Source organism: Mya arenaria, chromosome 4, assembly GCF_026914265.1.
Source record: "Mya arenaria isolate MELC-2E11 chromosome 4, ASM2691426v1".
Taxonomy (NCBI): Eukaryota; Metazoa; Mollusca; class Bivalvia; order Myida; family Myidae; genus Mya; species Mya arenaria.
The window spans coordinates 28,177,145-28,239,113 of record NC_069125.1 but is presented as its reverse complement, the minus strand read 5'-3'; the positions used below and the strand labels follow the sequence as shown (position 1 = coordinate 28,239,113).

The 61,969-nt window shown below is 35.2% G+C and overlaps 3 protein-coding genes across 3 annotated transcripts; all 3 read left to right on the top strand.

Annotated features, from left to right (window-relative positions):
* The first annotated feature begins 3,027 nt into the window (after positions 1-3,027).
* LOC128232870 (probable RNA-binding protein 19) lies at positions 3,028-30,749 on the top strand. The gene is made up of 25 exons (XM_052946650.1): positions 3,028-3,312; positions 4,763-4,945; positions 5,804-5,920; positions 6,428-6,502; positions 7,373-7,610; positions 8,000-8,064; positions 8,391-8,465; positions 9,071-9,130; positions 9,668-9,746; positions 10,220-10,377; positions 10,690-10,725; positions 11,532-11,607; positions 12,524-12,654; positions 12,971-13,031; positions 13,897-13,951; positions 14,720-14,816; positions 15,688-15,798; positions 16,066-16,266; positions 16,806-16,964; positions 25,408-25,575; positions 26,036-26,241; positions 26,935-27,054; positions 27,725-27,830; positions 28,238-28,364; positions 30,252-30,749. Exons 1-25 carry the CDS (start codon positions 3,277-3,279, stop codon positions 30,317-30,319), a joined length of 2,808 nt encoding a protein of 935 aa, XP_052802610.1. The 5' UTR covers positions 3,028-3,276; the 3' UTR covers positions 30,320-30,749.
* Positions 30,750-50,120: 19,371 nt separating this feature from the next.
* LOC128230220 (uncharacterized) lies at positions 50,121-54,187 on the top strand. Its single transcript, XM_052942308.1, has 2 exons — positions 50,121-50,596; positions 51,704-54,187. The coding sequence occupies exons 1-2, from the start codon at positions 50,283-50,285 to the stop codon at positions 53,082-53,084; spliced, it is 1,695 nt and encodes a 564-aa protein (XP_052798268.1). The 5' UTR covers positions 50,121-50,282; the 3' UTR covers positions 53,085-54,187.
* Positions 54,188-56,381: 2,194 nt separating this feature from the next.
* Positions 56,382-60,759, top strand: LOC128232253 (uncharacterized). Its single transcript, XM_052945703.1, has 2 exons — positions 56,382-57,082; positions 58,142-60,759. Exons 1-2 carry the CDS (start codon positions 56,769-56,771, stop codon positions 59,484-59,486), a joined length of 1,659 nt encoding a protein of 552 aa, XP_052801663.1. The 5' UTR covers positions 56,382-56,768; the 3' UTR covers positions 59,487-60,759.
* The last annotated feature ends 1,210 nt before the right edge of the window (positions 60,760-61,969 follow it).

The window sequence follows — 61,969 nt, the reverse complement described above, 5'->3', positions numbered from 1 at the left end:
GTGCGTCCAAAAAGTAAAAATATGATAAGTTCTTTATCATAGTACGTTAATATAAATATACATAGAGAATACATCAAGCAGATACCAAGATGGAGGAGGTTTATTGGGCGATATCGGAAGCGTGACCTTGCGAGCTTCATGGAACCAAAGAACCGGATAGCAGAGCTTCCCCCATCTCGGTACATGCCTTTTTCGGTTGACCCTGCTATTCTTCATATTTGTATAATTTTATTTTTTGTCGTTTAAAACTAATTAAGAAACAAAAGTCATCGTGAAACGTCAGACGCATTATATCTTTATGAAGTCTAACATCAGTGTAACACAGTTTCGAAGTAAGCACCTAAATGAGATATCTATAAAATTAAAGCATTGTCAACATACCTCAAGACTAAACCCAGGGGGTTCAACGTGTTTTGTGTTTTCCGAATTTTAAGTGAGGGAAATGTGAGATGCGGAATAAAATGGCGGTGTTCGAACAGATTTTGGTGTTTTGGGAGGATATTTTCACCTGGTAAGTAAGTTTTATCCCTTTTCTCGCAATATAAAGACGCCTACCCGGAGGCCAGTCGTGTAAGCTTCTCTCAGATTTTTAACCTATGTTTCTAGAGGCATTAACAAAAAAGTAAATGAATGTATAAGCTGAACGATTGCTTGTTTACAAAGTGAAAATAGAAAATTGCGTGACTTGAAACTGTGTTTTGTAGTCAAAGTGCACCCTTCTTGCACATATTAGTCAAAGTGCACCCTTCTTGCACATATTAGTCAAAGTGCACCCTTCTTGCACATATTAGTCAAAGTGCACCCTTCTTGCACATATTAGTCAAAGTGCACCCTTCTTGCACATATTAGTCAAAGTGCACCCTTCTTGCACATATATATTAGCTAAAAATAAATTGTTGAATTTTGGCATATTTTTTTTTATTTTCGATGGTTAGTGCACTTTCATGGGCACTATACGGCCGATTTTTCTATGTTTAAACACATTTTATGTTGGGCGAGGAAGTTTTATGCAGTTTTTGCGTGATGTTGAATCAGAATAAGCGTGCGTTAATATAAGTGTAATTAAGACACGGGCTTTAAGACATGTTATTATTTATAACAAAATGCAATGTGTTACCCAATAAGAACGTATCGCGTATTTGTTATGCGAAATTACCTACCAGATACTCTTGTTTCGACCTGGAATTCAATATTGTGCCGTCTTGCTAAATAATGTAAGGTAAAAAAACCCACTTCTCTTGTTTGCATCGACAGAACCTTAAAAACGAATTACCGAGACTTCGTACCACTTCATTATCGTACCAGGAGACTTCGTACCATTCGGCTGGAGAGATCGTACCGGATATATATATATTGTATAGTTATATAAGTTTTTGATAATTTTTGTGTTTAGAAATGTATAGACAATTAAGAGAATACATGTATAAAAATACGAAATATAGTATGCTACAATTTCACAGTGAGACGCTCCAAGGGTACCTTCACATACTGGGTGTGTGGTGTCCGAAAGTGTCCGGCGTGGGTCAAGCAGTACGAGACGGCCTTCGTTGAAGGGGGTCAAGGTCATCTGCACGCTGCAGATCCGGGAGTGGGAACGAAGGTGAAGGTGAACGCTAAAGCAAAGCAGGTCGCCAGAGAGCGTCTCCACCTACCCGCCTTCAAGATCGTCGAGGACGCCATGGTCGAGTTCATGCAAACGGATGGACCAAACCCTCCCAATCCTGAGAACGTCGCCCGGGCAGCCAACCTCCATCGCCAAAAACTACGACCGACAGAACCGAAAGATGACGAGCTCTCATTTGCGTTAAATGAGGAATTCATCAACGCCGATGAATTCCTAGTAGATAATATCCGTGTAGGAGAGCAGCGTCATCTACTCTTCGCCACACAGACACAGCTCCAGCATCTCCGTGTGGCGCGTCGCTGGTTTATGGATGACACATTTAAAGTTGTGCGTCGTCCATTTTACCACTTGATGTCGATCCACTCCTTTGTTCGAAGCGGGGAGAACGTCAAGCAGGTCCCCCTCCTGTTTGTCCTCATGACACGGAGGACAAAACAGGACTACGTAGCTGTCTTACGTGCGGTGAGGGAACGGCTTGGTGATCCAATTGTTGAGTGGTTCATGCTAGATTTTGAAGCTGCGGCATGGCAAGCAGTCCGGGAAGTATTTCCCAACACCGTTGTGAAGGGCTGCAGCTTCCACTGGTCTCAGCAGGTATACCGGAAGGTGACACGTCTGGGACTGGCACCAGAAGGGAGGAGTATATCACTTTGTCAGGAAGCTGCTAGCTCTTCCCTACTTACCCACCGAGCATGTGAGGCCTGCCTTCCTTACACTAAGGGAGCAGGCTGTGGTGTCGGAGAGTGAGCGTATATTGGACCTGGTAGACTACATCGGAAGAACATGGGTAGAAGGCACGCTATGGCGCCCAGAAAATTGGTCTGTCTACATGGAGACAGTTAGAACAAACAATGATGTGGAAGGATGGCACCGCCGCCTTAACACTAGAGCCGGAGGAGCGCAGCTCCCCTTCTTCCTGTATGGAGAGGCCCAGTACGTGGACATCCAGGCACGGTTGGTCTCAGCCAACATCTTACAACGCCTGCACAGGAAGAAATACAGGTCAACTCACGAGAAACTACATCAAGCCTGGGAGAAGTATGAAGAGGACAACATGACGACGAACCAACTCCCGAGGACTGTCAGCCACATCATCGGACTAGGACCCATAGCAATATCAGCGGAGAATTACAGCGAGGACGAATAACATGTGAATGAAACCATAAGTGACTGTGCTACTGATTATCGTGTTTTAATGTGTAAATCAAAGTAGTGATATTCATTGTTTAATGATTTAAAATCCATTAGTTTATGTTCTTATTTCTATTCGTTATTGTTTTTTTTCAATTTTTGTAATGTGATGTCTGTTTGTATTGATGATCATTTGCCGTTTTAACTTCTTGTGTGCTTATGTAAATAAGATAATTAAATCTTCCATGTATCTATGTATCTAAGTTTTGTATTTGCATTTCATTATTGTATATGTTATGTGCTGTTTTAATGTTTGGTTAGTATGATTATTTGTGCTATAATTTGAAAAATTTCCATGAACTTGAATAAATCTACATAATCGTATAACACTTGTTATACGATGTCTCCAAGAGTGGTACGATATTGAAGTGGTACGAAGTCTCCGACATCCTTAAAAACTGTTGATTGCTGCCACACATGTTGACAAAATTATCTTTGACGTATATTGACATTTTATTAAGATGTCTCGCTTAATTGTGAAAAATCTTCCGAACGGGGTATGTATTCACATTTAAAACAGTGTTTCTTAAATACCACGAGTATAAGCAACCCATCCAATGTGTGCTTTGACAAAAATTATCAAATGAAATGCGATTTTTCGGACATTAATAATTTTGGACAAATGCGGTTATTTTGTCGTATATTGATAATACTGCATATATAGTTGGTCATATAACATTTATTCAATATATAATAAAGTAAAAAAAAGAACAATTGAAATGTGTTAAATTATAATTTAATATCTTTTGCGTGAGGCCTTTTTCGACCCTAGGACCTAGGAGGCTAGGTAAAAGAAAATGGATTTTCAGATTTTTTATTGTTGAGTATGTGTTGGTTTCATTTAAACATGAAAACATATTTTAAGGTTATTTATTACATAAAATACCAAAATGTCATGGTAAGACACAAGACCACTCTCTCGCGCAACATCATGCTTACAAGAGAGACTTAGTATAATGCACTAGTCAGTTGTAACCACGGCCCTCCCAGGTCCGGGGATAAGCTGCGACTTTAACTGTCCTGCGCGTATGAACCGCTGGTAAAATCCCCGTCGAATGCCCCCGCACCCCAGGGACCCTAGGTATGGCCCATTCCCCGCTATATTTGGCGCGAAGACAAAACCACCGCATTCACCCGGCACTGCAGGGCCACCTGAAAGGTAAAAACACGGCTCATTTCCCCGGCTATCCCCGGTATACCCCCGGACCTGGGGGGGGGGGGGGGGGGGCCGTGGTTACAATTGACTGGTGCATAAGTTATCACAATTTTCTCCACAATCGTTGTAAAAAATATATACTATTGAAACTTCAATTTAAACTAAGAATTTGCGACATTTGCCTGGTTTAAAAAGAACACACAGAGAATTTTTATGTAAACAATTTGGATGCCTAACAGTTATCTCAAGAAGAGTTGGTGTATTCTGAAAGAAACAAGCTGTATCACATTCTTTTATCATTTTCGGACTATCATTTTTGTAAAAAAGCTTCTTGTTTATTTCTTAGCATAATTTTAGCCAACAGTGTTTTGTTTTTTCCTGACCCATTATTTTTTACGTACTTTTTTCTGCCCATCTTTTAAACACATTCTTGTTCATATCTAGGCATAATTGGAATCCCAGTTTAAGTAAAGAGACAACCAGAAAGGAAAGGTAACGGCCCCATTCCAAAAATTTGAAAAAAAAACTTCAAAATTTTCATTTTTTCCAAATCAGAATGACTTAAACCCCATTCTCAAAATAGTAGTGACTTAAATAAGGCCAATAAAACAAGTTAAATAATTGTTCTGTTATGTTCCTTCAATGATTTTAAAAGCTTGTTTGTTGATGCGTTGAAATAGCCTTTGTATCATCTTGAGTCGACAGCTTTTATTAGGTAGAGGCGGGTTAACCAAAACAAACAATTTTTTGTATAGACCTTATTATACATATCAGAGAATGACTCATTTCAGATAAAAGAAGAGCGGCTCAGAAAACACTTTGGAGTGGTTGGTCCGGTTACAGATTGCAGCCTAAAGTACACAAAGGATGGAATGTTTAGAAAGTTTGCCTTCATTGGATTCAAGACTGAGGTGGAGGCTAAGGCCGCTGTAAAGCAGTTCAATAAAACCTTCATTGATACAGCCAAGATTCAGGTACAGTCTGATAAATCAAGGGATACATTTAAATTATTTTCTGTTTTTTGAAAAGCCATCAGCTGGGAGTATGATACCAGGTAGCAGACAACATTTTGTTGGGGTTGTTATTTACAATATTTTATAGGAGCCTTCATGGGTTTCAAAACGACCAGGTAGCAAGGTAAAAAAGTTTTTTTTCCTGCAATTGTCCTACATTAAAACAAAATTGAAACCCATGAACCTTGTAATGACACCCAAAATCACTGTTTAATTTGATTGAATCATGATTACTTATTATGGGTGCCTGGAAGGCTCAAGTAAGGCCATCTTTTTTACACTACCAACTTGCAGGCAGCCCACGTTATGTATGTATTTTTATTGCTTTTTGAAGCTTCAGTTAAAGTGATGCTCATCTTTAAAATCAGTACATACACACGTACAACAAACATTTGAGTGATTAACCTTTAACTACTTACTAAATAATGCATTTTTGGAAACTTCTAACAAGATTGTAACCGTGTACATGTGTATTTAATAGCCGAGAACGCACAAATATTTAATGATTGGTGGGTCCTAAAAGATTTACAGTAATCAACTATCGTCTCGATAGGTTGAAATACCATATTTTTTTTTTTATTTTTTTTAAATAAAACACAGTAGCCTTCATAAGAACCATTGTTATCGATTTTTATTCAACCTTTTTGGTAAATGTAAACAAATGTATTTATTGTGGTACTGCTTATTTGGGAGTAAGAGTGCTTCACCCAGAAAAGCATGACTTTTTATTTTCATATAGGATACTTTGGTTTGCAATTTTAAGTTAAGAAGAATGATTTTTTAACAAACTCCCTTATATTTATGCCTTTTTTAAACCAGATTGAGGTTGCTCGGGACTTTGGAGATGCTAACAAGCCTCGGGCTTGGAGTAAATACGCCAAGGACAGCTCTGCTGGTCAGAGAAATATGCCAGTCAGGCCAGACAGCGAGAAAGAGGTTGGTTTATTTGTTTATCAAAAGTCTTAATGAGAGAATGTAAAAATAAAATATGGTAATTGTCAAAATGTCTTATTTTAATGGAGAAAATTGCGTGTATTAAAATGAAAATTACCAAGGTTAATTTGAAATTGAGGGGTAACTGCATGTTTTCAATATTTAAAAAAAAAATTGAGGGGATTTGCAAATAAATGACCAATCCCTGTTGTATGGAGTAAAAAATGCTAAAAACAATGGAATTTATAAACCACCAATAAAGTTCCCTGTAATAAACAATCAATAAATGCTCCCTGATGTTATGGAGTAAAAGAAATGATTAAAAACACTGGATTTTATAAACCACCAGCCCCCTGTTGTATATAGTTAATAAATGTACTCCTAAACACATGATTTATAAATATATCCAATGTTGAATGTTATTTCTTGCTTCATGTATTACTAGTATGAGTTGAGCAGTATTTTAAATGACTGTATAACCTGAAGCTCATGTGTCTTTTTTACATTCAGGAAGATGAGAAGAAAAGTAAGAAAAAGAAGAAGAAAAAGAAGGATAACCCAGTGGTGGATGAACTGTTGAAAGACGTATGTTGCTAGTTTGTCTTTTACATTGCTTCATTAAAATGAAGAAGTCTTTCATTACAGTATATGTTAGAGGCTGTGAGTGGTCCTGTATTATAGGTGTCAACCTCTTACCAAAGAAGTTGTTGGTTTGATCCCCACCCTTGGTACATTTTTATGACCTCTCAAAATGGACTCCAGTATTGGTTTCTGCCCAGGAAACAGACTTGAGCAAGATTCTATAAGCTATCAGCTTTTGTTACAAAAAAGCTTAAAGAAAATATGTACAAGTACGGTAATCACAGTATGGCTATTAATTTGCTTTATTCTTAGAATATTTCGACGAAAATGAAGACTGAAAATATTAAGTCAATAAGAATTTATTAAGTAATTTCTTTGTGAATAAAAAACCCTTAGGTTACTTATTCGCGAAATAATTACTTAATAAGCTCTAGCCTATACTTGTAATGATTTAATGCTATTTCGATTTTGATATCATATTGAAAATTGATCTAAATGGTTTGTACGATTACAATCGAAACCTGTTGGCTCGATATCGCTTTGCTCGACTTCCTTGTTGTAAAGGACTGATTTATTTTTAGTCTATGTAAGCATTCCCCCTTGGCTCCATATTCATGAGGCTAAAAGTTATTTGGCTGGTCCCTGGGATATCGAGCCAATGGGTTGTGACTGTATTTCCAATGATTGATTATGATATCAGACCAATTTTCTTTCTTTAATCAGTGGTTGTCACCTTTGTATATCACCTACTACCCAGTAGTTTATGTTTAAAATCCAGAGACTTTCACTGCCTTAGTTATTTACACATAGCTTAAATAGTAAAATATAGAACCAACCATCAAGAACTGGTTATAAATCTTTCATTTCTAACAGGTAAAAGATGACCCAAAGTTCAGTGAGTTTCTTGAAGTCCATCAGAGCCGTAGTACCAAACCTGTTTGGACCAATGAGAGCGGCCAACAGGAAAAGGGGGAGGGGTCAGGGGGTGAACAGGAAGGAGAAGGGGATGAAGAGGTGGAGGAGGGGGAGCTAGGGGGCGTGCCAGGTGGGCGAGGCTCATTGGACGAGGATGAGGATGGGAGTGATGTGGAGATGGCTGAGAAAGAGGATGGTAAATCTTCTAGAATTTTATACCTATTTTACAGTCTTTCTCACTATTTAAAAAAGATAAACAACTGTAAGAATTGTTATGCAATGTTAAAACTTCGGTTTTGTAAATTAAAATCAAGGAAAGGGGTTCCATATAAGCCTTTGGCTTTCCCCTCAATCCTTTACTTATAAATTTATGTTGTATATTTATATATTACATATTTAAAAATAAATACTGTTTAACCCAAATAAACATTGCATCTGTATGAGCTTAATGTACAACAAAAAAAACATTCAATTTTTTTCTTTGGTAAATCTAGCTACATTTTAATAAAGTGATAATTTGCCTGAAAGTGGAAAATATAAATTGATCAACATTATTTAGAAAACATACATGTACATAAATTACAGAAGAAGTAGAGCTGAAAGAAGAAAAGCACAAGGCGGCAATAAAGAAAGGTCTTTCAGATCTTGATGTAAGTCATCTTACTGTGATTTAGGGTCTTTCAGAGAAATCTTGATGAATGTCAGCTTAAGTGATAAAAGGACTTCAAGATCTTGTCTTTGTCAGCTTACTGTAATTAAGGGACTTTCAAATCTTGATGTAAGCCAGCTAACTGTGATTAAAGCGACTTTTAGATCAAGGCATAAACCAGCTTAATGAATCTTGAGTATAAAGTACATCCTACGTGAAAAAAATTATCTTGTAAGAAATATTTATTTTAAGTGATATATATGAATCACAAGCCTCTTACTGTACAGTTTTCACATGACTTGTATGTTTATAAATAATTATTTTCAGTATCTGAAATCCAAGATATCAAAGGAGCCTGAAGACGCAGAAAAAAATACCTCAAAATTGCAACCTAATGCAAAGGTATAACACAATATATGCTCTATACATTTATCCGACAATATTTGAAAATACTTTAACTTCGTATAAAGTAAGACTAATATAGTATATGGAGCACGATATTTGTTGATGCAAAAAATATTTTTTTTAATTTTAATGCATTATCATGTTTAACTTATTTGACTTTAATAATCAAAACAGTAGTTTTTGGCCAAGTAGCTATTTATTTAAAAAAAAAAAACTTTAAAAAAGGCTGTATACAAATCATGCTTTTTGGTCATTAAGGTCAAATGAGTACAGTAACTTACAATATAACAGATCCCAATTGTTAAAAAACCTGCCAAAAATTTCGTTTTTATACAAGTGTTTTATTTATGGTTTTAGAAATAAAACATTAATTTTAGAACATAAATATGATAGAACTGCAAATATGAAAAACTGCCATTTTATCTTTCGTCAGCAGTCTTATATCACTAGTTTCCAGACATTTACGCTAAAAATTGCACAAGTTGTCAAGGCGGTCAGTATATAAGGCATCACAAGGCATAACACTTTGACGGCCAAGATTCGGATGATATGAAGAGCTTCATTGTACAGCAGATATCTTAAAACATGTTTTTCTTTTTCAGGGTGAAGTATCAACTGCTTTTATGATGAGGTTAAAAGGTCTTCCTCTAAAATCCGGGGAGGTATTGTTCTAATTTTCTTGTTATTATTGTTTAGTTTAAACTTGTTTATTTTACAATGATGTCCATTATATCAATCATTCTGATTGGCACAAGTGTGGTCTTGTATTATGGAGAAATCTGGCATACCAAGAGTAAATCCACTTGTCTTGCTTGTTGACCACAAACCAACCTCTCGCATTAACCCTGGGAAAGAATCAAACCCAGAATGCCTTGGTAAGATGCGAGTGCGCAAACTGGACAACCATAATTTTATCCACTTAAATTTCACCCTTCCTTAAGTGTTAATTTATTTTCAACTTGATTTACTACACAACTGTTACTGAAGTCAGATTACAATACTTGTAATTAAAAACTAGTATGCAAGGGATTTCAGCCTTTATCCCTCAAAATTGATGTGAGTACTTCAAACAAACTTACTCAGAGAAATGGGACTGATAACATATTAGACCATAGCTCTCTACCATCATAAATCGTCAAGCTTAATTGAATAAGCTAATTCTAGTTTTTTTCATGCATATATGTTTTCTTATCTCTCAGAAAGCTGTTCGAGAGTTCTTCAATCCACTGAAAATTGTGAGGATGAGAATTCCGAAGAGTGCATCAAATAAACCGATGGGTAAGATGATTTTGACGTGTGTTGGGATGAATCACAGTATTTTGTAGAGGAGATCTCGAGTATTCCATGATAACATAAACTCATGAAATGTTAGAAACATATCCTATGTTTTTTGCCAGGCTTTTATAAAGGACAGCGTAACAGGTTAATGTAGAAGAGGAGCAGGGTATTAAAGGGAGAAAGGGCACATTATATCAGGCTGTGAAAAACTAAAATATAAAATGGACATAAAGTGATAGGAAGTGTTAGGAGACCCTGGTGTGCTTATTTGATTTCGAGATAGTTTTAGGTCATGTCAAGTTGTGTATATTGAATTATATTAAGTTTAAATGAAAATATAAGAAATATTTGACAATGGGTCTTAATCATTTAGTTCTATGAAGAAGGAATGGTCCTCATTCTAGTCTCCATCAGGGATGAAGGGTGCAATGAATCATTTTAAATTCTTTCTAAATCTATTTTTCATTTTCCAGGCATAGCATATGTAGGATTTAAAACTGAGAAGGACCTGGATGAAGCATTACGAAAAAACAAGAACTTCATTGGTGGTAAAAGAGTGTTTCTGAAGAAAGCTGAATCAGAAGAAATGCCGAAATCTGAGCCAGAGAAACTGCGGCCTTGGGAGTTAAAGGTGCGGTAAAGTTCCAATAAGGGTGAACTTACGATTTACTTTGATTTAACTTCGAGAGCACATTAACATGCATTGTATCTTCTACATTATTTTTATGATCAAAAGGAGTTAAAGGGTATGTTAAAATGCTTTACAGTTCAAAACTGTTACCATTAGTTGTGCAATTAAATAAACAATCTTTTGAGCAATCAGAATTTGGCTTAAAAATTATCTTATCTTTTCCCTTATGTACTCGACTGGCGAATGCATTGATTTGCTGAATATTATAAAAAAACAAAACTTTTTTGGTTCATTTCCTTTTCCCTTTTTCAGAACCAAGATGGAGATAATACAGAAGGCATTGCAGAGGTAAAAATTATGCAAATCTTATTTCTAAACGTGTGGTGTACAAAAAAAATAAACATCAACATACATGCCATGTCCCCCGGTGGGGGGAAAAATCTGACCCATCCCCTGGTTCTTTTTTTAAAACTTGCTTACATTTGACAGTGGAGTGCATCCATAACATTATGAGTGTGAAATTCCATGAAGGACCATGATGACTTAGTCCAAAAAAAATTGTAATTAAATTGTATTTCTGTATTTATTCTTATATCATAAATGCAGATATTGCGCAAAATTTTGCCACGTGAAAATCCCCTGGATTAATATCAAAATACCCTGGGAAGCCTCTCAGAAATATGGCATGTATGCATCAAACTATAGCCATAGCTTTATCACGCATCACACAAACATTTTAAATTATATTGGCCATCAAAAAAGAAAACAGCTTTAGTTTCTTACCAAGACAATTACTCTTTATATTTTTGGAGTAACATGAGTCTTGCTTAAAGATATTTGTATAAACAAAAAGTGAATTGATACTTAAAACAAAGATGAAAAGTGAATTGGTTGAAGCTGTGAAGATATGTCAAGTATTTAGATTAGATCCCTACCTGGTGTACTTTCATATGACCTCTCAAAATGGACACTGGCACTGGTTTTGGACTAGGAAAGGTACTCGAGCATAACTTTATAAGCTATTAGCTTTTGTCACTATCAAGCTTAAAGGAATAAGTATTAAATAAGTCATTCATAAGTGTGTCACTTGTATGTTAGACTCAGTGTTATGATGAATGATTTCACATCAAATATGTCCTTCATGAATTTTACAGACAGGGCGGTTGTTTGTCAGAAACCTCTCCTATTCCTGCACAGAAGATGACTTGGAGGCAGAATTCAAGAAATTTGGTGAGATAGTCTGTAATTGATTAATGAATTTGTATCAAATTAACAGCAGATTCGTTTTTGGCTGCCTCTTTAAAGGTGCACATTACTTATTACTTATTACTTACTTATGCATATATGGATTACCATATAACCTGGTACAGGTCCATACCTCAATGGTCAAGGTCACATCTGACATTAAAATGTCAGAGTACACATGCTCATGTCCGTGCTATAACTTATTTATGCATTGATGGATTACCATATAACTTGGTACAAATGTTGTCCTTATTGAGTGACCCACTATTTGGAAACTTTTGTTAACTATTTGGAAATACTCCAGGCTTGCTATTTCATCGACATTATAAATCAAGTACTCATTTTCCTTATTATTTTTAGCCAAAATAACCTTGACATTGATCTAACCTAAACTACACACAATATGAATAACTTTAACAAATATCCTTTTATAATATGTTCATATATCCAAGAATATTTAGGTTACCAATCAGACAATTTTCTATATTCCCACTCTTGACCAGTGGTTGTGTACAGTTTTGGTCAGATTCAACGTACCAGTCATGTTGCAAGAAAAACAAAATATACTACAAAAACCTTATGTAATTATTACATCAGTAACTAAAATGATAAATAAGAAGTTCTATAAATTGTTAACGTTAAGTGCCTCCAAGTATGATGATTTGTAAAATCAACAAAGTTAGAATAACATGTAAACATACCGTTACAAAATCTCTCTTAATTTGCCAATGGATTTCTTTGACCACCTCAGACAAACAATTCTCAAGAAGGGACCATCAGGCAGAGGAAGGCTCCCATGTCGATTTCCTTGATATTGGCATTTGACATGTATCAAAAAATATGAAATGCTTGTAATGTCCTTATAAAAATTTATCCCCAAATGTACACAATTTTCACGCAGGTCCTTTGACAGAGGTTAATCTTCCTGTGGACTCTTTAACGAAGAAAGTGAAGGGGTTCGCGTTCATCACATACATGATGCCAGAACATGCTGTCAAGGCTTTTACAAAATTAGATGGGAAAGTATTCCAGGTAAAAATTATAATATGAATAGTTGACTGTTTCATTATCTATGATGGTGGTTTGTAATGTTAAAAGTTTCTTTCGGGAACTTTAATCCTGCTGAAGTGTAAAGGTCAAACATCTTTTACATAGAAAAAAACAACATATGAAATATATTTCTTACTCAGAATCTTTCCTGTGTCATTTTAATATGTTCATTGGTATGAATAGTTTGCAGTGAGAACTTCATTTTAAAAGTCTTTTTTAAGTGGGCTTATGGTAAATTTTGAACGTCAAACGCCTCATCTCCTAGGGAAGTTTGCTGACATGTTCTTGCTTTTTCCAGGGAAGAATGCTTCATATTTTACCTGGTAAAGAAAAGAAAGAAGATGAGGAAGAAACTGGAGGTAAAGAATGATTAGAAAAGGCAATACAAACTATCTGCATTAAAAAAATATAATTATGCATTACTTGGTTATTGCAAAATTTAAGTATACAGAATGTATGTGCCAGTTATTATAAGCAGGATTCATGAGCCTGGTAGGTTAACATACTCCTAAATGTTTTTAGGGAAATTTCAGAAACAATAGCTAACAAAGGTATACAAAAAACTTACAATGCTATACAAAAATAACAAAAATCTATGTTGAGAGCATGTCTCAGTATAAATTTTGGACTTAATGTCAGGTACATTAGGATACCCGTGTATACATTTTATGCTGCAGATTAGACCCAAATTTGAAAAAAATACTTTTTTTCCTCATTTTAAAGCACAGCTTAGTAACCATATCCTCTAAAACAAAAAGAAGTACAATTTAGAAGCTTTTTGATCATATGTCAGATCATGTGAGCTCAGTCACGTAGATGGGGATCATCATCGATGAAAAAGAGAAAACGACCCTTTCATTCATTTTAACATGTAGCAGGCGACATGACTGATGTTAAACACCTGAAAAGCACCATTATATGGTATTGCTGTATTGTTTGGGTACCTGGTACAAAACTGAACCCGGGTATCAGTAAAAACATATATGTCCATGCCAGGGCTTCTAAAAACCAACCATTTGCCAATCTGGACCGATTGTGACTTTGCTGGACCAATTTCAGTATCAGAAGACGGCTAAAAAATTGGTCCGAAAATAATTGTTTTTTAAAAAAATAAAATAAAATTATGTCCACACTTTAAGTAACTTATAAAATCAGCCTGACAATTACATATTTCCAAACAATTACATATTTTTCTCTTATGTCGGGTTCTTTTCCATATTGCAGATGGCTTATCATTTAAAAAGCAGAAACAAGCAAAACAGAAAGCTGCAGCATCCAGGTAAGGATTTGTATTATATAGGCATCATAAATGTGCAAGCAATGCATATTGCAAAATATATTTACCCATATTCGACCTAGTGCAGTATGGCTTACCACTCTGTGGATGTCATGTCATAAAAAGTATTATTGCGTGATATTAAAATGATATCAGAAAACAAAACTTTGTCATTAAAATATAATTTATTATGTTATAACAGTCTTTTAGTCTTCTAAGTGAAAGCAGTTTCAGATTTCAAATCAAAATCTGAAAAAAATCCATGAGAATTGAATTTGACCGTCATTGATAAAACACAGTACTAATGACCCTTTTATAATATATGTTTAGTAAAATTTAAGATAAAGGTTACAGACTAAAAAAAATAATGTTTAAAGTGTTAGATAACAACTTAGCAATTGAAATCTTCAAAGTAGGGTTTTACATGTAATGTGATACAGACATGATGTACCATCGTAGTTGCCGTGTTTTTCAGTTCTCACAACTCATAAAAACATAGTATTGGGCAAACATAGTAAATTATTACAAATATTTGACTGTATGCAATATCATATAGAAACATACTGAGACTGCTCGGAAGCTTTGTTTTTAGCTTACGTGATGCCGTCATAGAGCGATGTATGCCGTCATTAAGCAGTGTATGATGTTGACTTCACTTCCTTTCTATAATTGTTTTTTATGTACTGATGAATGCGTAAAGCTGGTTCATTTAGATATAAAAGTTTTGAAAAAAATGATGTGTTCGTTAATATCTTTTTATTTTATTTTTAGTTCTCACAACTGGAACTCATTGTTTCTGGGAGCCAACGCAGTGGCTGATGTCCTTGCAGAGAAATACCAGACAAGCAAAAGTGATATACTGGATCATGTGAGCCTTTTTGTCAACAGTTAACACATTTAGCCGATTGTTCAGGACTTTGTTGAAGTTGTCAACTTGATTAAAGACATCTTGGTTAACTTTTAAAGATGAAATATTTTTCCATGTGCTCATATATTTATATAAAACAAGTACATATAAAACAGTTGCCTCAAGTATTGTTAGGAATCCTGCATATCAATGGTGTATCCATGGAACTTCCAGAGCAATACAGAATTGAAAATACAATGACACTTACAACATTGTTATCTTTAACAAAGTTCTGAACAATTGATCCGCTGTATATTTGTAAACAATGAACAAGCAATTGACCAAGCTGTGCTTTTGAAGGATCACACTTCCAGAATGATTGTGCTTACATGTGTATGCATGTTTATGAAATAAACTTACACTCAAGGCCTGTAATTAACTTTAGTTGCCATTTCTCAGTTTAATTACATTGCTTGTCTTTTTTCATGTCTTTTTCTGAAACCCTTGGATTTGCTGGGGCAGTATCATGCAAAAACCTTATATGTTTGCAGAGCTAAAAAATCAAAAGATTCCAGCATGTATATTAATACACACATTAACAGTGATAGTGCAAATCTGTGTATCAATCTTATAACTTTTTTAACATTCTTATAGATTTATGCCCCTTGGATGAATTAAAACCAAACAAAAGAGTGTTGGAATCCATTTCCTGAGCTCATATTCTCTAACATTATGAGTCCGAGTTTAGACTCTATTTCAGAAAACTGAAAAGCAAAATCTCAAACGTTATTGAATCCCTTAAAAGGGACTAGATACCAGATAATACTATTGCCCCTGCACTCATTTGCATTGGTGTAATCTTTTACATGTTCATTCCTGTTTATGTTGCTAGGAGATGAAGGGCAGTTTAGGGGTAAGGATGGCCCTTGGAGAAACTCAGATTGTACAGGAAACTAGGGACTTCCTCACTGAGAGTGGCGTGGCGCTGGACTCGTTCAGTCAGGTAAGCTTTATATCCTATTGATTATAATCCAGATGTGTTATATGATTGAATGAAAATAATAATCTAGGGAAAATACATGTATTGGTGGATAACATAGTTATTGCTTATGTTTTGATGAAGGTTTAAACAGTCATTAAGTTTGTTGTAAATCAACTGGTGGTAATGTCTTTCAAACACCAATTTAATAACATGTTCAAATGAACTCAAATTTAGTAATTGTTAAATTTAAAACAAAACCTTTTAAGATTATTTTTTTTACATTTTTAGCCAAACGCGGCCAGAAGTAAATCAGTGATTTTAGTCAAGAACTTGCCAGCAAAGACAGAAAGGTCAGAGATTGAGCAAGTATTCTCCCCGTATGGTACGCTAGGAAGAGTTCTTATACCGCCATCAGGGATAACAGCCATAGTTGAGTTTGTAGCTCCGACTGAGGCAAGGGCTGCATTTACCAAACTAGCCTACAGAAAGGTATGGAAATTATTCTTTTTAGGCAAAACTGGGATGTAGCTTGAAGCTGCTTTTTCAGAGATCGACAGTTTTGACCTTTCTTTTAATTTTGTCTCAGAATCAGCTGATTTTGGCTCCAATGCTTTCAATTCAGTTATATATTAAAAATCACAAAAGAACAGATCTCAATTGTAAGGGAAACTGCTGAAATATTAATTTTTCTTAAAGCTTAATGCTTTAAGCCATTTAACATCAATGTTCAAACGTAAATATGAAAAACTGTGATATGATATTTTGTCAGCAGTCTTATATCACTGGTTTCTAGACATTTACGCCAAAATTGGCTCTTTCGAAGATAAGAAATAAAATAAGTTGTCAAAACGGTCAGTCTGTTAGAGTGCAGCTTTAAGAAAGCAAGCTATAAAGTAAATGAAATGTTTTTAGTCCAAGCCAATAATCAGATAATCAAAATAATAAAAACAAGACGTTGAACAGAGAATTTGTATTACACAAATGTATTCTATATTGTTCCTTACCCGAAGTTCATTTGTATTTATCAGTTCCGCCACGTTCCTCTGTACCTGGAATGGGCTCCCATGTCAGTGTTTACCTCCCCTACACCGGAGCAGGGAACCAAACAAGAACAGCAGGCTGGGAACCAAGAGGAAAACAAATCTGAAGATGTGGAGATGAAGGAAGGGGCTAAAGATAAAAAACAAGTGAGTTTCCATTTGATGTACATACTTGAGTGATGAGATTGATTTTGCTGCACATCCCAAGTCCTGTACTCATTTTTGCTGCACATCCCAAGTCCTGTACTCATTTTTAGCTCGACTATTCGAAGAATAAGGAAAGCTATACTACTCACCCAAGCGTCGGCGTTGGCATCACACCTTGGTTAAGGTTTTGCGTGTAAGCACACATAGGTTAATATCTCAGCAACTACTTGAGGTATTGCATTGAGACTTGATACAATGGTACTCAACCATCCAACCTACTTAATTAACCAAGATAGATAACTCTAGTTTGCATTTAATGCAAAATAATTGCCCTTTATTATCCGACTTAGATATTCTGGTTAAGGTAACCACATTTCAGTCAATATCTCGGCAAATATATCATGTATTGCATTGAAACTTTAGATATGTATTCCCAACTATCTAATCTACTAAATTAATGAAGTAAGGTAACACTTTTTTTAATATAATGCAATTTATGGGCCTTTATTATTTGACTTAGAAATTCTGGTTAAGGTTTTGCATGTAAGCACACATAGGTTAATATCTCAGCAACTACCTAATTTATTGCATTGAGACTTCATACAATGGTACTCAACCATCCAATCTACTTCAATAACCAAGTAAGATAACTCTAGTTTGCATTAAATTAAAAAAATGGCCCCTTTTTTATTCGACATAGAAATTCTGATTAAGGTTTTGCATGTAACCTTTTTTAAGTCAATACCTCAGCGAATACATCATGTATTGCATTGAAACTTCACACACAGGCTCCCAACCATTTAACCTTCTTATTTAATCAAGTAAGATAACTCTTTCTTTCATATTATATAATTTTTGCCCCTTTATTACCGGGTATGTTACTTAGAAATTTTGGTTAAGGTCATGCATGTTAGCACACATAGGATAATATCTCAGCAACTACTTGATGTATTGCATTGAGACTTTATACAATGGTATTCAACCACCCAATCTAATTGAATAACCAAGTTAGATACCTGTATTTTGCAAATAATGGCCCTTTAGTATTAGACTTAAAAAATCTGGTTAAAATTTTGCATGTAGCCACATTTATTTCAATATCTCAGCACATTATGTATTGCATTGAAATCTAATCTAACAGTGAGACATGCATGTTTCGCCAAAACTGTTTCAATCCTTACACTGAAAAGCGGCGGAATAGTCGAGCGCGCTGTCTCTGTGACAGCTTTTGTTATTTTCCTGAGTATTCATAAATCCGCAACATGTGCATCAGCAGGATGCATTTTCTACCAATACAGTGTTCACAAATCTATGCCTTGGTCTCTTGGCTGTTTGCTAAGGGCCTACGGGTCTAAAATATGCGTGTCCAATGAATTCATTGAAGCAGATTATATTAAATCATTGTGTTGCGGTATAACTGTCCACATTCACCTAAGAATATATCGTTCCCCATAGCGTCTTCTCATGGTCTTTCTTTATATTGGACAATAATTTTCTGGTCTTAATACAGGAAGCTGACTGCAGCATGATTAAAGTCATCATGTATTGAAGTTAACGTCATAAACTGATGCTAAAGGTTATTATACCCCTAGATAGATACTATAGATATATCTGGGGCTATATAGGAGTTGCATTCGTGGCAACACGTCACATCCCATTCTTTCACACTTTCTGTCTGAAATATGTCCTACATGGCTCTGAAATAGTGTGAAATTGCATCGAAAGGTTGGTAATCCTTGACAGTTGTGCACCTGGGATTTGCTTGACAATTGACATAATCTAACAGTAGTTGTGGCCCTTGACTAAGTAAAATAGGATAAAATTGGTTTGTAAATTTTGTGTCACATGTAACTCCAAAAATAGAACATCTACACTCATGAAAGTTCATTTTTAAAGGGACCAGCTCTGTAGCCCAAATCCCACTTATAATGACCATGTTTAGTGGCACAGAGTTAAAACAAACAAACAGTACAATAATTAGACTTGTGACTTGAAGCATCACTAACACAGAGACAGCAACCCACAAACAGGGGTGATTCCACATGCAGGCAGGTTTAGTCTCTTTAAAGCTCAAATCCCACAGACCCGCATGTTTTGAAAATAGATTCCCACAAACAGGCATGTTGTGTTCTACTATTTGTCCAATTATCATGTGTGAGTAGAAGTTTTGTTTTCACATGCTCTAAACATAATATAATCTTGTAGCTGTTATAAACAAACTTTTATGCTGACAGAGCCGGTACAAATCTAGTGTTTCTGATCAATTTATATTCCTAAAAAAATCATAACAATCAGAAATGATGTCACTGGATTTGATATTACAAGCACCTTTTTTGTGTGTCAAAACGTTTATTTGCATATATTTTTCTGCTTTTATTCTTTCACTACAATATAAGGATTAATTTCATGTAAACCAGCAAAATATAAAACGCCTGTGAAATGTTATTGATCTACTGTTGCATTATAATTGTGTGTACATTTTGAAATTTAGTTTAGTTGAAATGGAAACAGATTCATATGTTTCAGTATCCTAAACTGTTCTTTGCACAAATATACACCCTTGGGCTCTGATGTCATTTACGCCCGCACACCCCACGGAAAGTATTCCCATAATTAGTGGGACGCATTATTAGGTTACATGTGTAAAATTGTTCAATGTTGGTTTTTCAATGCTAAAAAATATTCATTATTGCAACACTGATCTTCCCTTATTTTTATTTTTATGCCCCTTTTTGAAGGAGAGGGGGTATATTGCTTTGCACTTGTCCGTCGGTCAGTCTTTTGGTAGACCAATGCTTGTCCAAGTGATAATTTCTTAGCGTATGGTCTTTTATGGTAAAAGGTTGTCAAAGCTTGTCCGAGTGATAACTGGATAATGTCTGCACCCATGGCCCTCAAATTTGACTTGCAGGTTGGGCCTGACCAGTGAATGACCCCTAAACATTTTAGGGGTCAAAGGTCAAGGTCACAGTGACCTTGAATGTGAAAAGGTTGTCCAAGTGATGTCTCAACAATGCACCATGGCGTTGGAGGTTGGGCCTGATCAGTAGATGACCCATATAGAGGTCAAGGTCACTGAGACCTTGAATACAAAAAGCTTGTCCGTGTGATGACTCGACAATGCCTGCAACAATGGCCCTCAAACTTGAGATTTTGTTGTCATAGAGTGAAAGGTCAAGGTCACAACTCATATTGGTCATTAAAATTAAGTCATATTAACTTATTGTCTGCTGCTAAGAAGATACCTGTTTATCTGAACATGATTAAAAACTGTATCTACTATACTCACACTTTGAACGGTCATAATCTTAAAACTGCCTCAAACTGCATATTGTATTCAATTGTTCAAATATTTTTGACAACATGGCGCTCAGGAGGGCATAATGTTTGATAAAAATCTTGTTATGTACAAAGTTTGTTGATTATCATGTTATCAGTCCAATCTTTTTGTTATGTACAAATCAAATCTGAATTGACTGATAAATCACCTGTTAGTAAGGCCTTACATTAAAAATCAGGTGTTAAGGGTAACACATTCTCGTTCATCAGATTGATGATGGTATATGCGTTAGATTTTCCAGTATCAAACCTCTGGTCCCAATTTCTCGAAACTTCTTAAGCTTAACAGACTTAAGTCACTTATTTCAATTAACCAAAATACATACTGAAAATGGATTTTAATAAATGAAAAATGGTTTATTCTGATAATCATACAGATTATTCCTACATGATTTTTAAAATTCTTGAAGAAGTAAATATAACACATTTTATAGAACAACAAAAATAGTCAGATTAGCTTAATCCTGTTTTAAGGGACTTATAAAGTTTCGAGAAATTGGTGCCTAATGAATGAGAATGGGGTAATACGACCCTACCTAATAAAATTCACTGACTCAAGTATTTTTTTTCAAAAACAAATACATAAAACACAAAAACAGCAATATATGAATGGCATTTGCACAAAATAGTGCTATTTGCTAAAAAATGATATTAAAAGTATACTTGGGAAAAGGAATAAAAAAATCCCTATCTTATTATTTTTAGGATGTTACCCTAAACAAAAAAATAGGCCTAAGTACCAAGTACATGTAGGTTGTCCATATTTTGGTCACTTTCATTTCCTGGATATGATATGTTTAACTTTCGGCGTTATCTTGCCGAAGGATATTGATAAAGTTCAATTTCGTTTTAAAATATCGAGTAAGGATAGTTATGAAAACTTCTAAAATGGAGAAAAATATTGGAGAACTTGTAAAATAGTAAAAACATGGGAACTGGAGGGTCATCCTTTGACAAAGGATCTGACCTGATTCACGACTTCAGTTGTTCCAAGTGTGAGGAAAATGACTTTAACACTGAGGCCCAGCACTTCTGTCCAGAGTGTGAACACTATCTGTGTGACAAGTGTGTAGGGCTACATAATGGCTACTATACCAAGCACACTGTATATGGGCGTGGTGATGTTGACAAGTGGGTGGGGTCATCAATTGACAGATGTGACCAACATGGCAAAGAGCTGGAGGTCCACTGTGATGACCACCAGGAACTCTGCTGCAGTGTCTGTGTAGCACTCAACCACAGGTAATAAGCTCTGAACAATTTTGATAGAAATTTAAAAAGGATAATTACAGCAACAAAATGATTAGCTCATTGAGTTTTGTAGGTGTTTGAAGCAACTTAAAAATTATGAATGATAAAATTGAAAAGATATGTTTAAGAAGTTTCTGAGGAAAAGGTTGCACAGTAGTACCGGGTAGTTTAAAAAATGACTTTCAGGTTATGCTTATATTAATTGGTTTAGTTTTTTGAGTATCCTGCTACACACCTGCATAGCAGGACAGAGATGTCGGGAATATGTTGTCCCTCCATTTCAGCGTCACACTTTCACGTTGAGCATTTGATTTGTCATTTTGACTACGCTGTTTTACCATGATTAAGGTTACATATACATGCACATGTATCTTAAAACGTGATCAACACCAAGATCACAGTCTGGAGTTATGGTCATTGAATTGTTAGGAGTTGACCAAATTCCTATTTCCACTCTCTAACTTGAGCATATCTTATATAATCATTATTAAATTTAGTTTCAGTGATTATGACCAAGTTTAATAAACATCCAGTTAAATCTGGAGTAAATGCCCATGAACTGTCAAAGCTTTGACCAAATTCATTTTGTCCTCTCTGATACTCAATCATTTCTAATACAATCATTAGCAAAGCTAGTGAAAGTGGGGATAATAATCTCATTTATGTTTTATGAATTACCAGATCAGGTTGCATCGACCAGTTAATGCCCCTTATTGTTTAGGGGTCAGTTGTTCAATGTTTGAAGACTTAGTGTCTGTCCTCACTTTGTCTGTCCTCACTTAAAAAAAAAAACGCTTTGAACAGTTGTTCATCATCACTACCTTTTTTTTAAACCCCTTTATGCATTCCTCCACAAGTTTCTGACAAAGCATTGCTTAGAGGGCAGAGTGTTTGACAAACAGCTCTTGTTATAGTATATATTTGAACTAACTTCATCTATTTCAATAGGGGAATACAGTGCTCTAGTTACATCAGTACTACTCATAATTAATAATCGTTTAATCATTTTCTATTCTTTAAGTTTGCGTTGCATGCAGGTGAAACTGTAAATTTTTAGAAATCTAGTATAATTTAGATGACTTTATTCATCATGATTTTCATTGTGTCAGGCTATGCAACAGCATCAGTAATCTCCCCGATCTGGCAAAAGACTTCAAGAACACCGAGTTCAAGCAGCTGTCAGCAACGGTGAAAAATATGAGAAGCAGGCTGGAAGAGCTACAGAAGGCAAGGAAAAAAGACAAAGCTGAACTTAAGGATTTGTATGCAAAGATTGTAGCTGAAATGAAGGCTCGTCGAAAGGAGATAGATTCCCTTCTTGATCAAATTGAGCAGGCTACAATACAACAACTAGACAGCATGATTGGTGATTTAGAAAACGATGCCAAAGATGATGTTGAAAAATGTGTGGAGATGAATGATCAACTGAAAAACCTTATGGAAAAGATCGATCAACTGATTGGAAAACGCAAGGAGACAACATCCTTCATAGGATATACAAAATGCACAGCAAAATTAACCCAGGCTGATAATCTGATTGGTGAAATATATAGAAAACCAAAGGAAGAAATACAGTTTGTATATGACGAAACCATTGAGTCGTTCCTCAAAAGTCAGAAGACTTTTGGGTTATTTGAGAGGAAACATTCAAAAGCACACACAGATTATATGTACAAGGTTGTAAGATCAACGAAATATAATGTTCGAATTCAACAAGTTGAACAGGTGTGCACCATAACAGGAATATGTGAGTTACCCAGTGGACAGATAGTCATTTCAGATTGTGATAACCACAAAGTGAAGCTTCTGAACAGTACGTATCAAGTCATTGATTACTGTGAACTTTCTGCTTTTCCTTATGACGTATGTCACATTGCAGCCAGTGAGGTAGCTGTAGCAGTTGAAGATGCTACAATAACGCATGAAGTACAATTTATCACTGTCACTCGAGGGAGACTGCAGAAAGTGAGAAAGTTCACAACAGACCATCTCTGTTCCTCTATAGCTCACCATCAGGGCTGGCTGTTTGTGGGCTCCAACACTGCACTGTACCAGTACACACTCGCTGGAGAACTTGTTAAGAAGATACATGAAGACGAGTCTGAGTACATAACCGTCTGCAGATGTGCTATAAGTCCTGATGGAGAGAGAATATATGTTTTAAACTATGATAAAAATAAATTGATTTCACTGGATAAAGTAGGCCAAGAGTTAACAGATCTTGAAGTACAAGGTCCAAGTGGACTATGTGTTAGTCTGAGTGGTCAAGTGTTTGTGTCTAGCATTGCTCATAATATTGTAATACAGGTGGACAGCACGGGAACAAAGAAGCAGGTAATAGTGGCCAGGGAAGCTTTTGGCATATACGGACCATTGTCAATGGGGTTTATTGAGAGCACGTCCAGCATTGTTGTTGATGGAGGTGACAAAGATTACATTTGTGTTTTTCAGTTAGAGAAGATATGAGTATGTTGAATAATTCATTATTTAATATGAAAATCAATCCAGTGAAGCTGATGGTATTAACAAACCATGGTCAGTAGGGTTTATTAAGAGGACGTCAAGCTTTGTTGTTAGTGGACATGATAATGAAAAAAATCATTGTTTTTTAGTTAGAGAAGATATGAATATGCACTATGGAAAGCAATCTATGGTTGATAGGGTTTATTGAAAAACCATGCTATCATCATTTTCTGTGTAACAACACCATGTAATTAACAACTTGGTTTAAATGAATGTCATGTTGAAATACACTTCAGTCTTTATCTTAACTTACAAACTTTGATATGAATGTCATTTGATTGTATGTACATTGTTTCCAATCTGTGCCCAACTTTAATCTTTTGCTAGGTGTGTGTGTCTGATTGTATATTTCATATGTATAAGTGTGTTATTTTGAATATTTAGTATGATTGTAAACTCTTCATAAATTTTATACAAATAAACATATTTTATCCAGAACTTTCTCTATCACAATTTCTTTGAAAAAGGAAGAATGAAATAGCGTAGCATTTCTGAAGCTATATTTATAAGAGCGCCGCAAAGCGAACGCCAACGCTCGTTGTTGTTGTGTTTTCTTGGAAAAATGGGCAAAGCTCGAAGCCTGAGTTAAGGGCATTATTATTCGATCTGGCAACCAAGTAACTTGCAGTACCATGTACCAAATTTTATTTCAATATTGTGAACATTTTTCGTCTGCCTTTTGCACAATGCAGATGATGCCAACAGGGATATGACAATGCCTCCATGTTTTTGTTAAAAAACAGACGATCTAAAAAAAACAAACACCAGGCGATCTTAAAAGTGAAGAAAAAAGTATTGAAGCTTCGTTAAGTTGGATTAATGGAGCCAATTAGGAGAGTATGCAAGTCATTTAATAATTTTCGTCAGGCAAATAAAGAGTTGCTATGATTGGTATAATAGTGTGAAATTGTGGATGTCTTTTCATCTGGAGAAACAAAATCATGCGATACCTTAAGAAGTATGCATGCTACTTTTAAGTCGCCTGAAAAAGCGGTATAACCATATAATTTCTTGAATTTATGGTGGCATTGTCATCAGCAAATTCATGTGCTGATAATATTATAACCTTTGTGTTTATTATCCAATCCTGATGAAACTTGTTGACAATGTTTTAGAGCATAATATTTCGTTGAAGCGCACTCTGGGTGAATCACCTAATTTACTCAAAAATTATGCCTATTTCCCCCGTTCTTGAGATGGAGCACATCCAAAGGTGTGCACCCTCCAACGCCAAATCCTGGTCCCACCTCTGTTCATCACATCCTTTGATAACTTTGGCTGGTCGTATTTATGACACACCACTATCATTCTGCCATATGCCTATTTTAAGGACAAATCAGAGAAAACAAATGAACAACGAACTGAGATGAAACCAGAGTCGACCAATGATAAAACAAAAGAAAAAGAAGAGGATGAGGAGGATGAGGATGATGAAGTGGGCAGCGTACTGTTTGTTAAGAACCTCAACTTCAACACCATGGATGAGGCCCTGATACAGGTACTGGATTTTAAATATAAATGAGGCTTATTAACCTTGGTGAGCCCTGATTAAGATATTCATATTCACATTTAAACAAGTAAAAGCATTGGACGATGAAATATATTTCGGCATGGATTCGATTTATTATTGTGTTGAAAAGATTGTATGTTATGGAGGGAGTGATACGTTATGAAGGGATAGGTAATTGTGTGCTCAATTTCACAATTATTTTAGCTGATTTGGATGAGATGCTTTGATAACATAATTATACTTCTTTTACACATGACCTATTTTATCAGTTCAGTGTCAAGAAGTGGTTGTAAAATTGGTATGGGTTTGGTCTCATTTGTGTGCTCATAATTTGTAGCTCACTTTAAGATAGCAACTGATAAGACTTTTCCCTTCAAAACATAGTATTGTTCCAATATTTTGACAGAGTATTCTAGATACTGGTAAATTAAGTGATTTTTCCTTTCAGCACTTCTCATCATGTAAAACTTTCAAATCTGCAAGTATCGCCAAGAAAAAGGACCTCAAAAATCCTGGACAGCAACTCTCCATGGGCTACGGGTTTGTGGAGTTTCGGAGCCCAAACGGAGCCCAGGAGGCCCTGAAGACCATGCAGCATACAGACCTTGATGGGCATGTGCTGGAAGTGAAGATTTCTAACAGGACCACTGCTAGGTAATATTATTCGGACACAACTCAGTAATAAGATGTTTGTTTATTGCAGATGATAAAAAATGTTTGATTCATGATATTTGGCGGGGTTATGTGTGCATTTGTCATAAGTTAACATAATAACAAGGGATTATATCTTGGTTGTTTTGCTGATGTTAAACATTCTTGTCTGTTGCTCTGTCAGGATTTGGATTGATGCTTACAGAATAATTAGTACTCATGTATGTCGTACCAGTCTGCTACATGCCATTTATCACACTATTATTTATTATTAAATTTATCATTTCTTTCTTGTCTTCTTTCTTGCAAAGAGCTGAAATGATTGAAAATGCTAATTATTTGTATAACTTTGCAGCTTGTGCAAGTTTGACAACCAATAAATTAAACAACAGGTGTTAACCTACATTATATAATGATACTAAGTTGAAAATAATTAACTGTTTTTCATTTCAAAACACACCGATAATCTTGTCGATTAGAGTTAAAACGCATTTACAGTATGGTACATTAATAAACAAAAAAATATTGATATTCCACCGATGCGTATTGATATATATCGCTTCTAAACAGTATCGTTTTTATCGCACATTCTTAGCAGGTTATCGCCATTCAACGAACCCAATATGCAATATCAAAACCATTAGTTAGTTTAAAGCTCACCTATTTCATACATACATTTTATTTGCTTTTTTACAGTTCCCAGTCAAGTCAGACCAGCCGGAAAAAGCAGAAGGAAGGCAAACAGAGGACAACTAAGATACTCGTCCGGAACATACCCTTTGAGGCAAAGAAACATGAAATAGCTGAACTCTTTAAGTATGACATGTTTTAATGTAATGTGTTCAATAATATCTAGAGGTTGAATTAGTGCAGCATTTAAGGTATAAATGTCCTGAGTCATGGATTTGATTCCGGCCAAAAACATATCTGCTTTGCTCGCAAATTAGCTGCTACTAGTACTTAAATAATAAAATAGACTCTTACATTATTTACTTGTAGATACCAGCCCGTTCTGTTGTTGTGGTTCTGGCTTAAAATAATGGATATTAGAAATTATTTTGGTGCTCAGTTTTGTGTAGCCTGCTGAGCGTGGCAGACTGATAGTATTTACACTGCTTCGTGTCGTTGTTGAGGGCATCACACATTTGTTTTTTGTTTTTTTTTTAACAATTTGGTGTAGAGTTTCCACACTTATACACAATGGTCATTGTCAGAAGTTAACTCGATGATCGATTTGGGGTCGATTCCTTTACTAGAAAAATGTGTGTGCCTTTTCCATTTAATAACTTTTGATCAATTGCGCACGGAATCTTCTAACATGGTGCATTAGACATGCCTATTTAAGTTCAATTGATCAAAGGTCAAGATTATGGTAAATTTTATTAGAAAAAAAGATGCACTCCTGACATGCGATATTTGGAATTCTAGTTTTACCAAAGAGTCGTATTAGTAACAACCAATGAACATTAACTGTGTCATTCCACAGAGTATTTGGTGAGCTGAAGACAGTGAGGCTGCCCAAGAAGATGGGAGGTACTGGAACACATCGGGGATTTGGCTTTGTGGACTTTCTCACTAAGCAAGATGCCAAGGTTTGCGCTTTCATGGGTTATCCTGGACCATAAGATCTAGATATTATACATACAGTAATTTTAGTATACATATCTAAACACTTGATCGAAGTCACTGAATTACCTAGAATATATCTAGAATAACAAAAATTGCAGGTTGAGAGTTTACAAAGTTGTCCAACCTGATAGTTCAACCTTAAATTTTAAGTGAGACCTATTCAACTCCCCTAAAATAATATTTGTTTTCCTTAAATGGCCTGCTTTTATATTCAGAGAGTGTTTGGGTCAAGCGGAGTTATGTAAACTTTCGACTACTGTATTTGTTTTTGTAGTTTTTAATAGAAATATCGGCAGTAGTGGGCTGAAACCAACAAAGATGTTGCTGTCAAAAGTGTTAATGTATTCATTTTCATGACATGTACTTTCAGAGAGCGTTTGAGGCTTTATGCCAGAGTACCCATTTGTACGGACGTCGATTAGTACTGGAGTGGGCAGACACGGAGGAAGATATCGACGACATTCGCAAACGTACAGCTGACCACTTTCATGAAACAGGTAAGAGCTGATTAAGTGTGATGATAATGTTGAGTTCTAAAACCGTGCTGTTTAAAATGCACTTTTTCAAGCTAAAAAATACAATATTTAAATTATAATAAAATAATGTTCATGTATTGTGAAAAGCAATGCGTATTGATCACCTGGAGTTCAGTTATTAACCAGATTTTCACATAGTGAATCCTGGTTATTAGAATGGCGAACATTGTTGTTCGTGCGGGCGGGTGGGCGGGCGGCCGGGCAGCGTCAAACTCACCTATGAAACTGAATAACTGTAGTAAGGGTTGACATATCTTGACCAACTTGGTCTATAGAAAGAGTTTATGGGTACCTTTCATGGGAATGCGTTTGGGGTCCCTAGGGTCAAGGTCAAGGTCACTATTACTAAAAATAGAAAAACAGTTGAAACTGAATAACGTTAGTTAGGGATGACATATCTTGACTAAACTATATCTTGACTAAACTTGGTCTATAGGAAGAGTTTATGGGTACCTTTCATCGGATTGCTTTTGGGGTCCCAAGGGTCAAGGTCAAGGTCACTGTTACTAAAACAGAAAAACAGTTGAAACTGAATAACTTTAGTTAGGGATGACATATCTTGACTAAACTATATCTTGACTAAACTTGGTCTATAGAAAGAGTTTATGGAGACCTTTCATGGGATTGCGTTTGGGGTCCCTAGGGTCAAGGTCAAGGTCACTGTTACTTAAAATAGAAAAACAGTTGAAACTGAATAACTTTAGTTAGGGATGACATATCTTGACTAAATTTGGTCAATAGGAAGAGTTTATGGAGACCTTTCATGGGATTGCGTTTAAGGTCCCTAGGGTCAAGGTCACTGTTTCTAAAAATAGAAAAACGGTTGAAACTGAATAACTTTAGTTAGGGTTGACATATCTTGACCAAACTTGGTAAATAGGAAGAGTTTATTGATACCTTTTATTAGATTGCGTTTGGGGTCAAGGTCACTGTTACTTAAAATAGAAAAACGGTTGAAACTAATTAACTTTAGTTAGGGATGACATATCTTGACTAAGCTTGGTCTATAGGAAGAGTTTATGGTACCCTTTCATGGGATTGCGTTTGGGGTCCCTAGGTTCAAGGTCACTGTTACTAAAAATAGAAAAACAGTTGAAATTGAATAACTTTAGTAAGGGTTGACATATCTTGACCAAACGTGGTCTATAGGAAGAGTTTATGGATACCTTTCATGGGATTGCATTTGGGATCCCTAGGGTCAAGGTCACTGTTACTAAAAATAAAAAATGGTTCAAACTGAATATCTTAAGTTAGGGTTGACATTTCTTGACCAAACTTGGCCTATAGGAAGAGTTTATGGATACTTTCATGGGCTTGCGTTTTGGGGTCCCTAGATTCAAGGTCAAGGTCACTGTTACTAAAAATAGAAAAACAGTTGAAACTGAATAATTTTAGTCAGGGTCTACATATCTTGACCAAACCAGGTATAAAGGAAGAGTTTATGGATACCTTTCATGGGATTGCGTTTGGGGTCCCTAGATTCAAGGTCAAGGTCACTGTTACTAAAAATAGAGAAATGGTTGAAACTGAATAACTTAAGTTAGGGTTGACATATCCTGACACAACTTGGTATAAAGGAAGAGTTTATGGATACCTTTCAATGGATTGCATTTGGGGTCCTTAGGTTCAAGGTCACTGTTACTAAAAAATAGAAAAAACAGACACTGGCTGAAGTTCTTCTGTCAATCATTAAAAACCTGGTTTCGTCACATTGCGGCATTTCTTGTTTTAAATTTTTCTTCAGACATAAGTCACAAATGTATGTTTATTGAAAGTTTCAAAGTCATGAAAATCAATATATCTCATGGTTATTCGTATGTTCTTCCAATACACAATTTTCAATTTCAGATACGAGTGGAAAGAAATTTACAAAGGCTGGATTGAAAGAAAGTTTAGAAACATCTCTTGCAGACTGATCATGTTTAATATTGAACATTTTGTTGAGTTTGAAAATGAATCTACATGATGTAAAGTGATTGTCTACAGTGAAATGTAAAACAAACATGTTTATGTACATGTGTGTAAGCCTTTGGCATTCTTTGTTGATAGAGACTATTTTTTTACTGCATATAGTTGTGACGTCATCAGCGGCAATGAGTCCCGTGGATGTAAAAGTGTCATATTCAAATGTTCGAGAAACTGTTTCTCAGAAGCAGACAAACAGTTTGGATATTTATTATAAAATCCCTGATTCGATTTCAATAATGTCTTTTGTAATAAGCTTTGTTGACTTCTGTTCGTTGACGATGTCACAATTAATACACAATTGTGGCAAAGTGATGCATGTGTTAGAGGACTGTATATACTGTAAATTAATACGGGAATAGAATAAAATGACTGTTGAAATGGATTTAGTTGTGCATACTGGTATGTATGAACGATTAACTTTTCCACAAGATACATACATTTATGTGAATGAGTATTGTACCACCCCGATAGCTCAGTGGTAGAGCGTTCGCTTCGGTAGCGGTTCAAACCCCGTCAGCGTAAAACAGAACGACGATAAAATATTGTACCAGTAGCTCCCTTGCCTAGCACTCGGCATTGGAATGGTAGTAGTGGTATACTAGTTTTCTCAGTACTGGTTAAACCAAGGTTGTATTCCGTGAAGCCGTGCTTTACACGGGGCACGTTAAGAAATCAAGAGGTCTCTTCGCAAAGAGCTAGGGTATCGCACCCGGATATCTTGTATCTCACCCTGTTTCTTCAAGTCCTGTCATATCTGGATTTTACTGGGTATTGCAGTCACTTCTATCTCATGTCACTTTAATTTGGCATTTCAATATTTATATGAAAAGCTAGAGAAACAAGTATTTGACACAATTTAAGTAGTAATGACGTCACGGCGGGATCAAGTCATATAAATGCAGACAATTTGCGCGGGCACCCTTAACAAACTCAAATAAATAACAAACGACTGTTGTGTTGTCATATGATTAGTATAACCTGCTTTAAGCTTCAACAGAACCTTTCTCGGCAAAATTATGGGACACAAACGTGCTTCGTCAAAATTTAAAAAAAGTTTTAACATTTTTATTTTTTTTCTTCTTGAAATGTTCATTGTGAATCAATGTGGTTAGTTTTTTTTTCAAACATAAGTATACATTTACCTCCTTTGAAATGGTTGCTATGGTACAAACATCTTCGGAAGAAATGTATGAACAGTTCTGTGTAAAAAAATCTTTTATAGTAGAAATTTAGGCAGCCTTCTTATAAAATATTCTCCTTTGGTGATAATGTTTGCTACCATTTCGTACAAAATTCTCCTTGATGAAAAAGCATGCTGCATCTTTCTCTTTCAAATTCCAAATGTTTTCCCTGGCTACTGTTTTCTTTACACGACATTAGCGTGTTAAAAAATGGGACATATATAAATTTGCAGAAAACGTACCCTAATAGTGCATTTATTGCCATGCAAATATTTTAATTTTGTCTGGATTCTACTCGAAAGTTGGACATTTTGAAACGGTTACGATAGTTTATTAACAAAAGCAGAACTATTAACGCAAAAATGGGCAGGCGGGCTCTCATGATACTGCAATTCAGAAACGACACTACAGACCACTACCCAGTTGAAAGCTTTATCTGTCCATATACATTAGCGTTGCAATGAAAATGGACAAATTGGCGTGGTCCACTTCCAAGTCATGTGTATGTGTACTCTCTAGTATGGCCTTAAACGTAATAACTAAACGTATCATCAATGTTTTATTCGCTTGAATGATGCATATGCTACAAGTTGGATGTGCTCGCATTGTTATATCACTCTGGATTTGTTTATGTCCCTTGTTCGCCTAAAAAACAATCCTTGCCAATGCCCTTGTTTCTTTGATGAACATTAGTATATTACAATTCGAATTGTCAAACCAATAAGCAAACATTTTAATTTGATTGCAACTATCACCGGTTTCAATATTATTAAAAAAATCAGCACGAATTTAGGCAACAAAATAACAAACCTTGTTATGGGGTGCGTTGTTTCCGCATCTGCATATGTTTTTTCAGAAGATTGTCAATTAATGTTTGGATTATCAAATAAGACGTCCCAACAAATGACAAATTCCTGCACTCAATGTCAAGAATACAACGTACACACTTTTTGGTTTAACTGGTGTGTATTGCAAGTTGGTAAAGTTAACCTCGTTTTATGAATATATATTTAACTACACTTTATGCTTGTGCTATTAACTGTAACCATCCTACCTGTCTATACATATGTTAGACTAACAAATGGGTAGGGTCACACAAACAGGCATAGTTCCACAAACGGACAGGTTTAAAGGCCTAGTTTAAGGAATGTCTGGCATGATTATCCCTGCTGGCCCCAATTTCTCGAAACTTCTTAAGCTTAACAGGCTTAAGTCGCTTATTTCAAATAGCCAAAATACATACTTAAAATCGATTTTGGTAAATGAAAAATAGTTAATTGTGATTATCATACAGACATTCACTTCATAACGTAGAAAAACTCTCGCAGAAGTAAATGTTACGCATAATATAGAAAAACAAATAGTGAAATTAGCTTAATCCTGTTATAAGGGACTTAAGAAGTTTCGAAAAATTGGGGCCTGCTGTGCATCTCCTGTTAATGGACTGGTGTCACAGTAGGGGCCAATTTCCTGTGTATTCGTTTGTTGGCTCATGGCCATTTAGGGTCCTTATTTATAATGAAACATCGTAAAGTGCACAGCAGGATACTCGGAATGGAGATCTGATTAGACAATAAGGCAATAAGATTAAGATCAATAACAAGAGGTTGTGTACAAATACACGTTGTTTTTTTCGGGGGAGGGGGGGGAGTGGTGGGGGAGGTCACTTATAAAAGGCTTAAACTAGGCCTTGAAGTATATTTATAGCTCAATCCTCTAAACAACAGGCTTGTTTTAAAAATAGATTCCCACAAACTGGCAGATTTTCGTCCAATTGTCATGTGCAAACAGTGGATTGGTGTTCACACAATCTGAATAAAGTGGTGGGTGGTGGTGTTAGTAGTTTATACTCCGGGTCCCGGCGTTAGCACATTGAAAGGTCAGCATACTAGGTCAGAATGTGATTGGGGGTATACTATCTCAGTCAAGTTCAAGGACCAGCAATATTACTTGAGTCATGCAAGAGCTATCGCCCTTTAATGATAAAAATATCAATCCCTTTAGAATCCTTTGTCTAATAATCACTAAATTTAGTCAAAATCTGTATAGGTATTATATCTCGGAAAAGTTTGATAACCAGCGATATCGCTCTAGTAACTCGGAGAGTTATCGCCTATTGATTATAGAAATTGCCTTTTTCAAATATGGTCCGATCAATAACTTTAAGTCTTCGTGCAATCATCATTAAAATTGGTCTGAATATGTATGGGCATTATATCTCGCACAAATAGATTATAGAAATTTAGGAAATTCTTCTAACTAAAATTCGCTTTAATTTATGTTCTATACATATCAGAACTGAATTGACTGATAATTCATCTTAATTAATTGTCCCGTGTACGTGGGTGATAACTTTCTTACTTCCTGTTCTTGTGAGTAAGAAGATAGGTAAAATGGTGTTATCTGACTAAATACCATTGAAAAGGTTTGATTTCATTTTGAAATAGTGGAACAATAGTTTTGTAAAATTGTTAAATGGAGAAAAATATTGCTGAACTTGTTTAAAAATAAACCATGGCAACTGGAGGGTCATCCATTCATGACCTGATTAATGACTTCAAGTGCTCCAAGTGTGAGGAAAATGACTTTAACACTGAAGCCCAGCACTTTTGTCCAGATTGTGAACACTATTTGTGTGACAAGTGTGTGGGGCTACATAATGGCTACCATCATACGCACACGGTGTATGGTCGTGGTGATATTGAGAAGTGGGTGGGGTTATCAATTGACCTGTGTGACCAACATGGCAAAGAGCTGGATGTCCATTGTGATGAGCATCAGGAACTTTGCTGCAGTGATTGTGTATTACTCAGTCACAGGTTATGAACTCTTAATATTTTTCAAAAAATATATAAAAATATTAATTTCAGCAACAAAATGATAAGCCCATTGAGCTTTGTAGGGGTTTAAATAAACTCTAAAATGTAGATAATAAATATTGAATTTATCGAAATTTTAATACTGGTTTAAAAATAACTCTCAGTTTATTCATCTTTTAGTTTGTGAACTATTTCATGTCGCCTGCGATATGCCCGAGCAAAAACTTGTAATCCAATTTACCAAAATTGGTTACCAAGTATATGGGTACAATATTAGTTGGATCAACAGCAACACCACACTTTTAACTCTAAGTTGATATATTTGAGTTTTCCAAATATGACCAGATTCCACGTTGACTGCTCTGTTACCAGTGATTGTTTTATCGATTCATATTGCCCTCTCTCTTGTATTTGAGCATATCTTATCGTTTTTTAAACTTCAATGTTAATGGTCTAATTTTAACATCACGTTTGCATGATTAACTCTGAAGTAATGAACATTGACTTGTCAACAGTTGACCAAATTTACTGAATCCGCTCACTTACTCGCTCATTAATCATGCCAACCCAGACAAATCTAGTGACAATGATAATCGGGATCAGTGATCAGTACAGGAACTTGTTTTTGAGGTCATATGTTTAATTTTTGAAAAGTTTGTCTTCACTTTTAGAAAACTTTGTGCGCTTATTTAAAATCGCTATTTTTGTTTTCTCTTTTATTGGATTGTCTCCATACTACTGACAAAGCAGTACTTAAAGGGCATAATGCTTGACTAACTTCTCTTGTTTCATTAAATATTAACTTACTACATGAAAATCAAAAGAGGAATAAATCGCTCTAGTTACATCAATCTTACTCATAATTGATAGTCGCTTGATTGTTTCCATTCTAAAAAGTGGGCGCTGCATGTAGGCAAAATAATAAATTCACGGAATTCAAGTATAGTTAGGTGACTTGATTCAACATGTTTTTCATTGTTTTAGGCTATGCAACAGCATCAGTCACCTCCCCGATCTTGCAAAAGGCTTTCACAAGATGGCCGAGTTCCAGCAGCTGTCAGCAACGGTTAACACGATGAGAAGCAGGCTGGATGAGCTCAAGAACGCAGGAACAAAACACCTGGCTGAACTTAAGGACTCGTATAAGAAGATTGTAGCTGAAATCAAGGCTCTTCGGAAGGAGATAGATTCCATTCTTGATCAAGTTGAGCAGGCAACAATACAACAACTAGACAACATGATTGGTGATTTAGAAAACGATATCAAAGACGATGTTGAAAAATGTGTGAAGATGAATGATCAACTGAAAAACCTTATGGAAAAAATCAATCAGCTGATAGGAAACCGCAAGGAGACAAACTCCTACGTTGAATACAGAAAATGTACACCTATATTAATCCAGGCTGATGATCTGATCGATGAAATACAGAGAAAACCAAAGGAATTTGTACTGTTTGTATCTGACACAGAAATTGTGTCGTTCCTCAATAGTCGGAAAACATTGGGGTTGATTGAGAGGAAATGTTCCAAAGAAGACCAAGATTGTCCGTACAAGGTTGTAGGTTCAAAGAAGTATAATGTTAAAATTCAACAGTATGAACAGTTGTGCTCCATAACAGGGATATGTGAGTTACCCTGTGGACACATAGTCATCTCAGATGGTAATAACCGCATAGTTAAGCTTCTGAACAGAAAGTTAATTAATTAATTAAGTCAAGTAATTGATCACTGTGACTGTGATCTACCAACTCCCAATGACGTATGTCACATTGCAGCCAGTGAGATAGCTGTAGCACTTGATGATTTTAAAAACGAACATACAGTACAAATTATCTCTGTAACTCGAGGGAAACTGCTGAAAGAGAGAAAGTTCACCATAGACCATCTCTGTATCTCTATTGCTCACCACCAGGGCCAGCTGTTCGTGGGCTCTGGGACTGCACTGTACCAGTACACCATAGCTGGAGAACTTGTTAAGAAGATACATGAAGACAAGTCTGGGTACCACACAGTCTTCAGATGTGCTTTAAGTCCTGATGGAGAGAGAATATATGTTTTAAACTTCAATGAAAATAAACTGATTTCACTGGATAAAGGAAGCCAAGAGTTAACAGATCTTGAAGTACATGGCCCGACTGGACTGTGTGTCAGCCTGAGCGGCCAAGTGTTTGTGTGTAGTTTAGCTCATAAAACTGTAATACAGGTGAACAGTGAGGGAGCAAAGAAGCTGGTCGTAATGGCCAAGGAAGCTGATGACATAAACAAACCCTGGTCAATGGGGTTTATTGAAAGCACGTCCAGCATTGTTATTGGTGGACTTGGCAATGATAACATTGATGTTTTTCAGTTAGAGAAGATATGAGTATGACAAAAACAAATTGTTCACTATGATAAACAATCCATGGACGATATAGTTTATTGAAAACACATTTTATTATTATCATCATCTTTTTCTATGTAACATAACCAATGCGACTTACATATATTGATTTAAATAAATGTCCTTGAGTTTCATATTGAAATACATTTTTTGTTTTATCTTAACTCACAAATTTTGATATGAATGTCAGTTGATTGTACGTACAGTGTATCCCATCTGTGCCCAATTTAATTTATTTGCAACATGTGTGTGTGCGCACGCGCGCGTGTGCGTGCGTGTGTGCGTGCGTGCGTGTGTTTGTTATCCTATATATAGTATGAATAAGTGTGTCATTTTTATATTTCGTATGATTGTAAACTTTTCATAAATATTATACAAATAAACATATGCAATCCAGGACTTATGAGTTTTTCTCTCTCTCTCAAATCTTAAAAAAGAAGATTGTCAATGATATAGCTTAGCATTTCTGAAACTATATTAATAAGGGCGTCGCGAAGCAAAAGACAACGCCCGCTGTTGGTGTGTTTTCTTGGTAAAATAGGCAAAGCTTGATACAGGGCTATGCCAATAGCTCGATGTTTTCTTTAAAACAAAACAGACGATCTAAAAAATGAAGAGAAAAAGCTTAAAGAAACTTTATACATGGAGCCAATAAGGATATTATGCAAGTCATTTAATAATTTTCGTCAGACAAATAAAGAGTTACTAAGATTAGCATAAAAGTGTGAGATTGTGAATGTATATTCATCTGGAGAAACAAGATTATGCGATACCCCAAGAAGAATGCAAGCTACCTTTGTGTCGCCTGAAAACGCGGTAAAACCGTATAATTTATTGAGTTTATGGCAGCATTGTCGTCAGCAAATCCATGTGCAAATAATAACGTTTGTATTTTTTATCCAAACATGATAAAACTTGTTGACAGTGTTTTGGGGCATAAGATTTTGTTTAACTAACTCTTATGATGAATGACGTAATTTAGTCTTGATTTATGCCTATTTTCCTGGTTCTTGAGATGGAGCATCTAGAAGTATGCCCCTTTTACATTTCTCTCTGTTCTTGAGATGGAGCCTCTAAAAGTATGCCCCTTTTACATTTATTTCGGTTCTTGAGATTGAGCACATCTAATGTTGTGCACCTTCCAGCGCCAAATCCTGGTCCCACATATGTTCATCACATCCTTTGATAGCTCTGGCTGGTCGTATTTTTGAAACACCACTTTCATTCAGCTATATGCCTATTTCAAGGACTAATCAGAGAAAACAAACTGTCATGAAGCAAGAGTCAACCAATGATATAAACAAAGAAAAAGAAGAAGTGGATGCGGATGATGAGGATGATAAAGTAGGCAGTGTACTTTTTGTGAAGAACCTCAACTTCAACACCATGGATGAAACCCTGATTCAGATACTGGCTCTGTAATTAAAATGAGGCTTATTGGTCTTGATGAACCCTGATCATTTGTCTAACTTGGCAGCTTGTGCTAGTGTGACAACCAAAAAAAAAAGAAACAAGTATAAACCTACATTATGTTATTATACTGAGTTGAAAATGATAAGCTTTTTTTGCATTTCGAAATACATCGATAATCTTGTTGAAAAGAGATAAAGTGTATTTACAGTTTGGTACATAAATAAACAAGAAAGATATCCCTTGTAAACCTTATCGATGATATCGCACATTCCTAACAGGTGAAAAACATGCGTGGAGCTCAATATGCCATATCCACACTTGTAGGTATGGTTAAAACTGACCTCTATATCGTTTCTCAAACATACTACACATTTACGATATTACAGTTCCCAGTCCAGTCAGACCAGCCGGAAAAAGCAAAAGGAAGGTCAAATTGGGAACAACAAAGATACTCGTCCGGAACATACCCTTCGAGGCAAACAAACATGAACTAGCTGAACTCTTTAAGTATGACATATTCAAATGCAGTGTGCTTGATTATATCTAGAGGGCTAAGTAGTGAGCATTGAAAGGTATTAATATCCGGCTTGATCACTTGAGGTCAAGGATTTGAGCCTAAAAATATTTTGTCATTGCTCACAAATTGGATGCAAGTTGTTCTTTTTTCTTAAATGAAAAACGCCTTTCACGTGATTCATGTGAACTTATAGATGCCAGCTCGTTACATTGTCTGTCAAAAAAAATTGTTAGTAGAAAAAGGTTTTTTGGTGCTATTTCTGCGTCACCTGCGGAGCATGGCAGATCAATAGTGATATCATTTTATGGTGTCGTCGTTGCCGGCTTCACACATGTGTATGCGATATTTTTTAACAATTTGGTGTAGACTTTCCACACTTATACACAATGGTCATTATCAGTAGAACACTTGATTACCTCTATTCATTTTGGAGTCAAATTTCATGATCATGGTGACCTTTACTAGAAAATTGTGTGTGTCGTTTCCATTTTATAACTTTTGATCAATTGTGTACCGAATGTTCTAACGTGGTGCAATAGACATGCCTATTTTTAGTTCAGTTGGTCAAAGGTCAATATCATGGTGAACTTTATTAGAAAATGTTGATGCACTCCTGACCTTCTATATTTAGATGTCTAGTTTAACCAGAGTCATATCAGTTACAACCAGTGAACATTAACTGTGTCTTTCCACAGAGTATTTGGTGAGCTGAAGACAGTGAGGCTGCCCAAGAAGATGGGAGCCACTGGAACACATCGGGGATTTGGCTTTGTAGACTTTCTCACTAAGCAGGATGCCAAGGTTTGCGCTTTCATTGGTTATTCCGGACCAAAAGGTCTTGAGATTATACATTGTCATTTTAGTATACATAATTAACACTTGATCGAAGTCGTTGAATGTACCTAGAATATATCTAGAATAACAAAACTTGCAAGTTGAGAGTTTACAATGTTGGCTGACCCAAAAGCTCAACCTTAGGTTTTAAGTGAGACCTTCTCATCTCTTTTAAAGTAATTTAAAAATGTGGTTTCAATAAATAGCCTGTATATTCAGAGGGTGTTTCGGTCCAATGTCTGAGAATCCACATTTACGGCAATTAACTTGGCTCTAGTGGGCAGAAACCAACAGAAATATTGATGACAAAGTTGTCAGAATTGTGATTCATTTTCATTGCATGTACTTTCAGAGAGCGTTTGAAGCTTTATGCCAGAGTACCCATTTGTATGGACGTCGACTCGTGCTGGAGTGGGCAGACACTGAGGAAGATATCAAAGATATTCCCAAACGTAGAGCTGACCACATTCACGAAACAGGTAAGAGCCGTTTGATTTTTTTTGCACGTGTGATGATAATGTTGAGTTCTAGAACCATGCTGTTTATAAAGCACTATTTCAAGCTCAAAAAATACAATATTTAAAATATCATAAAATAGTTTTCATTTTTTGAGAAAAAAATGCATATTGATCATCTGGAGTTCAGTTGTTTTTTTTTTCTTCAGACATAATCCGTACATGTTTTTCCTTGATTTTTTAATCAGACATGAAAATCAATACATCTCATGGATATGTGTTTGTTTTTCTAATACACAATTTTCAATTTCAGATACGACTGGAAAGAAATTTACCAAGGCTGGATTGAAAGAAAGTTTAGAAACATCTCTTGCAGACTGAACATGTTTTATATTGAACATTTTGTTGTTATGAGTTAATTGAGTTTGAAAATGTATCAACATGCTGTACAGTGACTGTCTCAAGTGCAATTCAAAAAGAACATGTATATGTGCATGTTTGTTAGTCTTTGGCACTCTGTGCTGATAAAGTCATCTTAAAACTGCACATAATAGTGACGTCATCAGCGATAATGAGTCCCGTGCAGAAAAAAGTGATGAATTCAATTGTTGGAGATATTGTTTCTCACAAGTAGTCAAACAAAGTTATTTTAAAACATTTCTTTAAAAACTCGCTGATTCAATTTTACTGATTGTAATGTTGTTATTAACTGGATTTGACTCCCGTTCGCAGACGACGTAACAAATAATACATAATTGTGGCAAAGTTTTACATATGTTAGAGGACTATAAATATATACTGATATTAATATGGGTAAAATAATAAAATGACTGTTGAAATTAATTTATTAAGTCGTACATACTGTTTTTTTCTCTACAAAATACATACATTCATGTAAATACTCATTTCGCTTCGGGTGTGGTTCAAACCAAAAGATGTTAAAATATTTAGCCATAAGCTTCCTTGCCTAGCACTCAACATTAAAATGGAAGTACTGGTAAAATGGTGTACTCAGTACTGGTAAACACCAGGGAAGTTGAAGTCTGTGTATCGGTGCTTTACCACAAGCACGTTAAAGAACCAAGAGTTCTGTCACTTCGCAAAGAACAAGGGTATAGCCCTCGGATATCTCGTATCTCACTCTGTTTCTACAAGCCTTCTTATATCTGGATTTGACTGGGTATTGCAGGCACTTCTATCTCATGTCACTAATGGCATTTTAATACAATTTAAGTTGTGATGGCGTCGAGGCGAGGTCAAACCATAATGAAGCCAATATGCCCAGGCAGACTTTGGCATCATCAAAAAACAAACAAACAGATGATTAATATGTTGTCATATGATAAGGGCAACCTGCTTTAAGCTTCAACATAAACTTGCTGAAATTATCGGCAAAATAATAGGACACAAACGATTCGTCATAATCTTAAAAAGGTTTTGATATTGTAATTGGTTTTCTTCCTGAAATATTTATTGAGAATCAATGTTGTCAGTATTTTTCAAACAACATACATTTACCACCTTTGAAATGGTTGCTATGGTAAAAATTTCTTCTTCGGAAGAAAGGTATAAACTGTTCTGAGTAAAAAAAATATTTTATTGTAGAATTTTAGGCAACCGTTTTATACAAAATTTCTCTTTAGTGATAGTGTTTGCTACAATTTCGTACAAAAATCTTCTTTAGTGATAATGCTTGCGGCTACCATTTCATACAAATTCTCCCTTAATGAAAATGCATGCTGAATCTTTTTTTCAAATTCCAAATGTTTTCTCTGGTAACTGTTTTATTTCAACAATATGCAAACATCTCCAGGTGCTCATCAATAAATGCTGCCGCTTATTTGAAGAGAAGAACTTTGATTGTTGGTCATTATAAGCAATCTAAATTTAATATTTGTAAATACAAATCATGTCTTCATCTGTGATAAAGAAGATTTCCAGGCAAGATTGTCGGTCACAGTCTTTTCACTTCCAAGAAGACTAGACGTACATTTGTAATCTGATTTACATACGGCGTAATCTTGCTAAGATTTCATTTTGAAAGTGTAAGGCAGGATAGTTATGTACAATGAAGACACATATTGGATAACTTGTTCAAGAGTAAAAACATGGCAGCTGAAGGATCATCCATTCACAAGGGATCTGACCTGATTCAAGACTTCAGTTGTTCCAAGTGTGAGGAAAATGACTTTAACACTGAGGCCCAGCACTTCTGTCCAGAGTGTGAACACTATCTGTGTGACAATTGTGTAGGGCTACATAATGGCTACTATACCAAGCACACTGTATATGGGCGTGGTGATGTTGACAAGTGTGTGCGGTTACATAATGGCTACTATACCAAGCACACTGTATATGGGCGTGGTGATGTTGACAAGTGTGTGCGGTTACATAATGGCTACTATACCAAGCACACTGTATATGGGCGTGGTGATGTTGACAAGTGTGTGCGGTTACATAATGGCTACTATACCAAGCACACTGTATATGGGCGTGGTGATGTTGACAAGTGTGTGCGGTTACATAATGGCTACTATACCAAGCACACTGTATATGGGCGTGGTGATGTTGACAAGTGTGTGCGGTTACATAATGGCTACTATACCAAGCACACTGTATATGGGCGTGGTGATGTTGACAAGTGTGGGCGGTTACATAATGGCTACTATACCAAGCACACTGTATATGGGGGTGGTGATGTTGACAAGTGTGTGCGGTTACATAATGGCTACTATACCAAGCACGCTGTATATGGGCGTGGTGATGTTGACAAGTGTGTGCGGTTACATAATGGCTACCATAACAAACACACTGTGTATGGGTGTGGTGATATTGGGAAGTGGATTGGGTCATCAATTGACAGATGTGACCAACATGGCGAAGAGCTTGAGGTCCATTGTGATGGCCACCAGGAACTTTGCTGCAGTATCTGTGTAACACTCAACCACAGGTAATTAATACAAGTGCTCTTTTGTCAGCAACAAAATGGTCATTGAGATGAGTAGGGATTCAAGAATCATACCTGATAAAATATGAATTGTTTAAGAAGTTTCTGAAGCAATGGCTGCACACATGATCAAAATAATAAAACTAGTTTATAAGTGAATCTTGTGTTAGGCTTCTATGAATTAATAAACTCCCTGCATTATAACTTGTTTTCCGATCTTGGTTACAATGTTTATGGGCATCATATCTTGACCAAGTTGGATCTACAGCGTTGTCTTACCATTAACTTTTAAGTTTGGGCTCACCCGTTTTCAAAGTAAGGCCTTATTCACGTTGACTGCTCTATATCTTCAGCATTTGTTTTCTAATCTAAACTACGCTTGGTTACAAATCTTACAATGGTCAAGGACATCATATCTCAAAAATAAAGTTGATCAACAACTAGATCACACTTTTCATTCCGGAGTTTGTTAATATTTATCTTAATTGAGCATATTCATCTCAGCTTTATCAAGCTTATATCCAATGTTTAAGACCTATTTTTATCAACATCCAGATAAGCATTACTAATATTAGTTATGGACTGTCTCATTTTTACCGAATTATCTTTGTCCTCTCTCTTACTCCGTCATTTATTATCTCCAATGAAAATGATAAACAACCAAATCACATCTTTATTCAAGAGTAATTGCCAATACATTTGACCAAAATCACTTTGATTGCAACATTTACTTTGAGTTTTGGGCTTTGATTTTTCTGATTTGACCATCTCTACATGTAGTCATGCCCTTCTTTAACTAGAAAGGCGGGAAGGTGTAAAATCGACGATCGCTCGATCCGTCGGTCAGTCGGTAGGTAAACAACACAATATCTAGAAAATGGTTCGATGTTGGACCAATGATTTCATTGGTAGGTTGCCTGTGACCAATAGATATAACCTATAGTGATTAATATGTCAAAGGTAAAGATCACGTCAACAGTCTTAAGATTTTTTTGTCCGCATTATTACTTTATAAAGGTTAAAACTAGTATCATTAAACTTCATTTGTATATCTCCATTAACTAGTAGATGACCCATTTTTGTTTTTGAGGTCAAAGATCAAAGTCACAATAAACTGTCTTAGGAATATTTTGTCTGCACATAAACCCAAGAATAGTTTGACCTAGGACCATAAAACTTTAGTAATAGGTTATGACTTTGACCAGTACATGACCCCCTTTGATTTTAAAGGTAAGACGTTCAACTTTTAAAAGTGTTTCCCTTTTGCATCCATTAATAATATCTGCATTTTTTCATACTTTTAAAATCTATTGTCCACCTGATGCTGAAAAAGCGGCGCTTAGAGGTCATGACGTTTGACAAACATCTTTTATTGATAATATCTGTCATGTGTTCCCGTTCCGGATTGAAAAATCCGACCCGAGGGCACCTGCGTTGCCAGGTAACGAGGCTTGCCGAGTTACCGCCTACGCAGCGTGCCAGAGGGTCGGATTTTTCTATCCGGAACGGACACACATGATAGATATTTTTTCTAGCATACCTTAAATTACATTTTTTGTAAAGAAAATACGTAAGAAAGCGCGTTTTTGTACATTTCACCAAAAAGCGCGTGCGATGATGTTTACTGACGTCATGACGCGTAGTAATTTGTATTCACTGTATACGTCAATAAGTTCCTTCGCTATTACGTCTTTTAAGGCTTATTTTGTTTTGTTTTTAAGGAATATTTTGTAAAGTTAATGTTAATGGAACTCATCTATTGAAATCTCATTACTATAGTTACATTAAGTTTTTAATAAAAGAAATTGACAGTATTACGTCACAGCGCGTGACTCCTCTGGCATGGGGGGATGCCAGATGGAGTTTTCCAGCACGGCTGAAATCACCGGAAATGCCTATCCGGTATGCTAGAATAAATTATATGTATGACAAAACTACATCAAGTACAAATAGGAAATGTAATGGTTAGAGCAGTCCATTTCATTATAAATACTTGTTTAATCATTCCGAAATCTTAAAAGTAGGCGCTGCAAGCAGACAAAATTGTTAATTCGTGGAATTCTAATATAGTTAAGGTAATTCGATTTACCATGTTTTTATACTGCTTTAGTCTGTGCAACAGAATCAGTCATCTCCCTTATCTTGCAAAATTGTTTCACAAGAAGGCCGGGTTCAAGCAGCTGTCAGCAAGTGGAGAAGACAATGAGCAGGCTGAATGAGCTAATGAAGGCAAGGACAAAAAACCAAGCTAAACTGAATGATTCCTATACGACGAATAAAGCTGAAATCAAGGATCTTCGTAAGCAGATAGATAGATACCAATATTGATCAGATTGAGAAAGCAACAATAAAAAAGTAAAGGAGGATATACCGTTTGTTTCTGACAAAACCATTGAGTCATTCCTCAACAGCCTGAATACATTTGAATTGATTGAAAGGAATTATTCAAAAGTAAACAAAAACAATATCCTTATCAGGTTGTAGAATCAAATCAATTTACTGTTAAAATTCGACAGGATAACAATTTATGCACCATAACAGAGATTTGTGAGCTCCAAAGTGGACACAATCATTACAGATGCTTAGAACTTCAAAGTTAAGCTTCTGAACAGTAAGTTTCAAGTCCTTGATTACTTTAATATTCCTGCCCCCTTTGGCCATGTGTCAGATTGCAGCCAGTGAGGTAGCTGTAACAGATAATGTTAATGAAAACAAACCTGAAGTGCAATTTATCAAAGTAAGTCGAGGGAGACTGCAGAAAGTGACACATTTCACAATAGATCATCACTGCGTCTCTCTCGCTTACCACAAGGGTCAGCTGTCTGTATGCTCCAAAACTGCCCTGTACCAGTACACCATGGATTGAGAACTTGTTAGAAAAATAATTTTATATGAAGCAAAGTCTAGGAATATCGCCACAGTCGCCAGTTGTGATGTAAAACCTGATGGAGAAAAAAATTATATTTCAAATATGTGTGAAAATAAATTTCTTTCACTGGATAAAGGCGGCCAACAGTTAGCAGATCTTGAATTGGAAAGTCCGACTGTACTATGTGTCAACATGAGGGGCCAAGTCTTTGTGTGTTGTTTTGCTTCCAAAACTTTAATACATGTTGACAATGTGAGGCTAAAGGCCAATAAGGGTGATGGCATAAACAAACCATGGTCAGTGGGGTATATTGAGAGCACATCTACCCTTGTTCTTGGTGGATTTTAAAATGATTACATTGTTGTTCTTCAGTTAGAGATGATATGCGTATGTTTAATAGTTCATTATTGAATATGAAAAGCAATTCTATTGGACATAAGTCTGACACGCTGATAACATTTTTGTCCTTGAAGTAAGAGAAAATTAGATATTTTCTGTCACATACAGAGTTTAACTGTTTGTTTGAGTGTTTAATCATAATATAGTAACGGAGTGGGCATCTAATGCCAAATTTCACAAGTAAACTATTTACTTGTATGTGTTTGTGAGCTGAAATATATTGTGATCTAACTCTGAAATCAACAATCTCCCTCTTTATCGTATGGCAAAAAGCTATGAAATCACTTTTAATTGTATTTTATCAGAAGAAAAATCCAAAACTGTGTTGGAATGAATGATACAACATCTTTTCGGATATGATAGTGATTTTGTTCATGCTGTGCGCACGGATGTGTGCTTTTGATGCCCAATGGCAAACACTCTGCAACAGTGAAATATTTTTAATGAACAGTAAAATTTCAAGTTATGGAAATAAAAAACAAAAGAAGGCAAAACCAAACTTTATCATTGATAAAACATGGAGTGGTCTCGGATCGATTTTTGAACTTGTTGTTAAAAAAATAAAAATGTATGCGTAATACACAAACTCGTACTAACAGATGAGCATGATTAATCCGAATGCGTGCGGGTCTCATTGCATATACATATGTATCTTATGAATTTGTGTGTCTAATGGCATATTTTATACAAATGCGTGCGGGCCTCATTGCATATCTTATATGAATTTGTGTGTCTAATGGCATTTTTATATGGATGCGTTCGTGCCTTATAGCATATTCATATGAATGCTTGTGTCTTACTGCATGTTTCAATGTGTGTGTCTTTTTTATATTTCACATGCAAACGTGTCGTATTGCATATTTAATATAAATGTGTGTGTCTTATTGCATATTTCATAAGAATGTGAGCGTCTTATTGTAAAATTCATAAGAAAGATAGCATATATGGCATATCTTATTGCGTATATAATAAAAATTAGTGTGTCATAAAGCATTTTTCGTATGAACGCGTATGTCTAATTGCATATGCTATAGGGATGCGTGTGCCTTATTGCATTTTTCATATAACTGTCAGTGTCTTTTTGTGTATTTCATATACATACGTGCCGTATTGCATATTTAACATAACTGAGGGTGTCTTATTGCATATTTCATGTAAATGCGTGTGTTTTAATGCATGTTTTATATGAATGCGTTCGGCTGTCATTGCATAGCTTAAAAGAAGGTGTGTATCTAATGGCATATTTCATATGAATGCGTTTTTGTCTTATAGTATATTAAATTTTCATATCAATGAGTGTTCCTAACTGCATATTTGAGCGTGTGTCTAATGGCATATTTTATATGATTGAGTGTGTCATTTTAATTATTTTATACAAATGGAAACTTATGATAAATAGTTAACAAATAAACATGTTTATACCAGGTCTTATTAGTTTTCTCCACATACTTTTAAAACAGAATATTGTCAATGAAATATATATGCATGTCAGTAGGTAAATTAACAAGAGCGCCGCGATTCGAAAGCTAACGCTTGTTTTTGTTATTTACATTAAAAAAGGGGCATAACTCAATTAACAAAGCCAAACCTATGTGTTTATTCTCTCTGGCAACATTTGTACTAAGTTTCATTTTAATATTTGAACTTTTAAAAAGAAAAAAATGCTTTTGCAAAATGGCCGCAAGGGTGACAATGACGCCATGGCTATGACAATCCCGACGTTTTTCTTAAAAAAAACCCAGACGTTCTAAAAATAAAGTAGTTGAAATTGGATACCACCATGGGTATAAAATGAATAACTCGTCATTTTCTGCGAAAAACAGACAAGCAAAAACGTGAAGAGTATTAAAAAAATAGAGCTTTGCTTGCAAGTCATTAAAAAAATCCAGACATTTTGTTTCCATTTGCTTTCAGCCCAATGCATGTTCTCTGAGGTGTGATCCTTTTCCTCCACTTTTCGAGTCCTATATGCTTCCTGACTGAGTAAAATAAGGTAAAATGGTCTGATTGATAGGTCTGCTGTAGCATGTAGCTCCAAATGTATAGCTACTTCACTCATAAAAACGTTATAGGAATGTTATTCAGCATGGGCAGTTTGGCATCTGCAATTTGTTTGTAATTTTACCACGCCCTACCTTTTCGAACATTTTCAAATTCTTACTCAACTGAGAACACTTTTTAAACCCTGTTTGTATTGTTAATAGAAGTAGGAACACTTGGGTTCTTTTATATTTCGACAGTGGCGTAGCTACATATAGGCCTTGTAGGCCTTCAACTTTTTTGAAACATGACAAAAAAATAAAATAAATATAAAAAAAATAAAAATGTACTAATAGCTACTCGAACTCTTTGAACAACTCAAATGTTTGTTGTTGTTGTTGTTCTAACCAAAGTTTGGTGTTTATTTAAACAACGTGCATGGTGTATTGCTTGATTTTATTGTAATAATTGTAAATATTATGTGAGGGTAATGTTCATATAAAAGTCCCCAAACTCACATAGAACCATCGGGTTCTTTAGGCCTAGCTACGCCCCTGTTCGATGTTTTGTTTATTTCTTAAGTTTTATCCAAATTTGGTGCGCTAGCTTCAATTATGTTATTAAATATACAAAAGACAGTTAGAAAGACTAAAAAGAGACAAAAAATGAGAAAATGCTCAAATACGTTTCATGCTCTAAAACAACTCTTGTTCGACTTTTTGCCCATACACGTCTTTTATTTTCAAAAATGGATATATCTTGCTCTTAAAGGAAAATAACACTTCCTAATGGCTTAGCTGCATTTTTTTTATTCACGACCATCACATTCGAGGCACTTTTGAGTTGTTTTGCACCTAGGGTTTATGGAGTTTATTGACATTAAGAGCTAGGTACGGAATCCTAATTTAGGGCTTTCGAGATCTTGCCCTGGCTTTTTGAGTGGCCAAAAAATATTTGTTTGCTCTAATCATTTTACCAATTTGTACAATACTTTATGGGGTAAAACCATTTGTAGTCAATGAAAAATGCCCCGATGCAACAAAAAGAAAATGCTACAATCAAATGTCAGTTTTTTTTTTTTGTTTTTTTTTTTGGGGGGGGGGGGAGGCATTTTCAAAAAGCGAGGGACGGGATCACGGCGGCCTCCACAGGAAACCGTAGGTAGTGGGTTTTTTGGTATAGTTTTCGATATGAAAACCTGTTTATGAACTACGCTTTAAAGAAGGAATACCATCAAAGATCATAAAATTTGGTACGTCACGCCAGATTTCTGTTATTAATCAATAGACGTATGTAATCAATAGTTGGATTTAAAAGCAAGTCTATCAACGCAGAAAATTCATAACGGTCTCACAAAATGTGACTCAATTATGATCAGGGAAAAGTCAACTTGTGCATCTATATATACACTAGTTTCATTAGTTTCAGACATTAATATTTATATGATACAATTTACAAAGACAAGCTCAGTAGCCAAAAGTTTAAACATATACCCCGTTAAATGGCACAGGGTAAACGCCAAAGACATAGAGCAAAATAAAACAAAAACTCACAAACAAGAAACATGGAACAACATTAATATCCAATTGATAGCATGAAGGTGGAGCAATAAGTATTGTGTGGATAAATTACAACGGTATTCAGTTGCATCATACCAGCGCGCTAATTTATTTGAACGTTGTCCTTCATGACACATTTCAAAACAGCAACGTCTGCCATTACCTTCGTCATTGACATTATACGCAAATTGATCAAGTATAATTAAAAAACTCAGGTTATGTGTGCCGTAGCTATTACGTATACTATAATGTATTTTAGAACAAAGAAGAATATTGATAGTTTGCAAGTTATTTTAAAACTTTCGTCTTCAGTTTAAAATTGGTCTTAAATTGATTCTTTGCCTGACAAATCACCGATTAGATAAGCTTACTTGCATGTGATCCATATTTATTTTACTTCCTGTTCTTGTAAATAAGAAGGCAATATTAACCCTGTTGAATAGGTGTCGTAATCTTTTATGAAGGACATTGATAAGGTTGGATTTCATTTTGAATTGGTGATTTAAGTAAGTTATGTAAACTTGTAAAATGGAGTAAAACAGAATTTGTATAAAAAACATGGCAACTGGAAGGTCATCCATTTACAAAGGATCTGACCTGATTCACGACTTCAGTTGTTCCAAGTGTGAGGAAAATGACTTTAATACAGAAGCCCAGCACTTCTGTCCAGACTGTGAACACTATCTGTGTGACAAGTGTGTGGGGCTACATAATGGCTACCATAACAAACACACTGTGTATGGGCGTGGTGATGTTGAAAAATGGGTGGGGTCATCAATTGACAAATGTGACAAACATGGCAAAGAGCTGGATGTCCACTGTGATGACCACCAGGAACTTTGCTGCAGTGTCTGTGTAGCACTCAACCACAGGTAATTCACTCTAAACAATTTTGATAGAAATATATATAAAAATGATATTTTTGCACCACATGACTCAAACATGATAATAAAAACAAATGCTTTAAAAGTTTCTTTTAAAGGTAATGCTTGCACACATAATTAAAATGTTGATACAAGTTTTAAAGCGACTCTTAGGTTATGCTTCTGTTAATTAGTGAACACTTTTTATCTCGCCTCTGTAGAATTGTAAACATATAGAGAGCATGTCGCATGCGGTCTCACACCTTCATGCTCCCTAATGTTTTGTTATCCAATCTTTACCAGTCTTGTTATGATTGTATATGGGCATACTATATCGACTCAGTTGGATTAACACCGATATACCATTAATCACCCTGGAATCATGGCTGTTTGGTCCTCAACATAAGGCCAAAATCATATTGTCCACGCTTATATTTGAGCATTCCTTTACCAATCTTTACCAAACTTGGTAAGAATGTTGATGGGCTGGACTGGGTTTGATCAACAGCCGGATTAAACTTCTTCCCTTTGAGTTATGACCTTAATGTGTCCGACTTTGACAAAGTCCACTTTGGCAAATCTTTGATTCGAACAGTACATCTCTACTTTACTAGGTTACAATGTTAAATGCCACAATACATAAAAACAATTTCAATCAACAGCCAGATCACAATATTCACTCTGGAGTTGTGGCCTTTGAACTGTTATAATTGACAATCTTTAACCGTTGAAATCGACAATGGTCATAGGGATAACATCTTATTTAATTTTTATGGACAATTGATTCGTTGCCAATCCTAACCAAACTTAATAGTAATGTTTATAGAAATAATATATTGCGCAAGTCTGCCGGATTGCACATTAAATGCAGTTATTGGCATTGAATGTTCATATTTGACCATCTGTTCATATACTTACATCATATGTTTGAGCTAATTTTATCAAGCTTTATAGTGAAACTTATTGCTCTAGGTACACCAGACCTCCTCATAATTAACAATTGTTTAATTACTTTCATTCGAATAATTGGGCGCTCCAAGCAGGTGACATAATGAATTTGCGGAGTTCTAGTATAGTTTCAGTAACTTTGATTCACTGCGTATTTTATTGTTTCAGGCAATGTAAAAGTATCAGTCACCTTCCAGATCTTGCAAAAGGTTTCCAGAAGAAAGCGGAGTTCAAGCAGCTGTCAGAAGCAGTGGAAAAGATGAGGTGCCGGTTAGATGAACTCAAGAAGGAAAAAAGGGAAGATCAGGCTGAACTAAAGGATTCGTATAAGAAAATTATAGCTGATTTCAAGGCACTAAGGATTGAGATAGACACCATTCTTGATCAGATTGAGAAGGCAACAAAAGAACAACTAGACAACATATTTGATGATTTTAAAAACGATGTCAAAGATGACGTTGAAAATTGTGTAAAGATGAATGATCAACTGAAAAACCTGATGGAAAAGATCAATCAACTGACTGGAAAACGAAAGGAGACAAACTCCTACATTGGATACAGAAAATGTACAGCTAAATTAACCCAGGCCGATAATCTGATCAGGGAGACACGTAGAAAGCCAAAAGAAGAGATACAGTTTGTATCTGACCAAAGCATTGAGTCATTCTTCAAAAGTATGAATACATTAGGATTGATTGAGAGAAAGATTTGCAAACCAAACAGAGAGTGTGTGTATCAGGTTATAGGATCAAAAAAGTACAATGTAAGAATTCAACAGGATAAAAATATGTGCACCATAACAGAGATATGTGAATTGCCTAGTGGACATATAGTCATTTCAGATGGTCCTAACTGTAACATTAAACTTCTGAACATTAAGTTTCAAGTCATTGATCACTGTGATCTTCCTGGTTCTCCCTTTGCCATGTGTCACACTGCAGCCAGTGAGGTAGCTGTAGCAGTTGATAATTATGAAAACAGACATGAAGTTCAACTTATCAAAATCACTGAAGGGAGACTGCAGAAAGTGAGAAAGTTCAACACAGACCATATTTCTCTCTCTATCGCTTGCCACCTTGACCAGCTGTTTGTGGGATCCGAGACTGCCCTATACCAGTACACAATGGATGGAGCGCTTGTTAAGAAGATACATGAAGACAAATCTGGGGACTGTACAGTCTTTAGATGTGCTATAAATCCTGATGGAGAACGGATATATGTTTCAAACTTTAGCGGGAAAAAATTGATTGCACTGGATAAAGATGGCCAAGAGTTGTCTGCATTAGAAAATCCTGAATTACAAAGTCCATCTGGACTATGTGTTAACATCACTGGCCAAATATTTGTATGTAGTGTTGAATCTAAAACCGTAATACAGGTGGATTGTGAGGGCACTAGGAAGCTGGCCACAACGGCAAGGGAGGTCGATGGCATAAACACACCATGGTCAGTGGGGTTTATTGAAAGCACGTCTACCCTTGTTGTCGGTGGATATGAGAATGATAATATTTATGTTCTTCCGTTAGAGAAGATACGAGTAGTAAAGTAAATATTTCAAGATCACAGTGTCACAGGAATTTCTAAACTAATAAAAACAAAAAATGTTTTGATTGATAAATGGGATTTAGGGAAGACACATTTCGCCTGGAACAATGAAGACAGTGTCGTTTTCAAGTGAAAAAAATAGAAAAAAAAGAATTTTATGAACATTAAAGTTTTGCTGAAGTGTGCAAAATACTGAGGAAAATGTTATATCCTAATTATTTTAATGAGTAGACCTCGAACGTCATATTTCACATGTTATAATATTCACTGAATCTTTACCACAAGTGAAATATTTACTTTAGTTTTCGCGAAGTGATATTTGTGATCTTACTCTGATAACAACAATTCGTCTTCTTTATTGCTACCCTTAAATGCTATAAACTGACATGTTATCGTATTTAATCAGAGAATCATCCACAATTGTATTGAAACGTGTCGTCCTTTCGGCAAAGACGTTGATATTTTGTCTCACCTAGCGCTTAAACGTTTTATTTGGATGCCATAAAGGCCAACACTCTGCAACAATGATTATTTTTAAATTGATATTTTCACTGTTTCAAACAGTGAAATATCAAGTTCTCTTTCATGTTAATTAACTATAAACTACTATGTATTAGATAAGACTATACATTTTTTTTTATTATATTGTGTATGCTATAATGCAAACATAAGATGTAAGAATACAGAAACACTTTAAATATCATTAAAAAATAATTGAGTGATCTCACATCAATTATTGACATTATAATTATAAATTAAATGTTTGATACATTTACTCCTGTTGCTGTGAGGAAAATTGGTTTTGTTGTGAATATTAGTGTTGTCTTTATCATTGTCAGTGTAACAGCGTAACATTACCACCTTCAATTATCACTTGATTTAAATGTATGTCCTTGAGTTTTATCACGAGATGCACTTCAAGTTAATCGTAACACATTTTGATATGTACGACATTTGATAATGGTCATGTATTTACGTTGTATTCTACCCGTGCTCAACTATTATCTTTGGCTACAGGTATGTGTCTTATCGCATGAGTGTGTGATTATGAATGTGTCATATGAATGTAACATTAATATTTTACAAATAAACATATTTAATCTAGAACTAATGAGTTCTCTATTTAAAAAACACCCTGAAAAAACAAGATTGTAAATAGAATAGCTAAGCATATAAGTAGGTAAATAATTAAGAGCATCGCGACGCAAACTTCAACGCTAGGTGTTGTTGATTTTTTTCAATCGAAAAGGGGGCATTACTAATGCCTAAATAGCTTACCAGAAAACCACACACAAGTGTATGTAAATATGACTTAATAAGGAGATCATGCAAGTCATTTAATAAATATCGTCAAACAAATAAAGGGATATTCAGTGACACCACGACGTTCATAAAATGGGGCATAGCGCATGAAGTTAGGGCAAATAAGTTTCTTCAATGTTAACGAGGCAACTGATAGAAAGTGCAGTTCACAAGAACCATAATCCTGAAATTCATATTAATTAACTTATCTCCCACTAAGCTGATATTTTTTCCATAACGGGTGCTTGTTCGGGCCATATCTTGAAATATTCTTAAGAGATTCAAATGAAACTTGGTCTACAGAATTATAAAATGTTTGAAGATCCAGTTTCAAACTTTCATGCATTATTTCTCTTCTACTAATATTTGTGGATTTCATGTTTTTAAGTTTGCATCCAACTTGCGCATATGTTTTGATATTCACCTTCTACCAGCACATAGTATAACAATATCTGCCTTTTCTTAGAAGAATTGGGCATTTTGGGAGCATGCATCGCATCCAGCGGTACTCTTATTTCTTGATATTGTAACCAAATTTTGTGCGTTTACTTTTGATTTGTAGCCCATATTCTTCATATAATCTTGTTTGGTGACACAAAAATTCAAACAAACCAACAAGACAGTACCTTGCAATTGATATTTTTGGTTTTGTTAATTAAATCTTCAGTTGTCAACTTTGAACTGTCATACAAGACAAGACACATAACGCCATGAAAACACGTGCAAAGTCGATTGGTTTGAACTGGTCTGTGTTACAGATGGGTAAAATAAACTAGGGATGTAAACCCGATACCAAATCGGTATCGTATATTCGTATCAAGTATTCGAATACTATCCGGATACTCGTATCAAATTGTTTTCATAATAAGTAAATTTCCTATTATATGTCACCCACCTTCTGTTATTTGACATAATTGTCCACTTAATTTATAATTCGTCATATGGCAATTTCACTTTTTCATTCATTCTTTCTCAGTCTTCTTTATAATGTTATAATCAAAGCTAAACAACTCATTTTACGTCATAAAACTCATGATGAATACCACATAAACACCTCGCGAATTTGATAGTCACTTCGGCCGAGGTGGTTGCTTGGTAACTGCCACGTGCTTTCGAGTTTGTTATTTATCAGCAGGTTTAATGTCAAATGACACTTTGATTATTTGATAGTCGATTGTAATTTTATTTCATTACATTGTTTGATTTAATGCAATACCTACAATTTCTGCCGTGTTTTGTAATGAAGGATTGCACGACCCTTATCTTGTGATTGGACGATCAATTCCTACGGATTAATGATCAATCCGTTTAATATCAACTAGTGCCAATTAGTGTCAATTAAGCACATATGAGATCATAAAACAACACTTGTCATTGTAAACAAGGTCATAGAACTTCACAGGGTGCTGCATAAGGACACAATATCACGCCTTGTGCAAACACCCAATTAGCAGACGATTTGTGACACATACCCGCTTCGCGACAGACACCGTTGATCACCTGAAATATTTCATCTGAAAAGTTTTATAACAATTGCTATGTCTCTGCTAAGCTATTTCATCGAAATTATAATTCTTAACGAATATTCGAATACCCATTTTGGTATCCAAATACTTGCGTGATATCCGGATACTCGGATATTCGCTTCCATCACTAAAATTAACCAAATTCTAATGCATAATTATTAAATTTTACTTTTGTACTAACTCATGTTAGCATGTACTGTTTAGTGTCAAATATTTGTTACGAAACGTAGACCAAGAAAAAGAGCCGGAGGTCGAGATATGCCAATTAGCTAAAATTAAATTAGAACAATGCAATTATTGAGAAAAAAAATACGATTTCCAGATTATTTTAAAACGTTTGCCTACAATCTAAAATTCATATAAAGTTGACGCTTTATGCTACATACAATTAGATCTGTATTGTCTGATAAAGTGGATTTTCCTGTATGCAAGTTTGTTATATTTATTTTATTTCCTATACATGTGGAAAAGGAAGCAAGGTTTAAACTGTTTATCATATGGCACAGCCTTCCTGAATGACATTCATAAAGATGGATTTCATTTCGAAATCAGTTAACAGTTAAGATAGTAAATCATAATTTACCATGGAGTAATTTATTGTAGAACCTGAATAAAAGTAAAAACATGACAACTGGAGGTCTGACCGGATTCATGACTATAGTTGTCCCAAGTGTGAGGCAAATCACTTAAGCACAGAAGCCCAGCCCTTCTGACAAGAATGTAACTTTTTTTGTGGCATAATTATGCTTTAGGACATTGATAATGTTGGGTTTCATATTGAACTAGCGAGTTAAGACAGTTACGTACAATTGCAAAATGAAACTCAAAATGAAGTCGAATATTTCAGAACGTGTATAAAAATGGCAACTGGAGGTTTTTCCATTTATAAAGGATCTGATCTGATTTATGACTTCAGTTGTTCCAAGTGTAAAGAAAATGACTTTAACGCAGAAGCCCAGCACTTCTGTCTTGAGTGTGAACACTATCTGTGTGACAAGTGTGTAAAGCTGCATAACGGCTACCATAAAAAACACAATGTGTATGGGCGTGGTGATACTGAAAAATGGGTGGTATCGTCAATTGATAGATGTCACCAACATGGCAAAGAGCTGGAGGTCCACTGTGATGACCACCAGGAACTTTGCTGCAGTGTCTGTGTAGCACTCAACCACAGGTAATTAAGTCTGAATAATGTTGATAAAAATATAAGAATGATAATTTATTAACAAAATGATAAACTCCCTGAGGTATGTAAGGATTTTGAAGCAACTTCAAGAATGACCAGTAAATGACCCCAAGTGATTTTAAGGTCGGTATACTAAAGTCACGTTCACGCTCAACACTCTCAGGAAGTATTCGTCTGCACGAAAGGTTAAGAATGATTCGACCTGAGACGGTGAAACTTCAGTACATGACCCTTATTGTTTTAGGTCTGTAAAGCAACATTTGAAATGACTTTCTTTACTTTCATACACACTTGGTGCAACTATTAATTATCACTGCTTTTTTAGGTCAGTAATCCTAAGGTTAAGGTCAACTCTCTGCAGCTAAAAAAAATCGATAACAATTTGACCTAGGACATGACAATTCAGTGGTTGAGTGATGCCAAATGTCAAAGGTCACGGTAAACACTGTTTGGAAAACTTTGTCATCACAATTATTTGACGACAGTCATAATGAAACTTCATTCCAAGGGTGCACTTGACTAGTAGATAATCTTTACTGTCTTTGAAGTCAGTAGGTGAGAGGTGAAAGTCACGACCAATATAGGTTTGTCCTATGTATATGCAACTTCATATTATATATATATATATATATATATATATATATATATATATATATATATATATATATATATATATATATATATATATATATATATATATATATATATATATATTCTATTTGTTGCACATGTTTGTATTTTATAAAAACGTTGTATGCAATTAAAAATCACTGCATTTTTTCTTACATTTATTTTCAATCGTCCATGTTGTTTTTTTGTTGAGAAAAGGGCGCTTTTGACAAACATTTCTTGTTTCTGATTTGTTTGAACTAATCTCATCACATTTATTGGAGAATATATCGTTCTATTTATATCAGTCTTACTCGTAACTAATAACCGTTTAATAATTTTGCATTCTAAAAAGTGGGCGCTGCAAGCAGGCAAAATATTAAATTCGCTGAATTCCAGCACAGGTGAATTGATTCGACTTGTTATGTATCGTTTCAGGCTGTGCAACAGCATCAGTCACCTCGATAACCTTGCAAAAGGCTTCCTGAAGAAAGCCGAGTTCAAGGAGCTGGCAGCGAAAGTGGACACAATGAGGAGCAGGCTGATTGAGCTCAAGAAGGCAAGGACAACTGTATTTAATGACTCGTATAAGAATATTGTAGCTGAAATCAAGGCACTTAGAAATGAGATTGACACCATTCTTGATCAAATTGAGAAGGCAACAGTAGAACAACTAGACAACATGGTTGGTAATTTGGAAAATGATGTCAAAGATGATGTTGATAAATGTGTGATGATGAATGATCAACTGAAGAACCTTATGGAAAAGATCAATCAAATGATTGGACAATGCAAGGAGACAAACGCCTACATAGGATGTAGAATAATGACGGCAAAATTAACCCAGGCTAATAATCTTATTGGTGAAGTACAGAGAAAATCAAAGGAAGAAATACAGTTTGAAGCCGACACAACCATAGAGTCATTCCTTAAAAGCCTGAACACACTGGGGTTGGTTGAGGTGAAAGATTACAAAGATTGTATGTATCAGGTCGTACGATCAATGCAATATAACATTAAAATAAAACAGGATAGACGGTTATGCTCTATAGCAGGAATATGTGAGTTGTCCAGTGGACTAATAGTCATCGCAGATTTTTCTAATTGTAAAGTGAAGCTTCTGAATAATACGTTTCAGGTCATTGATCACTGTGATCTTTCTGCTCCTCCTTTTGCCATGTGTCACATTGCAGCCAGTGAGGTAGCTGTAGCAGTTGATGATAATAAAAAAGCACATAAAGTACAATTTATCAAAGTCAGTCAAAGAGGGGGACTAAAGAAAGTGAGAAAGTTCACCACAGACCATCTCTGCATCTCTATCGCTTACCACCAGGACCAGCTGTATGTTGGTTCCAAGACTGCCCTGTACCAGTATACAATGGATGGAGATGTTGTTAAGAAGATTTATGAAAATATGGCTGGGGATGTAACTGTTGCGAGATGTGATGTAAGTCCTGATGGAGAGAGAATATATGTTTTAAACTTTGATAAACACAAATTGATTTCACTGGATAAATGTGGCCAGGAGTTAGCCTATTCTCAACTACACAGTCTATCTGGATTATGTGTCAGCCTGAGTGGCCATGTGTATGTGTGTAGTGTTGCATCTAACACTGTACTACAGGTGGACAGTGAGTCGACAAAGAAGCTGGCCAAAGTGGCAAGCGAGACTGATGGCATAAATGAACCTTGGTCATTGGAGTTCATTGACAGCACGTCCAGCCTTGTTGTTGGTGGATATGATAATGATAACATTGTTGTTCTTCAGTTAGAGAAGATATGAGTATGTTAATAAAATCATTATTAAATATGAAAAACAGTCCATGGTCAATGGGGTTCATTAAAGACAATTATCCTACAACAATGATAAAACTGTTTTTTTAGTTAAGAAAGATATGAGAAAATAGGGAAACTAAATTATGAACATGAAACTAAGTTTTAAGTGGTGAGCTACATACAAAGGATAGTGTTAAATCACAATCATAATTCTGAGTGTCCATCAAGCATCATACTTCACAAGTGATCATATTCATGAATACTTACTAGGCACTTACCACATGTAAAAAGCTGTGAAATGACGTTTAATTGTATTTTATCAGAAAAAAAACTCATCCACAATTGTATTTGAACAGGATGCCAGAAAGACCGCAACATTGAACGCTTATCAAATTGATATCTCAAACAGTAAAATATCACGGTGTGTGCAAATATGAAAAAGTAAGAATGCAAAAACATCACATGTTGTCATTAAGAAAACATTGAGTAGTTTGAACTTGCTGTTATAAGAGTGTTGATTTTATAAAAGAAAACTTATTTGGGCTTTAAGATGTTATCATTATCATCATTTCCTGTTTAACTTAAAGATGCACTCTTATTCCCAGATAAGATTTACCACAATTAATAGTATTGTTTTAATATTCCAAAAAGATGAATAAATGTCGAAAACAATGGTTCTTATGAAGGATACCAAGTTGAATTTGAAAGAAATACGCATAAAACACGGTATTTCTACCTTATGAGACTATTGTAGACTACAGTAAATATTTTAGCATTCACCAATCATTTAATATATTTGCGCTTTCTGCTATTGAATACACGGTTATAATCTTGTTATCAGTAATTAATATTTTCCATAAATGTATTATTTAGTAAGTAGTTAATGGCTTATCAGTCAAAATTGATGTTTGTATTACATGTGTATGTATTGATTTTGAGTAAGAGTTATAGCCATTAATATCTTTATTTAAATTGATGTATTTGAGTTATGAAGTGAAATGCACTTTAGTTTGTGTTTAAAACATCCAATTTTGTGGAATTTATATGTTTGCGTATTTTTATATTTTAAACTTGCAAACTGTGATATGTATGGTATATTAAGATATCGACCAAATACATATATAAATCGTATCCTCCCTTATACCATAATTCATAAGAATGAGTGTGTCCTATTGCACATTTTATATGAATGCGTGTGTCATATTGTGTATTGCATATGAATGTGTGTTTCATATTGTTTATTGCATATGAATGTGAGTGTCATATTAAATATATCGTGTGAATGTATACTCTTTCTAAATATCATACAAATAAACATATTAAATCAGAAGTTAAACATTTTATATATTAAACAAACTAAAAGATTCTCAATGGACTAGCTTATCATCTCAGTAGGTTTACTAACAAGAGTACAAATGGTCGTGTTATTTTATTCAAAAAGGGGCATAATTCAGTAATTATCAAAACATTATTAAAGCTGCACTCTCACAGATTGACCATTTTAGCAACTTTTTTTATTTTTTGTCTTGGAAATAGCAAACTTTTGCGTAAATAGATGCAAACCAATGATATAAGATTGCTGACAAAAAATCAGACCGTAGATGTTCATATTTCCGTTCAAACATTAATGTTTAATGGTTTAAACCGTTACTAACGGTTTAAGAAAAATGCATAAAACATCAATTTTTGAACTTAAATATAAAAATCTGCGATCTTATTTTTTGTCAGCAGTCTTATATAACTGATATCCATGGATTTTCACAAAAATTGGCTCATTCCAAGACAAAAAATAAAAAAAAGTTGTCAAAACGTTCAATCTGTGAGAGTGCAGCTTTAAAATGTAGGTTTAGAGTTTACACAACTTTTCCAACCCGATAGCTCAATCGGGTCAAAATTTAGTTGATCTGGTTGGAAAACGTTACCAATTTACGGTGGACATTTTTCTCTTTTTTAGTATTTCAGTTTTGTCGATATTAGTTATTTAAATGAGACCTGCTTATCTCCCTTGAAGTAATTTAAATCAATATTTTCCTAAAATGGCATGTTTATTTAGAACAACACTCACAGAATGCCAACGACTAAAATACATGTACACAATTACAGTCGCTCTTATTTTTAAAACATAATCAATATTTATGCAAAAAGCTAGAGAAACAAGCTCAGTAGCAAAAAGTTTAAACATAAACCCGGTTTAGTGGCAATGGGCAACGCCAACGACATAGAACACAAATTCACAAACAAGAAACATAGAACAGCACACAACTCTACAAACAGCACAGTGCATAAATACTATATACATATATATAAATAATTGACTTGATCAGCAGCCAAATCACACTATTCACTGTTCGTTAAAATTTGACTAAATTCAAAGTATCCTCTCTCTGACTTGAGCATATCTTATCTCATCTTTATCAAACTTATGTACAATGTTTTTGGCATAATTTTATTAACATCAAGTTTGCATAATTACCGCAGGATTTATGGACA

Coding starts and splice junctions, on each gene's coding strand:
- LOC128230220 (XM_052942308.1), top strand. CDS start 50,283: ATGGCAACTGGAAGGTCATCCATTTACAAAGGATCTGACCTGATTCAC. Junction 50,597..51,703: donor TGTGTAGCACTCAACCACAG/GTAATTCACTCT, acceptor TTATTGTTTCAG/GCAATGTAAAAGTATCAGTC.
- LOC128232253 (XM_052945703.1), top strand. CDS start 56,769: ATGGCAACTGGAGGTTTTTCCATTTATAAAGGATCTGATCTGATTTAT. Junction 57,083..58,141: donor TGTGTAGCACTCAACCACAG/GTAATTAAGTCT, acceptor GTATCGTTTCAG/GCTGTGCAACAGCATCAGTC.
- LOC128232870 (XM_052946650.1), top strand. CDS start 3,277: ATGTCTCGCTTAATTGTGAAAAATCTTCCGAACGGG. Junction 7,611..7,999: donor GATGGCTGAGAAAGAGGATG/GTAAATCTTCTA, acceptor CATAAATTACAG/AAGAAGTAGAGCTGAAAGAA. Junction 16,267..16,805: donor CCAAACTAGCCTACAGAAAG/GTATGGAAATTA, acceptor TGTATTTATCAG/TTCCGCCACGTTCCTCTGTA.